This window comes from Canis lupus, chromosome 30, assembly GCF_048164855.1.
Source record: "Canis lupus baileyi chromosome 30, mCanLup2.hap1, whole genome shotgun sequence".
Lineage (NCBI taxonomy): Eukaryota > Metazoa > Chordata > Mammalia > Carnivora > Canidae > Canis > Canis lupus.
Window position 1 is genome coordinate 43,279,403 of NC_132867.1, and position 70,975 is coordinate 43,350,377.

The window sequence follows — 70,975 nt, forward strand, 5'->3', positions numbered from 1 at the left end:
AGTGTGGGCCTGTGGGTCTGCCTTTATTGGGGTCAAGGCTTGTGGCCTAGGGTTTCAAGGGTTCAATCTTTACTGGTGAATTTGAAGCATGAAAGTAGGAATTAATTGCAGGAAAGGAAACGAAGTGATCAAAAGTTCAGGTCAACTAGTGCTTTTTTAAAAAGAAATTCATGCGTGGGTGGCCTCATGGCTTCTCATCTGGTGTGTAGCTGGCAATGTGTTTCCTAGGGATGGATGTCTGTGAAGCGATGCCTTGGCAATCAAAAGCTTACATTATAAAAATTACATTATAAAAAGGTAATTACAACACTATACGTGGGTTTTAACTATATATATGTGTCTATATATTTTAAAGATTTTATTTTAGAGATAGGGAGAGCAAGCGGGAAGGGGGAGGCAGTGGGCAAGGGACAAGCAGACTCCACCTTGAGTGCAGAGCCTCATGTGGGGCTTGATCCTACAACCCTGACATCATGACCTGAGCCGAAAACACCCAGCTGACCAAGCCGACCAGTCACCCTACACGGGTTTTTTAACAAGTTCATTTCTAATGTTTTGCTCCTAGCCAAAAAACAATACACTACTTTTTCTTTATGATTTTATTTATTTGAGAGAGAGACAGTGAGGAGGGAGACAGAGAGAGAGAATCTGAAGCAGACTCCACACTGAGCACAGAGCCGGACACAGGGCTTGATCCCGTGACCCTGAGATCAGGACCTGAGCTGACACCGAGAGTCAGATGTTCAACAGGCTGAGCCACCAGGCGCCTCTAAAGAAATACACTTATTTTCCTATGTCGATCTTTATCCTACAATCTTGCTAAATGCACCTATGTATTCTAATCGTTCCGTGATTCCTTAGGCTGTTTTGTGCAAACAACCTGCTCAGCTGTGAAGGCACACAATTTTGTTCTGACAGTTATTCCTCTTAGTTACTGCTTCACTAGCCTACTACTGTGCTGGCCGGGATTCCCTAAAAAATGTTGAGTACAAGTAGTGAAAGTGGAAACATCTGCTTTTTTTTTTTTTTTTAATATTTTATTTATTTGAGACAGAGAGAGCGGAAGATGGGGCTAGGAGCCGACGTGGGGGGCTCATCCCAGGGCCCGAGGGTCACGACCTGGGCCCAAGGCAGAGGCTGAGCCACCCGAGCCCCCGGGTGCCCCCTTTGCAGCTTGACGGGATGAGCACTGGGTGTTATTCTGTATGTTGGCAAATTGAACACCAATAAAAAATAAATTGATTATTAAAAAAAAAAAAAAAAAGAAAGCCCGACCCTCACTGTCCCCTGGTGCCCTGCTGGTCTGCACGGTGACCCCGACCTGCTCTCCCGGGACCGCAGCGCCCCCACCTGCAGCCCCGGGCGGCCCGCGGGGGCGACGCTGACGTCACCCCATCTCAACCTCAGCCTCCTCTGGGCGAAATGACGTCACCGCGGCCTCCAGTTGTCACGGGAGCAGATGACCAAGTAGTTCTCACTGCACAGCAGAGACGGGAAGATTGAATTATTACCGAAAAGCAGAAGTAGGTCCTGCTCCAGAACCCTGGAGCCACCCACAATGTCACCCACGATCCTCACGCTAGGGTGGGCCGGCCCCGCGCCCCCACCCTGCGGGCCCCGCCCACCCCAGGCCCCGCCCACCTGCCCCTCAGGCCCCGCCCCTCTGCCCCGGCCCCGCTGCCTCCTCCACCCGGCCCCGCCCGAACCGCAGCGTCGGCGCGCACGAAGGCGGGCCCGTGGACTGCGCCTGCGCGGGGCGCTGGTCCCCAAGCCAGGGCCTTTGCCGAGACGGGCCTGAGTGACTGCGCCTGCGTGCGGCCGAAGGCGGTGGTTCCGTTCTCCCGACGAAGGAGCCAGTACGACTGCGCAGGCGCGGGGCGCGGGGCCCAGGGAGGGGCTGCGTCCGCGGCCGGCCGGCCCGTACTGCGCCTGCGCGGGCCGAGGGCGGCGGCTCGGGCTGCTGGTCGGCGCTGTCCGCCCGTGCGCCCCGGCGAGAAGGCGGCTGAGGTAGGTTTCCCGCGGGCCGCTCGGCGGCTGCACCGCGCTGGGGCGGGACGTGCCGAGCGAGCGCTTCCTGGGCGTGTGCGCTGCCGGCGCCCCAGGCCGCGGCCCCGGGAAGACCCCCAGCCTCCCGCCTGCGAGCCGGGCGCTGCGGCGGCTGACCGCGGGCTCCGGGACCGCCGGCCACGCCCCTCCCGGCCCCGCCCCGCCCTCCGGCCCCGCCCCCGCCCCGCCCTGCGGCGCCGCGCCTCTCCCCGGCCACGCCCTCCCCGAGCCGCGCCCCCGCCCGCCCGCCCGCCGCGCCCCTGCCCCCCAGGCTTCCCGCCCCGCCGCTAGTCCCCGGGTGTCCCGGTGATCCTCCCCCGCGGGCGGCTGACCTGGCTGGCCTGGCCCGCCCTGCCCGCGCCCCCAGCCCGGCCCGGCTCCGTCCCCCCTCGGCCGCCCCCCCCTCCCGGCCCGGCCTCCCTCCTCCCGTTGGCCCCCAGGCCTGGCCCGGGCTCCGTACCTACTACCTCCGCCACCCCCCACGGCCCCAGCCCGGCCCAGGCTCCCTCCTCCCCGCCCCGGGCCCCCCAACCCCCCTCGGCCCACGCACCCCCGGGCCCCCAGCCCGGCCCAGGCTCCCTCCTCCCATTGGCCCCCGAAGCCCGGCTCGGGCTCCGCCCACCCCCGTCCCCGCCCCCGCCCCCGCCCCCGTCCCCGCCCCCGTCCCCGCGCGCGCCTAGGAGGATGCTCTGTGCACGTGTAGCGTTTGCGGCTGACCTTGATAACCCCCGCTGGGTGTTTTGCCTGCAGAACCGGGTCTATTCAAGACTGGCAGGGGCCGCGCGTGGTGGCCGCCCATTGGCCGGGCTGTTGCCGGGCAGGAGGAAAACCTTCCTTCCCCCGCGGCTCGGCCTCCGCCCGCTGGGTGTGCGCGCAGCTCCCCAGCCCGACTCCCGCCTCCGTCCTAAACGACGCTCTTCTCTTGACTTTTATGTTGTAGTTACAGCTGTCCCAGAAGTGAGTATTAAGTCTCCATCAGTGAGGCATGCATTTCAAACAGAATCGTTTGTGTGATAAAAACACGTTCATCTTGGAGCACAGTATGGATTGCACTGTCCTTGGGGAAAAAATGAGAACTGAGAACGAGAGGCGAGAAGCCTCTGCAAGATGTGCACTTCGGTGCCCATTACTGGAAACACTCGGAAGCCCCAGATGGTCTTGACCTGGAGAATAAAGCAGCCAGTTATTTTACCAACAAAATGGGTTTTTCCAGAAATGACAGGAATTGCCGTGTCAGATACGCAAAATTGAAGGCAAGTCTGGCTAATGTAGGGAGAGGAAGGTTACTTTACAGAGAAAAAGGAGAAAGGTGGAAGGAGCCGCTTGGAAGGAAAATCCATTGGAGGAAAGTGAGTGTGGGGTGGTGACAGTCTCCCTGGCTGGACTGTGACACTGTGACAGTCTTCCTGGCTGGACTGTGACCTGTATGTAAAGACCACGGACATTGCAGAGAGCACGGCTCAACCACCAGCCCCGGGACGCTTAGATGGAGGAAATGCAGTGTTTGTAAGAGCTGCGTGACATTCCGCATTGGGCTGTAAATGCCTGCCATGACTCTCCAATGGACTGTAGCACCGTGACAGTCTCCCTGGCTGGACTGTGACACTGTGATGGTCTCCCTAGCTGGGCTGTGACAGTCTCCCTGGCTAGGCTGTGACACTGTGACCTTTGGCTGGACTGTTGCCTGGGTAGGAGATGGTCCTCCTGCCCTGTAGTAAAATGAGCTTTTCGCCTGTTGGATCTGGAAGGATTGGAGGGTGTCAGCGCGCCCCCTGCTGGCCTCCTGACTCCATTTCAAATGAGGTTTCCTTTTTTTTTTTTTTTTTTTTTTAAAGAGTTTATTTATTTGTTCATGAGAGACACAGAGAGAGAGAAGCAGAGACACAGGCAGAGGGAGAAGCAGGCTCCACGCAGGGAGCCCGACGTGGGACTCGATCCCAGGACTCCAGGATCCGGCCCTGGGCTGAAGGTGGCGCTCCACCGCCGAGCTACCAGGGCTGCCCCACAGTAGGGATTTTAATTGGAAGGAAAGATACCAGGGTTCCAAGAAGAGATGTGATATTGGTTTGTTGTTTTAAATCAATCCAGTAATCTAACAGAAACTCAGGGTGTTCATTCAGCAAATAAGACCAACACTTTTGTAGACTAATGAAGAAAACACACACTATCAGTTCATAAATTTTAAACACTTTCCATTGTTTCTGTAAAGAATTATATTTTTTAATTTTATTTCTATTTCATTCTTTAAACACTGGTTTTAGTTCCATTTGATGTAGGATCTTTATTATGGACTTTAGAAGTAAAGTGAATATAACAAAGTATTTTCTCATTCTCTCTCTCTTTAAAAGTAGAAATGGAGGGGAAAATGAAGTATTAAAAGTGGCAGCTATGCGGCAGATCCTAAGAGAACCATGGCAACACCAGGTGACTGCCCCCGAGATGAACCGCAGGTAATTTTAGTTCTAATGTGTAGGAACCTGAATGTAAAGACCACGGACGTTGCAGAGGGCACGGTTCAGCCACCAGCCCGGGGACGTTAGATGGAGGAAATGCAGTGTTTGTGAGAGCTCCGTGACTTTGCGCACCGGGCTGGGAACGCCTGCCACCAGTCTGCCTTTGGTACCTGTGCTGCTCAGGCAAGCACGCTGTTGAAGTTGCTTAATGAAGTCCCAGGCATAGTAGCTTAAAAGCAGCCTGGACACATTAGAAATGATTTATTTATTTGTACTTTTTTTTCTGCCTGAGACACATATCTAGTTTCCTTCAGGTTATCAGTAAAAAAAAAAAAAAAAAAAAAAATTATACTAAATTTCAAGGATTTTGGATTATATAAAATTAAAAACCAGATGCATAGTCTTAACAAATATTGTTTTTAAAAAAATCAAACATTTTCATATCTGTGATGTAAATTTTAACATTTTTTCCCTCTATCCTTCCAGTGTTTGTTTGATTTGGGTTTTTATTCATAGGAATTTGATACATAGTTGGGTCATTTCATTAATCTTTTTCTTAAAATTAATCATAAAACTTTTAAATTCCATGGTTGCCCTATTCTTCCCTTCAGAAATTTAAAAAATATTTCAACATTTACAAAATATATTGTAAACATCAAGTACATATCACAGAGAAGTGAAAATTTGTGACATTTTGTCGTATGCCTTAGGATGTATGTGTGTACGTATATGTACGTATTCTGGAGGAAACCATAGGTGATGTTTTTTTTGTTGTTGTTGTTGTTTTTTTTTTTCATAGGTGATGTTTTCCCTAACTTCAGCCCCATTCTTCTTCCTGTCCTCTTCTTCTTTCCTTGTCTAAGTGGCATCATATTCTGTGTTATCTGCAACCTGTCTTTTCTACTAATACTACTTCCAGGGGTTTGCCCTTGAGTGTGTGTTGAGGTAGTTCAGTCCTATAGGATGCTTCTGTAGCGTGCTCCTCAGACAAACGTCACATTTGTGTGGGGGTCTGTTGCAGTCTTGCGGTTGTGTAGTAGGTGTGTATGGCACGTTTTATTTATTTCTCTCGGACACGTAATGTCATTTCCAGTTTTTCTCTGTTTCAAACAGTGCTGGAGTCCGTACCCTTCTACACGTCTCCTTGAGCATGTGGGCTAGGGCACACACCTAGTAATGGCATCGCAGCGTGGAAGGGACTGTGTATTTAGATAACGATCAATTGTTCTCCAGTTTACGGGTCTGCCAGTAGCTTATATAGTACTTGTTAACACGTGAGAGCATCAGATTCCTTTTTTTCTTAATCTTTGTTTAAATTCAATTAATTACCATAGTGTATTATGAGTGTCAGAGGCAGAGGTCAGTGACTCATCAGTTGTTTGTAACACCCAGTGCTCGTGACATCCCGTGCCCTCCTCAGTGCCTGTCCCCAGTGACCCTGTCCCCCACCCCTTCTCCTCCAGCGACCCTCAGTTTGTCTCCTGTGATAAGAGTCTCTCAGGGTTCGTCTCCCTCTCAGATTTCGTCTTGTTTTGTTTCCCCTCCCTTCTCCGTGCCCCTCTGTGCTGTTTCCTCTATTCCACGTATGAGTGAGATTGTGTGATAACTGTCTCTCCCTGGCTGACTTATCTCACTCAGCATCACACCCTCCAGTTCCATCCACATTGTTGTAAATGGCCGAGTGACACCCGGGGTGCGCAGGGACCACGTCTCCTCCCTCCAGCATCTGTCCATGGACATCGAGGCTCTTCCCACAGCGCAGCCCCTGTGGACACGGCCGCTGGGAACGCGGGGGTGCAGGTGCCCCTGCAGCTCACCGCCTCTGACCTGTGGGGTAAATACCCAGTAGTGCAATTGCCGGGTCATAGGGCAGGAGAACATCAGACTCTTAAAGTTTGCTCAGCCTGATGAATTAGACGTGGTATCTTATTATTTTACTTTACTCGATTATTTGTGAGTCAGTCATGGTTGTATTTCAATAACCATACTTTAGGTTTAGGGTTTTATCAGTTTTATCTTTTCAAAGAACTGGTTTTGTCTTTGTTGACTTTATCTTTGTTCATCTGCTTTCTTTTTATTGATTTCTGCTTTTATCTTTATTTCTTTTATTCTCTGGGTTTAATTTTCTCTTTTTGTAGCATCTTGTGATGAAAGTTTGTATCACTGATTTAAACCTTTCTTCTCTAATATATATTTTTAAAGCTGTAACTCTTCCTCTGATCATCAGTTTGCTGTCTGTTATCCACTTAATACATTGTATTTTCATTGTTGATCAGTTAAAATACTTTATGTCACAATGGGAATTAGAAAATTTCTAGGCTCTTCAGAAGTGTGCTACCTATTTCCAGACATTTAGGAATTTTTATTTATCTTGTTATTTAATTTTGGTTTGATAATGTTTGGTCAGAAAATATACTCTGTAAAATTTCAGTTTTTGGAAATTTATTCAGTTTTGCTTTGTGGCCTAGTCAGATGGGCTGTTTTGGTGAATGTTCTACATGTACTTGCAAAGAATATGTTTTCTGTAGTTGGTGGTTTTCTGTAAATGGTTGTTAAGATCAAATAGGTTATTAATATTGTTCAAATCTTTGTGTCCTTTTTGACTTTTTGCCCATTTGTTGTGTCAATTACTGAGAGAGATGAGCTTCGAAAATTTCCACTGTGGGGGCGCCTATGTGGCTTAGTCAGTTAAGCAGCCAGACTCTTGTTTTTGGCTCAGGTCATGATCTCAGGGTCCTGGGATCAAGCCCCATGTTGTCCTCTGCACTTGGCAGGGAGTCTGCTTGGGATTCTCTCCCTCTGCTCCTCCCCACACTCGCCTAGGCACTTGCTCTCTGTCTCTAAAATAGGTAGATAAATATTTTTTAAAAATTTCCACTATGATTGTAGATTTGTCTATTTTTTTAATTTCCTTTTGACTGTTCACTTTTTGCTTCACATGTTTTACATCTGTTACTTAGCACATACATTTAGGATAGTTTTCATTTTCTCAACTAATTGACTTTTATTTTTATGAAGTCTTTCTTTTTACCTATATTTCCCGGCTTGCATCTATTTTGTCTCATATTAATATAGCTGTGCCAGCTTGGTGTACAGCATGGTATACAGACACCTCTATTTTGAATCTAAGTCCTTATATTAAAAACTTTTCTCTTTAAAAAAAAAAAAAAAGCTTTTCTCTTGTAAAGAGCCTGTAGGCAGGTCCTTTTTCCCTGTCAGGTAATTTCTGCTCTTTAGTTTGAGTATTTAATCCATTAACATTTAATGTAGTGATGGATACAATCAAGTTGAACATCTTGCTATTTGTTTTCTCTTTCATCTTTGCACCTTTCTTGCCTCCTTTTGGATTAATGTAATATTGTTTATAATTCCACATTCTCTCTTATGTTGGCTTCTCACCTGTATCTTTTACTAATACTTTGGTGGCTACCCAGCAAATTGTGATATTCATCTTTAATGTATCCCAGTTTTTGTTTTGACCACTTCACAATGTAAGAATCCTCCAAATTAGTTTCATTTACTAGGCACCATTTTTGTGCTATTTGTGCTATTGTTGTAACATATTTTACTTCTATATATGCCATGAACCCCACGGTCAATTATTAGTGTCTCCTTATATATACTACTAACAGTCTTTCATGAGAGTATAAAAAATAGTCTTGTTTCCCCACTTTTCCTGGTGTTTCTACACCTATCACTCTGGCAAAAATGAAAGACCATGTAATGCCTGTTGCTGGTGAATATTCAAGCAGAGGGTACTCTCTGCTTTGATGATGAAGCATAAGTGCAACACCCTTTATGGAAAGAATGGCAAATGCATGAGTGAAAACCATGCGTATTTCTCAGTCCTGATAATCTGTTCCATAGAAGTCAAATGTCATTACATAAGGATAAATGTGTGTAGGTGTTGTGGCTGCATGTGGTGGAAAATTGGACACCAAGAGCAAGTCCGCTAATCAAGGATGGTGGAAGACTCAGGAAGAATTCCTACCGTGGAATATTCTACAGTCATTGAAAATGATAAGTTACAGTTCTAAGATTTGGGGTGTTTTTCACAAGGTATTATGTGAGTAAAAAAACCAAAATAGGAAAAGGGTTTGTGACATCCTTCACAGAATAGTGTGTCAAAAGAAAAACTGCATGTGTATGAGTGTGTGTGAGTGTGCACGTGTGTGTGTGCAACCCGAGCTCCGAGAGGGCACGGCGGGGTGCATGCCAGTTGAGTATGACACCAGGTAAGGATTAGGGGTGGTGGTGAGAGGGTTATGGTGTGGGTGGAGCAGGGACAGGGCATGGAGGGTGAGCTAAAAAGAAATGATGCTGCATGGAACTAATCAGGTTACTGTAGTAGGAAAATAGGCAACTAACAAAAAAGATGACCAGTAAGTACTTGAAACACATGTGTGGTCTCACTAATAATTGAAGACAAATGGAACTGACCAAGACAGACAGGGTCTCCGCATCATATTGACAGAGATTTGAGTGACGTCGCATGCCCACGGTTGATCAGGGTGTGGGCAAATCATTCGGTTACTCACATGTAGGTCGGAGGGACCACCGTTCTGGAGGGTATTTGGTGATGATATCCAAAGTTATGAAAGTACATGGCATCTTAAACTGCCAGTTTCCCAGTCAGGAATTTATCCTAAGAAAATTGTCATGGGTAGACCAAATGATACGTGTTTAAAAAAGCTCGTCTTAACATAATTTGTAATAATATAAACTGTAAAGAGTTTAAGGGTACACGACTAGGAGACTGGATAAATGAGTTATGATAATTCATAGGACAGAATACTATCAGATATTAGAAATGTAGCATTAGGAGTAATTTAATGAGGAAAAATATTCAGAATTTAGTAAGTGGGAAACATTTCACAAGGCAGAATTATATGATCCCAGTAAACACCCTGTACACACAGGCTGTATGTACACCTAAAAAGGAGCCTGGGGGCATCTGGGTGGTGCAGTCAGTTGAGCATCTGACCCTTGATTTTAGCTCACATCATGATCTCAGGGTCGTGAGATTGAGCCCCATATTGGGCTCTGCACTCAGTGGGGAGTCTCCTTTTTTTTTTTTTTTTAAAGATTTTATTTATCTCTTCATGAGAGACACAGAGAGAGGCAGAGACACAGGCAGAGGGAGAAGCAGGCTCCCTGCAGGGAGCCAGATGTGGGACTTGATCCCAGGACCCTGGGGTCACAGCCTGGGCCGAAGGGAGACACCCAACTGCTGAGACCCCCGGGCACCCCTCAATGGGGAGTCTCTTTAAGATTCTCTCTCCCTCTCCCCCTCTACTCAAGGTCTCCCTCTCCCTCTCAGATAAAGAAATCTTTTTTTAAAAAACCTGGAAAAATATGAATGTTAATGTGTTAACCATTATTATTTCTAACCAGTGGGCGAGATTACAGATGGTTTTAACTTTCCTCTGTGTATGCTTGTGCCTTCACACATCTTCAAAGGAACACGAGTTACATGTATGTTTAGGGAATTTGTTTAAGGCGTATACACGGGGACAGGGATGCTTCGCTGAGCTGCAAGCTGTGGTTGGAGTCTCTACCACGTCCAGGGGACGTCTTCCAGAAAAGCCTGTTCTGATAGAAAGTGTGTGGTCCTGAGCAGCATGTGTCAGCAGCAGTGCAGTCCAAGTAAGGCCGGGAGGGTCATGCCAGCTCACTGTCACCTTCCTGAGACCTGCCCAGCTCTGTCCTCGGGTGTGATGAGGTCCTAAGAGCATGACGCCCAGAATTAGGTTCTTTCTCTTGGCGCTGGTCCCCACTTTCAGAATGAGTTGCTGGTGATCAGGGTCAGTCACCACGTAGACACTAAAAGTGCCTCTTTCTTATTTCTTTCTCTGATGTTTTTTGGATGCAAATAATTTTGTACTAGAGATAAAAATGCAAGGAGGGATCCAGATCCCTCGATCCTGCTAGTGAAGATGATCCAAACTATGGGATTAAAGGTGGTCATGTGAATCTTCATTCGAAATCATCCTAATAACCTGTAGCCTCTTGGTTATTAAGATGGAGAGAGAGAGAGAAGCCCATAGTCATCCCCTATTGTTTCCTTGGCTTTGAGCAGGAGGGAGAAGATCACGTGGAGTGCGGTGACCAGGAGCATCTCCAGGAGCTTGTGCACCCGGAAGAGTTTGTGGCCATCGCAGACTACTCTGCCACTGACCAGACGCAGGTAACCCTGTGCGCTTGCTCACATTTAGGGGCCGTGAGGCCTGGGTCCATGTTTTATGGGTTTAGTGTGCTAAATGATGAATTAGATGTAAATTTTGAAGAAGCCATACCAGAATTAAGAAATATTCAGATGTTTAGAGCCAAATGAGACCCGAGAGTAACCCTTTTCTTCCCAGCCTAACAAATTCTGATGCCAGGCTTTAGGCAAGAGATACTTGGGTAAGGAATGGGGAAAGGAGCACCTGTTCAGTTTCTGTTTGGAAACCTGGGTTTAGAACCTATTCTAGTTAATGAAAAAAAAAAAGGCTGTAAAATAAAAATACCGACTTGAGGGACGCCTGGGTGGCTCAGTTGGTTAAGCATCTGCTTCTTGATTTTGGCTCAGGTTGTGGTCTCAGGGTTGTGAGATCGAGTCCCACATTGGGCTCAGCGGGGAGTCTACTGGAGGTTCTCTCTCCTTCCCCTGCCCTTCCCCCTGCTTGCACTCTCTTCCTCAAGTAAATAAATAAATCTTTAAAAAAATATATTGACTTGAATGTTGCTTTTTCTACTCTAGTAAATGAATCAGCTACCACATAGCTCAGTTACAGTGAAGAGGCTATAGAGAAATTCTGTCTTAAGCCATTCAAAAATGTTTACCCTTTCTTTTAAAAAATATCTATTAAGCTGTGCTTTTCTTTCATGTAGATGTTCCACAAAAGTCTCTAAATCTTGATGTCATTTTCAGAAATTGTGAGTTTGTATAATTACCCATTGAGTCCTTTTTGAAATAGCTGTGATTTGGGCCCCAAGATGGGGGAATTTATCACTAAGCCACGATTGAAATACCAACTATGGGTTTCTCTAAATTTTGACTTGTATGTATGGTTTTTTTTTTCCAGCTCAGTTTTTTAAGGGGAGAAAAAATTCTCATCCTGAGACAGACAACTGCTGACTGGTGGTGGGGCGAGCGTGCCGGCTGCTGTGGGTACATACCTGCAAACCACCTTGGGAAGCACCTGGAGGAGTGTGACCCTGAAGACACGTGGCAGGATGAAGAGTACTTCGGCAGCTACGGGACCCTGGTACTGCTTCCCAGACTCCCTGTTCGATGGGCTGGGTGGTGGTTTCCTCTGTCTAGTGTAAAGGTAGCTTCACCTGGGCTGCTTCTCTTCATTGGTTTAGAGCAGGGTTTGCAGAGCTCTTGTTCGGCTTCACAGGCCATGTGGCTACTCAGCATTACCATTGTAGTGCAAAAGAGGCCATAAAGCCACAAGAAATGAGCGTGGCATGTTCTTCTGATTTTTAAAAACCATTAAAAAAATGTAAAGCCATTCTTAGCTTGCAGGCCCTACAAAAGCAGGTGGGCTGGATTGGCCCATGGTGGTTTAAGGATGTTTTTGGAGCAATGGGATTATGAACTTTTCTCAGCATTTACAAAATAGTAACAAATTTTATTTTAAAAATAAAATACAAAAACGTTATACAAGTCAACAATAATACCTCTAAATCACTAACTTACTAGTTTTATTTTTTTCCAGTTTGGATAAAGACTGATAACCTTATGATCCAGACAGCCCGTTTATATCTTAAAGCTAGGTAAAAACAGATGCCTGCGGAATAAACACTGCAGACGTAATGTTGAGTGAAAGAAACAAGACATCAAAGAATAACTTTTGATTCAGTTATATAAGGTTGAAAACAGTGTTAAAAGATGAATGTAAATGATCAGGGAGCTGGTTCCCTGAGAATCAGGATGGTGGTTACTGTTACCAGGGGGTCTGTGATGGTGTCCACCATTGTTTTATTAAATATTTTATTAAAATAAAATAATTGTTACACCAGCAAAATGGGTTTCTTCAGGAGCAGCAGAGGAACTGCAGTCTGGAACCCGCTCAGTGTGGGGAAGCATGGGCCAGTCTGGGGACCCAAGGCAGGGGACTCAGGTGGGGGGACTTTGTTACAGGGAAGGGGGTGGGCGGGCTGTGTGGCGGCTTCTCGTTGGCTGGGCTGTTGCTAGGCCAGCAGAAAATCTTCCTCCTGCTGGGTAAGGGAAAGTAGCCCTGTTCCTTTGGCGTTTGCTGTGGTGGAGTGGTAGTTGTTGAGTATGCACCCCTCAGGGTGTCCCCTTTGCACTTCAGGTGAGGTTTTCTTTCCCAGCTTTCCTGTCCGCAAGGCCGGGGTGGGAAGGCCTGGGGTGCTGGCCGTGTTCTGGTGTTGGTTGCATGCCTGTTTGCTACATTGACAAACTGTAAGGCACTTGCTAGGAGGTAGGTCCTGTTTCATAATTTAAACGTTATAATAAATGAAAGCGCCCTGATGTATGTACATGATTAGAGCTTTCAAACTATTAAGAAAGAGAATTTTGTTGGTTTCGAAAGCACCACGTTGGTGATTTACTTACCTAACAGCTTTGCACCGTGACAAGCGGTGATGTAATGGGCTTCCTCTTACAAGAGTCTTGCTAAACTGCTGCTAGAATTTCTATTGGGTAAATTTGTAAGATGTGCATATGCGTGTTTTTACTGTGGTGGGTCTTGTACGCTTACCAATCATGTGAACGCTCGTTCATAACCACATATCACCAAAGCAAAAAAGATTCCTGATCTTGAAGGTGGAATATGATATTTCCTGATCTTGATTTCCATTTTCTAAAGTCAGGTTGGTCATCTTCTATATTTTGTTGGCCTTTTCTGTTTCTTCTTTTGTTTGGGTAAGCTTTCACATACTTTGCATGTTTTTCTTTTTATTTCTGTCAATTTATATGTTTAATTAGCAAGTTAGCCTGTACCTATGGTATGTATTACACTTACCACTTGCCTCTCTTGTTTCCCAGGGAACTTTTTACCTTTCTGTGGTCTGATTTGTCCTTTTTTTTTTTCTTTGTGGCTTCTGGGTTTTCTGTCCTAATTTGAACGCTTTCTTTACTCCAAGATTATAAACATCCATGCTTTCTTTTTTGCACTTTTGTGACACCATTTTTTTTTTTTAAGAATTTTATTTATTTATTCATGAGAGACACACAGAGAGAGAGAGGCAGAGACACAGGCAGAGGGAGAAGCAGGCTCCATGCAGGGAGCCTGACGTGGGACTCTATCCCGGGTCTCCAGGATCACACCCTGGGCTTCAGGCGGTGCTAAACCGCTGCGCCACCAGGGCTGCCCTGTGGCACCATTTTTAACAATGAAATATTTAAATCAATCTGGAATTTGCTCGTTGTAAAGAATAAGGTAAAATTAGAACTTAATTTTCCCCAAATATCCAGCTGTTCCAGCATCAGTTATTGGATGATCCTCCTTTTCCTGATTACGGGAAATGCATGTTTATCATATATTTAATTTCTAGGATCTTTACAGAAGATTACAGAAGTAATCTCTGTTCTGTTTTGTTAGTCTGTTCATTTCTTCTGCAGTTCCAGATGTTCATTATTGAAGCTTTTGAACATCTGGGAGAACTGGGCCTCTAGAAGTCCTCCTATTTTTTAGTACTTTTATGGCTAGGCTTATCTATCATCTAATTTTTTGAAGCTAATTTTGTTACCATGTGTTATGCACCATTCCCCATGCCAAATTGGCTGGTGTTTTAATTGGTATTGCAGGGAAAGTCTCCATTAACTTAGGGAGAAGTGACATGTTTATAACATTGCACTAACTGTCCTCATTTCTTCCGCCTTACTCTACGTCTCTCAGTTTTAAGGTTTTGACATAGGGTGCTGTATATGTCTTGTTAAATCTATTCCTTGATGTTTTTTGTGTATTACTGGTTTATGTGGTTGGGTACAGTGTTCTATAAGCATTGGATTAAATTGGTTGATAGATTGTTCAAGTCTGTGTCCTTACTGATTTTCTTTCTACTTTTCTGTTGGTTACTGAGATAAGGGTGTTGGAGTCTCTGACTATAACTGTGAATTTGTCTATTTCTTGTTGCGTATCTATTGGTTTTTGCTTCGTGTGTTTTGAAGCTTTGTTATTAGGTACAAAAATGTTTAGAATCATTATGCGCTTTTGCTGAAGTGATTCCTCTGTTACTATGACCTGACCCTGTTCTTCGCAGGGACTATTCTTTGATCTGAAGCATATTTTACGTGGTGATAATGCCACCACTGGGCTTTCTTCCCCTGGTGGCAGCACGGTGCACCTCAGTACCCCAGTTCTGACCTTCTGTTAAGGTGGACTAGTCTAGGCGAGGTGGCCAAGTCTCGATTGTGTCCACTCTGATCCTCAGTCTCTTTGTTTCTCAGTCCTCAGTGGTTTGTGAGGAGCCCGGATGGGCTTGTGAGGGTGCCACGCTGACTTCCTGTCTGTGCTGACGTGTCTGGGTAGCTTCAGTGTCTGCCTCACAGCCCTGCGTGTGTAGGCTGGGTTTTCTGCAGCGTGAGACCTGAGGAGTGACGTGCGGGGGACGGTGCTGTGCGTGCGGCCTTTCCAGGCTCTGACTGCCACCTGTGGCTTCATGAACCATTTGGAGGAGCCTTTCTCTGTTTCCTGGAGGTTGGTGTGATTACCATGGGTGCTATGTTATTTCAGGTTTCATGTTTTTCTCCCTCTGGACGTGGCTGGGGCCCTCGAGCTCCCCCTGAGGGACAGTGGGGTTGTCACCTACCCTCCAGAGCTAGTTTCCTGTGGGGCTTGTGCGCCTCCTCTGGCATCTCTCCTGGTGGCTTGTCCACATTCTCTCTTGGTGGATACTTGGCCAAGTATCCTGATGGATACTGATGGGGAACTGGATGGGAACAGTGGTCAGGAGGGCGGTGTCTGCACCACCTCCTGAGTGGTCCCCTCCTCTCTGTTCACCTGGCTCTCGGGGAGCTGCAGGGAGAAGCTGCAGACAGCATCACGCTGCCTGGAAGGATTCCAAAAACTTCCATTCCATTCCTTCACTGTTGTATTTTTACCTACTGGCATATTTAGGCCTTTCAATTTTTTTGCTTTTTTTTTCCCCTCTTTATTGCTCATATTTTTAGGTGTGGGATGGTGGGGTCAAGGGGTTATAGCTTAGTCTCTGATCTTCCTTCTTAAACCAGGGATCAGCATAGCTCAGATTACAAGCAATGATTCCTAATGTGTATTTCCTCTAGAAACTTCACTTGGAGATGTTGGCAGACCAGCCGCGAACTACTAAATACCACCATGTTATCCTGCAGAATAAAGAGTCCCTGAAAGATAAAGTGATCCTGGACGTCGGCTGTGGGACTGGGATCATCAGCCTGTTTTGCGCACATTATGCGCAGCCCAAAGCAGTGAGTGAGAAATGGCTCTCCCTTCAGCGGCTCCCGGGCTGGGTCCCGGTGAAGCGTCCTTCACGTGCAGAGGCTCCACGTCAGGGGGACGGGCGCTGTGTTCTTGCAGCCTGAGCCTGTCGGGGGTTGTGACATCGGTGGGATAAGTCACAGACCGCACAGAGTAGAGTAGGACACAATAGAGAACGGAGTGGGTTGCGTGTGGCGGGATATGTTTTGTAAAATGTTTATTTCAGTTAAATAGAGAAACACGTGTCCATGTGTCGTGTAGATCCCTTTAAAGCAAGTGTGGGGCTCCCAGAGTTGAAGCCCCACGATGGCCCCCGACGCAGGTGGTTGAAATTCCTAGTTTGCAAGTGAAGCTGCAGGACAGTGACCACTGGAATTCAGCGGCTGTCAGAACCACGATGTAGTGCGCAGGACCTTCCTCTGGCCACCTGGGCTTGAAATCGTCTCAGCCACTGGTACCCTTAAGGTCCGATTGCTCTTAGGCATCGGGGTTACGGGGTATGTTGCTGTGCGAAGGGGACCCCTGCCGCTGGGTCTGACCCAGGAGGGCCCCTGCAGTGGGCGCCCGGCGCAGGTGCAGAGCTTTCTCTCCACCTGCAGCCCCCTGTTGATTTTAGGCAGAAGGTGGAGTTAGGATTAGAGGTAGCTCCCTGGTCAGGGCTCCACTGTTGGAAGTAGCACAGCGAGGCCCGGCTGCCCCGCTGCGCACCCCCAGTCCCTTCTGTCGCTGTTTTCCCTGAGGCTGGTTCTGACTTGGCTGGAGTGATGGGCCCAGGGCAGGTGACAGGCTGCTCTGTGGGTGGGCCGCACACTGATGATCCTTCTGTGACGTGCAGGTGTATGCGGTGGAGGCCAGTGAGATGGCCCAGCACACAGGGCAGCTGGTCATGCAGAATGGCTTTGCCGACATCATCACTGTGTTCCAGCAGAAGGTGGAGGATGTGGTGCTGCCGGAGAAGGTGGACGTGCTGGTGTCCGAGTGGATGGGGACCTGTCTGCTGGTAACGGACGCCGGGACACTTGGAATGGCTGTGGATTGTGCCAAGGAAGGGGGTGTGGATGGGGCCCAGAGGGGCTGTTGTGAGCAGAGGGTCTGGGGAGAGCTATGGCTGTCACGGTGAGGTGAAACCACCTGGTTCTGACATGTTTGGGGTAGGACAGCTGTAAGGCTGGCAGTTCCTACCATTTGTGACAGCACGGATGGACCTTGAAGACATTATGCCAAGTAGAATAAGTCAGACATGGTGTGTGATCTCACTTATATGTGGTACCTAAAATACCAGCGTGAACTAGGAAAAGAGATGAAATTTGCGGTTGGCAGGGGAAGGGAGGCTGAGGGGAGAAAGGACTGGAAGGCCGTTTGTCATAGGTACAGACTGCCGGGTACAAGAGAGGCGGGCCCCGGGCCGTCAGGTGCAGCCTGGTGACTGCAGCAACACTGCTGTGTAACGTCCGGGCCAGTCATCTCGAGAGTCCAGTCGACCCTTGAACAGCGCGGGTTTGAACCATGTGGGTCCACTTAGATGTGGGATTTTCTTGATAAATATGGGGCAGTATAGTAAGTGGATTTTCTTTATGATTTCCTTAACATTTTTTTTTCTCTAGCTTGCTTTATTGTGAGAGCACAGTATACAATACAAATAACATAAAATACATGTTGATTGACTATTTGTGTTACCAGTAAGGCTACAGGACGCCAGCAGCCTATTAGTAATCAAGTTTTGGGGGAGTCAAAAGTTATGGGTGGATTTTTGACTGCATGGAGTGTCAGTGCCCTAGTCCCTGCTTGTTCAAAGGTCAGCCCGTAGATCTGAGAGTTTCTACCACAAGGCTTAGTTGTTGTTTTTTTTTTTCTTTTTCTTTCATTTTCTTCTATTTTTTAAAAAAGATTTTATTTATTCATGAAGAGACACAGATAGAGGCAGAGACACAGACAGAGGGAGAAGCAGGCTCCCTGCAGGGAGCCCGATGTGGGATTCGATCCCGGGACCCTGGGGTCACACCCTGAGCTGAAGGCAGATGCTCAACCTCTGAGCCACCTAGGCATCCCCTTTCTTCTTCTTCTTCTTCTTCTTCTTCTTCTTCTTCTTCTTCTTCTCCTTCTCCTTCTCCTTCTCCTTCTTCCTTCTTCCTTCTTCCTTCTTCCTTCTTCCTTCTTCCTTCTTCCTTCTTCCTTCTTCCTTCTTCCTCCTTCCTCCTTCCTCCTTCCTCCTCCTCCTTCCTCCTCCTCCTTCCTCCTCCTCCTTCCTCCTCCTCCTTCCTCCTCCTCCTTCCTCCTCCTTCCTCCTCCTCCTTCCTCCTCCTCCTTCCTCCTCCCCCCCCCTCCCCCCTCCTCCTCCCCCCTCCTCCTCCCCCCTCCTCCTTCTTTTCTTCTCCCCCTCCTCCCCCTCCTCCCCCTCCTCCCCCTCCTCCCCCTCCTCCCTCCTCCCTTCTTCCTTCTTTTTTATCTATTTATTCATGAGCGACACAGAGAGAGAGGCAGAGACCCAGGCAGGGAGAAACAGGCTCCATGCAGGAACCCTGACGTGGGACTCGATCCCGGGTCTCCAGGATCACGCCCTGGGCTGAAGGCAGGAGCTAAACCGCTGAGCCACCCAGGCGTCCCCTTTTTTTCTTTTTAATGTGTCAATATGAGGTGATAGATGTGAACTAAACCTATTGTGGTCATTTCACAGTACATACAAACCAAATCCCCAGGCTGTACACCTTAAACTTGTAATAATCTTAGAGGAAAACCATAGGTTGGATTTTTTAGAAAAAGCACAAAAAATCATGTACGATATGATTCCAGTTTTGTTTTAAAAAATCATACATAGCGAGATGTGTGGGTGGCATAGTCAGATAGTGTCCGACTCTTGGTTTTGGCTCAGGTCATGATTTCAGAGTCATGAGATCGAGCCCCACATTGGGGTCTGTACTGAGCACCGAGTCTGCCTTAGCTCTCTCCCCCTCTGCCCCTCCCCACTGTCCATTCACGCTCTCTCTCAAACATGTAAATCTTCAAAATAAAAATCATACATAGAAATGATCTCTCTTCAGTTCCAGGTAAGGCAGAGTAAACACACTCCACTGTGTCTCCCCCAGGTAATGCAGCAATAGGTCCAGGACAGGGTGCGGGAGACACTCCTTGAGGACTTTGAGAAGCATACAGTAGCAGGAAGCTCGGGAAAGAAGACTGGAGTTTGAGGTATACTGACCTCATCTCTTTTTTTTTTTTTTTAAGATTTTATTTATCTATTCATGAGAGACACAGAGACAGGCAGAGACACAGGCAGAGGGAGAAGTGGGCACAGGGAGCCCGATGCAGGACCTGATCCCAGGACCCCAGATCATGACCTGAGCCAAAGGCAGATGCTCAGCCACTGAGCCCCCAGGGGCCCCTACTGACCTGGTCTTGAGTGCGTTGTTACTCCTCCTCTGGTTCCCTCCATACATAGCTTCAGTAATTTAGATGAAAAAGATCCATTCTTTTGAAAACAGCAGACTTTCACACAACTAACCCACAGTGAAGTAGATAACCTGAATAATCAAATAACTAATAAAGATACTGAATTTATAGTTGAAAACTTTCTGAAGAGAAATCTGTAGGCCCAAATTATTTCACTGGTAAAATGTACGAACACATTTAAGGAAGAAACAACACCAGATCGGAACAATGGCTTTCAGAAAACCGAAGAGGATAGACTTCTCAGCTCTTTGGGGTTACCAAATCCAAACCAAAAACTACAGCCCGATAACTCATGTTCATAAATGCAGAACTCCTCAGACATACTAGCAGATGTAGTCCTGCAGGGCATATAGGGAATAACGTCACAACAAAGAAGAGATTATTTTTGGAATTCAAGGATGGTTCAGTATTCAGAAATAAGTCTATGTAACCTATGTTTGTAGTCTACATGACTGTCAATTAATGCACAAGAAGTTTGGCAACATTGAAAATATTTTTTTTAAAGATTTTATTTATTCATGATAATCACACAGAGAGAGGCAGAGACACGGGCAGAGGGAGAAGCAGGCTCCATGCAGGGAGCCCGACGTGACATCCGATCCCGGGTCTCCAGGATCACTCCCCGGGCCAAAGGCAGGCACTAAACCGCTGCGCCACCCAGGGATCCCATTCAAAATATTTTTAAGAGGGATCCCTGGGTGGCGCAGCGGTTTGGCGCCTGCCTTTGGCCCAGGGCGCGATCCTGGAGACCCGGGATCGAATCCCACGTCGGGCTCCCGATGCATGGAGCCTGCTTCTTCTCCCTCTGCCTGTGTCTCTGCCTCTCTCTCTCTCTGTATGACTATCATAAAAAAAAAAAAAAAAAAATTTTTAAGAGATTTCTTCTTTGATCCGTGTGTTTTTACCCCCCCCCCCGAAATGTTGTTTAATCTCTCAAGGTTTTTTTTTTTTTATTTTCCAGCTAACTTTCTGTTACTGATTTCTAGTTTAATTCTTTTGTGGTCTGAGAGGAGACATTGTATAGTTTCTATTTTTCAAATTGGTTAAGATGTGTCTTATGGCCCAGAATGTGTCTCTCCTGGTGTGGGCTTGGGAAGGAGGCATGTGGTGTTGGATGAAGACATCTGTAGATGTGCTTTAGGTCCAGTGGATAGAGGGTGGTGTTGAGTCAGCTGTGTCCTTGCAGACTTTCTCTCCGCTGGATCCTGCCCTTTCCTGAGTCATCTGTTTCTCCTTACAGCTCTGTTTGTTTTGCCTTTCACAGTGATCCTCGGTTGTTACGGGCCTAATGTCTTCTATAGAATTGACCCCTTTATCACTATGTTTGCCCCCTTTATCTCTGATAACTTCCTTCCTCTGATGTCTGCTCTGTCTGAAATTAACTGCTGCTTTCTTTTGATTAGTGTTAGCAGCGGAGATCTTTCCCCATCCATTTACTTTTATATGTGTCAGTATATTTATTTATTTGTTTTACCTTTTTAAGTTTTCTTTTTTTAAAAAATTTCTTCAAGTCATCTCTGCACCTCATGTGGGGCTCAACCTTATGACCCTGAGATCAGGACTTGCACGCTCCTCTGACTGAGCCAGCCGTGCGCCCCTCGTCTGTACATTTATAGTGGATTTCCTGTAGGCAGCACCTCATTGCATCTTAGTTTTTGATCCACTCTGATAATCTCTGTCTTGTAATTGGTATATTTAGACAATCGACATTCAGAGTGATTATTAACGTAGTTGGATTAATGTATCTACCACATTTGTTGCCGTGTTCCGTTTGTTCTTTGTTCCTGGTTTTTCCTCCACTTTTTAAAAAATATATATTTTTTAAGCAAATAAAATTAGGGAATTTAGTGAGCATAAATTAAGGGTAAATTAATTTAATGCTCAAAGGCATGTTGGTTTAGAACCTCACATGAACACGCTTTGATGATTTGAACTTAAGATTCATATTTTCATAATTGATGTTATATTCACTTTGTAGATCATTTCCAACTTTTTCCAAATTGAGAACTAAAAATAGTCCTCAATTGTAATCTTTCTTGAAGCTCACTTCTTCATCTATAATCTATTTATCCATCCATCTGTCATCTACCTTCATTTGCATTGAGGTGTAATTATAAAATTGTCAGATACTTAAAGTATGCAGTATGATGATTTGATATCTGTATACATTATTGACAGCTTCCCCCCGTTGAGTTAACACATCTGTCACCTCACAATGACAGTGTTGTCAACTGTAGTCACCACAGTTAAGATTTTATTCATTTTATAATTGACAGTTTGTACCCTTTTACCAGTGTCTTCTATTTTCCTCACCCCTGAGCTCCTGGTAACCACTTTTCTACTCTGTTTCTATGAGTTCAACTTAAAACTTTTTTTTTTTTTTTTAAGATTTCACATATAAGCAATATGATGCAGTTTTTATGCATCTCTCTGTGGCTTATTTCATGTTGTTGCAGATGGCAGGATTTCCTTCTTTCTCATGGCTGAGTAATCCATTGTGTGTATCTATAGTTATATATCTTATGGTATTGTACATGTATATATCTCTCACATTTTCTTTTTTTTTCACATTTTCTTTATTCATCTGTTAGTGGACACTTAGGTTGTTTCCATATCTTGGTAATAGTGAATAATGCTTCAGTGAACATGGGAGTACAGATCTCTTTGAGATAATGATTGTGTTTTCTATGGATGTAAACCCAGAAGTAGGATTGCTGGATCACATGGTATTTTCTTTTTTTTTTTTTTTTTAATAAAATTCAGTGGTTTTTTTTAAAAAAATATTTTATTTATTTATTCATGAGAAGCACAGAGAGAGAGAAGCAGAGACACAGGCAGAGAGAGAAGGAGGCTCCATGCAGGGAGCCTGACGTGGGACTCGATCCCGGGACCCCAGGATCACGCCCTGGGCTGAAGGCGGAGCTAAACCACTGAGCCACCCAGGCTGCCCATCACATGGTATTTTCTAGTTTTAATTTCCTGAGGAACCTCTTTACTATTTTTCATAGTGGCTGTGCTAGTTTACATTCCCACTAACAATGTTGAGGGGTTCTCTTTTCTCCATATTCTTGCCAGCATTTATTACCTTTTGTCTTTTTTTTTAAGATTTGTTTTTTATTTTAGAGAAAGCATGTGGGAGAGGCGGAGGGGGGAGAGGGGGAGAGAGAGAGAGAGAGAGAGAAAAACAGACTCCCTGCTGCACACAGATCCTGACATGGGGCTCAGTCCCACCACCCTGAGATCGCGACCTGAGCTGAAACCAAGAGTGGGGTGCCCAACCGACTCCATCACCCAGGCATCCCACTTTTTGTCTTTTTGATAATAGAGATAACAGGTATGATGTGATACCTCATTGTGGTTTTGATTTGCATTCCCCGATAGTGATATTGAGCACCTTTTCATGTACCTACTGCCCATTGTATATCTCCTTTGGAAAAAAAAATGTACCTTTGCCCAATTAGAACAATATTTTTTCTATTGAGTTGTAGGAGTTCCTTGTATATTTTGGGTTTTTGCCCCTTATTGGTTATATAGTTTGCAAATACTTTCTCCCATTCCATAGTTTATCTTTTTGTTGATGGTTTCCTTTGCTGTGCAGAGCCTTTTTAGTTTGATGTAGTCCCACATGTTCATTTTTGCTTTTGTTGCCCTTGCTTTTGGTGTCTAATCCAAAAAATTATTGGCAAGATCGGTGTTTTCTTCTAGGAATTTTATGGTTTTAAGTTCAAGTCTTTAATCTATTTTGACTTGATTTTTGTGTGTGTTGTCAGATAGGGGTCCAGTTTCACTCTTGTGTATGCAGTAATCCAGTTTTCCCAATACCATTTTAAAAAAGATTTTATTTATTTATTCATGAAAAAAAAAAAAAAGGAGAGAGGCACAGACACAGGCAGAGGGAGAAGCAGGCTCCCCAAAGGGAGCCCAATGCAGGACTTGATCCCGGGACTCCTGGATCACGCCCTGAGCCGAAGGCAGACTCCCAGCTGCTGAGCCACCCAGGCGTCCCTCCCAACACCACTTTGAAAGTGTTCTCCTCCCCCCATTATATATTTTTGGCTTCTTTGTTGAAAATTAATTGATTATGTATGCATGGGCTGATTTCTGGACTCTGTCGTGTTCCATTGATCTAGGTGTCTGTTTTTATGGCAGTACCATATTGTTTTAAATACGATAGCTTTGTAATATAGTTTGAAATCAGGAAGCGTGATGTCAGGAAGCTTTGTTCTTTCTGAAGAGGCTATGTTTATTTGGAGCCTTTGGATTGCTTTTCTTATTTATGTGAAAAATGCCCTTGAAATTTTGATGGGAATTGAATTGAACCTGTAGATTGCTTTGAGTAGTATGGACATGTAAACAATTTTAATTCTTCCTATCTATGAACAGGGGGTGTCTTTCTATTTATTAGTGTCTTCTTTAATTTCTTTCTTCATTGTCTTTTACCTCCTTGGTTAAATTTATTTTGAGGTATTTTATTATTTTTGATGCAACTGTAAATGGGATTATTTTCTTAATTCTTGATAGTTCATTGTTAGTGTATAGAAACGCAACTGATTTTTGTATATTGATGTCATATTCTGCACGTTTATTGAATTTGTTCTAACAATTTTTTTGGTGGAGTCTTTAGGATTTTCTATATATAATGTCATGTCATCTGCAAATACAGTTTTACTTCTTTCCTTCTGATTTGAATGCTTTTTAAATTTCTGTTTCTTGCCTGATTGCTGTGGCTAGGACTTTAGTACTATGTTGAATAAAAGTGGTGAGAGTGGGCATCCTTGTCTTTCACCTGATCTTACAGGAAAGCTTTCTGCCTTTTATTTATTTATTTATTTATTTATTTATTTATTTTTTTGCTTTCTGCTTTTTGAGTATGGTGTTAGTTCTAGGCATGACATATATGGCTTTTATTATGTTATGTGGTATTATTGTGGTATGTTTTCCTAATACTCAGTTTTTTAAATTTTTTTATCACAGAATGTAGTTGAATTTTATCAGATATTTTTTCTGCATATATTGAGGTAATTATATGATTTTTATTCTTCATTTTGTTAATGTGGTATATCACATTTATGGATTTACTATGTTGAAGTGTGTTTGCATCCCAGGAATAAATCCCACTTGATCAAGGCATATGGTCCTTTCAATGTACTGTTGAATTCAGTTTGCTAATTTTTATTTAAGGATTTTTCCATCTATATTCATCAGGGATATTGGTCTATAATTTCCTTGTAAAGTGTCCTCATCTGGCTTTGGTATCAGGGTAATGCTGGTCTTGTAAAATGAGTTTGCAAGTGTTCCATCCTCTTTGGTGTTTTAGAAGAGCTTGAGAAGATTTGGTATTGATCTTCAAATATTTGGTGGAATTCTCCTGTGAAGCTCTCTGATTGTGGACTTTTGTTGGTCGAGAATTTTTTGATTACTAATTCAATCTCCTTACTAGTAATTGGTCTGTTCAGGTTTTCTGTTTTTTCATGATTCTGTTGTGGTAGTTTGTATGTTTTTTTAGGAATTTATCTACTGGATTATCCAGTTTATTGGCATATAATTGTTCATAGTAGTCTATTGCAATCCTTTGTATTTGTGTGATATCAGTTGCAATGTCTCTTCGTTTATAATTTTATATATTTCAGTCTGTATCATGTCCTTCCCTCTAAAGAACTTCTTTTTAACGTTTCTTGGAAGGCAGGTCTCCTGACAACAAATTCCCTCAGTTTCTCTTTATCTAAGAAAATCTATTTTCCTTCATTTTTTATTTATTTTATTTTTTATTTTTTTAAAGATTTTATTTATTTATTCATGAGAGACGGGGCGGGGGGGCGGGCAGAGACACAGGCAGAGGGAGAAGCAGGCTCCATGCAGGGAGCCCAACGCGGGACTCAATCCAGGGTCTCCAGGATCACACCCTGGGCTGCAGGCGGCGCTAAACCACTGCGCCACCAGGGCTGCCCAAGGAACTGCTTTAAACAGGCTTTTAGTAATGTGGTGGTGAAGTATGGAGCATGTGGAAACATCCTCTGGTCCTATGATTAGGTCTCAGTCCTTCAGTGAACTTATGGCTCTAAACCGTGAGCTTCAAAAATGTTTCTTAGTTTCTTTTCACCCTTTTAGGTGGGACAGGATGGCTACAGGGGTCTGGAGTTGAGTATTTCCCTTTTCCCAGCTCAGTTAGGTTAGGCTCTGATTACCTAGTTTCCCCGAAGGACAGAGCCTATTAGGAAGAACAGAATACTCTAGCATATTTCACAATGGTTTCTTTCCCAATGTCCTGTCAGAAGTGTCAGGGGATTTTTCTCTGATATTTACTGTGGGAACCTGGTAGAGGTCCAGGAGGGAAAACTCACAAACATGTGGGGGTGCCCTTATGACTGAGCCTGCCTGGAGTGTGTAACACTTAGAGTTGTCCGCACCAAACCTCCAGCAATTCATCAATTACAGTTGGTGTGGTTCCAGGGGAGGTTTCTGCTCTAGTAATTTGTGATTCTCTATATAAGCCTGTTTAATTCTCTCATTTTGGAGGGAGCAGATTGTACTGTGACCTAATACCTCTTACATGTCTAAGAAGAGTTCTTGATTTTTCATTTGCTTTTTACTTGTTAGGACAGAATGACAACCTCTAAGCTTCTTGTATGTTGGGCTGGAAAATTCAGCTTCACTTCATAATTCTCAACAAACTTGAAAGAGGAAAGGAATTTACTCAATCTGGTAAAGGGCATCTACAAAAAACATATGGCCACTTAATGGTGAAAGTATCAGGGCCAGGCAGCCCAGGTGGCTAAGCTGTTTCGCGCTGCCATCGGCCCAGGGCGTGGTCCTGGAGACCCGGGATTGAGTCCCAGGTCAGGCTCCCTGCAGGGATCCTGCTTCTTCCTCTGCCTGTGTTTCTGCCTCTCTCTCTGTGTCTCTCTCATAAATAAATAAAATTAAAAAAAAAAAAAAAGATCAGTGCTTTCCCCATAAGAGCAGGAAAAGGTGGGATGACTACAATTCCTGTTCAACATTGTACTGGAAATCCTAACCAGTGCAAAAATGAAAGAAATAAAAGGCACACAGATTGAAAACAAAGAAATAAACCATCCCTATCCTCAGACCACATGATTGTCTTTGTAGAAAGTTCCAAGGAATCTCCAAAATATTTCCTTGAGCTGAAAGGCAAATTAAGAAGATCACAGAGTGTACGGTTAACATTCAAAAGGCATCATATTTTTAATTAATTTTTTTTATTTTTTAAGGCAGTCATATTTTCATATGCTACAATGTACAGAGAAGCATTTGGAGTAGGCCCCCAAACATGAAACAGTTAGGTAGCAAGACACATACAGTTTTTGTATGCCAAAAACCATAAGATGCTGATGAAAGAAGTCACAGAAAACCCATATAAATGGAGAAACATGGTGTTCATGGACTGGAAGACAACCTAGTAAAGAGTCTCTTCTCCAACTGATCTGTAGCTGTAATACAGTTCTAATCCAAGTCTAAGCAGGATTGTTTTTGTCAGTATAGACAAGCTCATTGTAAAAATCTGTGTAGAAGGAAACTAGAATAGCTGATAGGATTTTTAAAAGATTTCATTTATTTATTTATTTGAGAGAGGGGGAGGAGCAGAGGGAGAGGGAGAAGCAGACTCTCCGCTGAGCAGAGAGCCCGACTTGGTGCTCCATCGCAGGACCCTGGGATCGTGACCTGAGCCAAAGGCAGACACTTAACCAACTCAGTCACCTCAGTGCCCCAACGGATACAGTTTTTAAAAGAATAAAATTGGAAGAATTACATGCTTCACTGTAAAACTTATCATAAAGCTATAGTAGTCAAGACAGTGTGATATTCGTGAAAGGATGGACACATTTAGTGGAACAAAATAGAGAAATAGATTTCTAAAAATAGAGTCAGTTGATTTTTAACAGGGAAACAAAAGCAATTTAATGGAGGAAAGATTTTTTTTTTCATTAGAAGATATTGGTATATTTGGCCATCCATATACAAAAGAAAAAAGGAAAGAAAGAAAAAAGAAATGAATGAACTTCATTTTTAAGCCTCATACCTTCTACCAAAAAATTAATTCAAAATTGATTCTAGATCTAATTGCATAGACTATAAAACTTTCAGAAGGAATATTGGGAGAAAATCTTCATGGGTTAGGCAAGGAGTTTTTAGTTGATTCCTTTTTTTTTTTTTTTTTTAAGATTTCATCTATTTATTCATGAGAGACACAGAGAGAGAGAGAAAGAGAGAATCAGAGACACAGGCAGAGGGAGAAGCAGGCTCCACGCAGGGAGCCCGACATGGGACTCAGTCCCAGCTCTCCAGGATCACGCCCTGGGCCGAAGGCAGGTGCCTAACCGCTGAGCCACCTAGGCTGCCCTTTTTAGTTGATTTTTGAAGCATGATCCATTAAAGAAAAAGTTGATATGCCAGACTTAATCAATATTAAAAGTGTCGCTCTGTAAAATAAAATGAAAAGGCATGATAAGATTAGAAGAAAATACTTGCAAATTGCATATCTAATGTGTATACTGAATATACAAAGAACTCTCAAAATTCAACAAGAAAGTAAACAAGCCTGAGTGAAAAATGGGCAAAAGACTTGAACAGATACTTTACCAGAGTGTATATATGGATGAGAAATAAGCATGTGAAAAGACATTAAACATTATTAGCCATAAGGGAAATACAAATTAAAATGAAATGGCTAAACTTTTAAACAATAACACCAGGTGCTATGGAGCAATTAAAACCCATAGTAATCACACAGCCACTCTGGAAGAGAGTTTGGCAGTTTCTTATAAATTTATGGGTACATTTACTATATGACCCAGTTATTACACTTCTGAGTATTTACACTGGAGAAACACAAGCTGTGCTCACACAAAAACCTGTATGTGAATATTTATACTAGCTCTAATTATGATTGCCAAAAACTGGAAACAACCCAAGTGTCCTTCAACAGGTGATTGGATAAACAACTGTGGTCCACACACAAGTGGAATACTACCGGGCAATAAGGAATGAACTATTGATATACAGATATCATGGACAAACCCCAGAGACATTAGACTGGCATAATTAAAGTTACATAGAGAGTTAAAACACTGTGATACTGTAACAAGGAAAGACAGGTAAACTGAACAGGATAGAAAGCACAGGACAGAACCTTTTAGCCTATGAAAAAGTTGATATTATGAGTGAAAGAAGCCAGTCTCAAAAGATTACATATTATATGATTCTATTTATGCCGCATTCTCAAGACAAAACCACAGGGAGGCCTGTTAGTGGTTTCCAGAGGTTGGAGGTGGTGGGAAGAGGCGACCACAGAAGCAATCACGAGGAGTGTTTTGGGGTTCCTGTTCTGTATCCTGATTTTGCTTCTGGTTACTCAGAGCCATACAAGCATTAAAATTTATTTTTTTAATTTTTTAAAAAAGATTTTATTTATGTATTCATTAGAGAGAGACACAGAGAGAGAGAGAGAGAGAGGCAGAGACACAGGCAGAGGGAGAAGCAGGCTCCATGCAAGAGCCCAATGCGGGACTTGATCCTGGGACTCCAGGACCACGCCCTGGGCCAAAGGCAGGCGCCAAACTGCTGAGCCACCCAGGGATCCCCAAGCATTAAAATTTATAAAATTTATAGACTAACTGATTTATTAGTGATAATTAAAAAAAATAAAAATTATATGTATGTAATTTTCCCATGAGTGCATGTATGTGTAGGTGAAGAAGAGTCCTTGAGGATAAACTGCCAAACAGTGGTTCCATTTGGGTGCTGAGTTTATGCATGACTTTTATTTTTGTGCTTTTCTGAGTTTTCTAAATCTTTTCATACTGAATTACTTCTAAATTAAAGAAAAAACCCCTCTTGGGGCTTCCCATCAGCTGCAGGATGAAGTGCCTCTGGCCTGAGCCGTACTCCCCGGCACACTGGTTCAGACACGAAGGCTGGCTCCTCGGGGCTGTGAACGGCCCCGATCCCCGTCTGTCCGGTGCATTCCAAGGGGTGTGAGGCGGTGTTGGGCTGCTCTTCTGACTTAGGTACCAGGTGAACCTCCGTGGCACTCCTGCTTTAATGTTTCATGTTTTTAAGAAGTGATGTCAGTCAACTTACCGACTCATGAAAATTCTGAGAGTACCCCAGGCCAAACTTGCATGGTTTGACAGTTAAAACCCTGCAGCACTTCGGGGCGAGGGAGGGGGCGAGGGTGCGGGCTCTCCTGGCTGCTGCCGGGTCCAGGGGGGAGCTCGCGTGACTGCACCCTGGGCCGTGGAGGGGACTGGCGCCCCCGCTGGCGTGCGGGTCCGAGATCTGCCCTCCCAGGTTGCCTGTCAGACGCGGGCCTCGGTCACCTTGTCCCCCTGTGTCTCCTCCTGTGCAGTTTGAGTTCATGATTGAGTCGATCCTGTACGCCCGGGACGTGTGGCTGAAGGAGGACGGCATCATCTGGCCAACCACGGCCGCCCTGCACCTGGTGCCCTGCAGCGCCGACCGGGACTACCGCAGCAAGGTCCTGTTCTGGGACAACGCCTACGAGTTCAACCTCAGCGCCCTCAAGTGAGTGTGGCCGCGGGCTCCCTGTGACCCGGTCACCACCCTCCCACCCTCCCTCCCTCCTGGGCCTGGGAACCTCGCGTGGTGGCCTTCGTGCTTCGCACCGGTGACGGTGACGCATGGGACGGGCACTGACGCGCCTTTTGCAGTCTGAGTTCTCAAGTCTGGAGGGAAAGTGTGGCCGTGGTTAAACACGGGGCCCTTGCCAGCCCGCAAATGTCTGTTCCTACTAAGAGCTGTACGTTTTTAAAGGATCAGAAGATGTATCTGTGAAGCCACTGATGGCAGTTTGCGAAGGAGGCAGTGCTCCAGAGTGGCTGCTCTCCTCATTCCCGTGTCGCCCCTTCTAGGGCATGGGGACAGGCCGGTGTGCCGTGGTGCTGTCAGCCCCGGCAGCGAGGGGAGGGCCCCGCTGTCAGGAACTTGGGGAGGCCTGTCCCACACCGCGAGGGCAGGGGGCCGCGGCACCTGCTGGATGCCCACGTGGGGAGTTGGCAGCAAGGCGGGCGCCTCTGGGCCTTTTTGATTTTTGTTGATTCAAAACAAGACCTAGTAACACAAAGGTAAGGGCTGCACTCTGAACCCCGAGGGAGGAGGAGAGGCCCCGGCAGAGCCGCTGGTCCGGGGAGAGCGGGCAGGAAGGGCCGGGAAGGGCTACCATCGAGCAGTCAGGAGGCTGCCACGGGCCAGGTATCGGGCAGAGCCGCGGAGATGGGGTCACGGTGGCCCCGAGGCAGGAAAGCAGCAGTGGCATAGGGGTCGTGGCCCTTGGTGAGCCCTCGAAATGTCTCCTCTCACGCTGTGCATTGAAGTGTAACCCTATGTGGATTGAGGAGTTGTGTGTGAGAACATCCGCATCAGCGACAGGATCTGTGGGGCCCGTGTGTCGGGGTCAGACGGGAAGTTCACAGAGAGAAGGCGGCCCTGGCCTGAGTCTGGGAGTTGTCAGCATCCGCGTGGCGGCAGCACACGTGACTGAAAAGGGCAGCGAGTGCTTGGAGCAAGGCGCCAGGTGACAGGTGACAGACCCTAGAGTCAGGAGACGAGGACTATCCGGTGAAATTAGAGGCAAGTCACAGGAAAAGGCAAGTCACAGAACTAAATAAAATCACCAATAAATATTTGAAAAAATTGCAACATTAGTGATTGAAATACAAATTAGGGTAAATGCCGTTTTTGCCAAGTGAACAAGATGAAATTAAAACAGCGGTTCGTGGTGTCTGGCTGAGGTGTGACGGAGGAGCCGAGCGCAGTGGGCGGCCCGCACTGTCCAGGCCACCCCCGTCCAGCCCCTGTACCGCACGTGGGAAGCCGCGTCCATGGCCGTGTGTCCTCCCGGGCAGGAGATGCCCAAACCATGTGTACACAATGGCCTCGACTTTGCCTAAAGCTACGTATGAATATATGACCACAGATGGGTGCCGACGCAGGGCAGGGGGTTCGAGGTTTTTCTTTGTACTTTTCTGTATTTTCCCAATTCCTTATACATGCGCAATTATTTTTATCAGAAAAATATTAAAAATTTGTACCTACTGTGGAATCTTTATTAAGTTGTTGACATTTAATTGCCATTTCGTAAGTCACTGCTGTGCTTAGTTTTGGAAGCATTTCCGTGGGAGCCACTAGGTGGCTGTGGCAGGCACAGCGCTCGGCAGCGCAGGTGACGGCGGGAGGACGCCCGGCGCAGGGGGGGGCTGCCCTGATCGGCCCATGGCCCGCAGTCCTGCCGCTTCAGAGCATTTCCTACGGAGCCTCCTAGACAGGGCCGTGTGTGCACATCTCACCGTCCTCACCCTGCTTGTGCCGTGAGACGACCAAGTGTCTGCGCGGTGACCCGGCGCTCAGCTCCCACAGACCTCCTGTCCGCGTGTCGGGAGGGGGCCGCGGTGACCGGAGCCACGGCGGTGGGGTGGGCCGGGCAGCCTGCGTGGGAAGGGTGTTGGTGTGTTCAGGCCCCACCAGGAGGGCGTAGGTGTGCTCGTACACAGCGCACGCTCAGCGGGCCGCCCCAGGGACCCCCGGCCCTGCCTTGGGGCCCTCGTGCCGCACACGGTGGCGTGGAATTCCTGCTCACGCTGGAGACAAAGCGGGTGCGTGTGTCAGAACCTGAGCTGTTGGTTCACGCCTCTGAGCAACTCCTTTGACTTTTTCCCTAGATCTTTAGCGATTAAGGAGTTTTTTTCGAAGCCCAAGTACAACCACATTTTGAAGCCAGAAGACTGTCTGTCTGAACCGTGCACCATCCTGCAGCTGGACATGAGAACCGTGCAGATCGCTGACCTGGAGGTGAGAGCCCCGGAGGCTAAGTGGGCGGCGCACGTACCAGACTCTGTGCGAATACACAGATTGAGGAACCTTGCCTTTGATTTTCCCTGAGTCTTGTCTTTTTTATGCTCTGATTTTGTATTTTTACACTATTTTTTCATGGACCTCTTTAACATCATCAGTCATTTTTATATTTATGTTTAATATTTTCAGCATCTTGAGATTCTAATAAATTATATCTAGTTTCTTCAAGGATTTCAAGTTAAAATTTTTTTTCTAAGTTGTGCTGCCCTGGATGACAAAATTTTTAATTCTTACTCTTACATTCCCCCTGTTGCCACGAGGTGGTGCGTGTGCATTCAGGAGGGTCTCATTTTAAGGGTGTGCTCGGAGGTGCAGAGCTTGGGAGCAGGTCCCTGGAACCCCCTGGAGCTCAGCCGGGAGCTGAGCTGTTGGCTCTGCACTTAGTTTCACAGTATAGAGAGGCCCGGTTCTTTATGCCAAGAGTTGAGAAGAAATAGGATTCCACTCAAATATGGGGCCAGAAAATGAGGCAAATGAGGCCCACGTTACTTGAAACCTTTTCTGATTATCTGCCGCATGTGAATTTGTGCTGCCAGCTTTAGCAGTTCTTTCCCTAGGAGCAGGTTTGCTGTGTTTGGCGACACTAGCAAGTTGCATCCACAGTTACTGGACTAGACATGGGGCCGGGCAGTGCAGCGGCATCTGAGCAGGGCTGGCGGGGACAGCTGCTAGTTCCTGCCCCGGAGCCCTCGCCGCCTGCTGTCACGTGCTCACGGGAGCTGCGTCCCTTCCTTATCGTTGCCTGAACAGACCATGAAAGGTGAGCTGCACTTTGAGATCAGGAAGGCCGGCACGCTGCATGGATTCACGGCCTGGTTCAGTGTCCGGTTCCAGAGCCTGGAGGAGGACGAGCCGCAGCTGGTGCTGAGCACAGGCCCGTTTCACCCGTGAGTGTGCAGCACCCGCAGGGGCTCCGCTGCCCCGGGAGGAGCGGGTGCAGGTCCCCTGCCGCATTGCCGTCGGGGAGGCAGCAGCGTGTGCGGGCGGTGGGCGGGGGACCGGGACTGTGCCCCACCCGCCCCTGCCCTGGGCTGCCCTGCTTGCCCTCTGACCCCTGCATGAACGGGCGGAGCGCACTTTGCCTGCCTCAGTTGCCCTGGACGCTGCTTCAGCTTCTCATGGTCTAATACAAGCACAACCCGTGGAATTGTAGGGGCTTTTAACTCCCCAAGACTTTCTTGAGGAAGGTCAGTGTTTCTTGAGACAAATTTTTTTAAAAGATTTTATTTGAGGGAGAGAGTGGGTGAGAGAGCACATGAGCAGAGGGCAGGGGTAGGGGAGGGAGAGGCAGACGCCCCGCTGAGCAGGGAGCCCGATGCGGGACTCGATCCCAGGCCCCGGGGTCATCCGTGAGCCGAAGGCAGACGCTCCCCCGACTGAGCCCCCAGCCGCCCCTGGGACACTTCTGTGCAGTAGCATCTTGGCGCTGCTCGCTGCTCGGGCGTGCCGGGCGCTGCGGTCGGCCTCGGAGCTGGACCCAGCAGCCCGGAGCAGCGCTGCCTTCATGGGGCCTCCGTGGGCCTGTGCGGTAGGTGCCCGCTGCTCGGGTCAACACTGGCTGCAGCGGGGGTCCTCGGGGCCTCACGTCCGTCCGCACCACAGGAGCCAGGCTGTTGGCCAGAGCGTCCGTGGAGGTGGCGGGGCCAGGCCTCTGGCTGCCCTTCCCGGTCCTGGCGCACAGATGTGAGCTGTCGCCAGTCGAGGGCGGGAACTCAGGCCCCGGGGTCGTGCGCCCGCACACGGTGGGGTGGGGCAGGCAGATGCCGAGCCCCGGCAGCGCTCTGGGACGTGGGGACAGGGGCCCTCATGGTGCCTGGGGCCGGAGGGACGTGAGGGCTGAGCGTGACCACGAGGCTGTGGAGCTGTGTCCTCAGGGCCTGCAGAACCCGGAGAGCACGGAGCATGACCGTTTGTCCCAGATGTCGCGCTTGCCACACCCCCTCCAGCCCGACTCCCAGGGGCAGCGGCCTTCCTGCACTGCGGAAACTAGAACTCGGCGTTGGCAGCCTAGGGACCGGGCAGGGACGTGGTAGACGCCCCGTGCCAGGGTGCGGGGGCCTGGGAGCACCTAGAGCTGCGTGCTCGCTGGGCTGCGGCCCAGTCCCTGGCGCCCACAGAGGCCTCGCTGTGGGCCTGGTGCGTCTGCCCCGCGGGGGAGCCTGGGGGTCCGCCCCACAGAGGTGACACGTGCCCCGTTTCTTGCAGAACCACCCACTGGAAGCAGGTGCTGTTTATGATGGACGAGCCCGTGTCCGTGCTCTCGGGAGATGTGGTCACAGGCTCGGTTGTGTTGCAGAGAAACCCTGTGTGGAGGAGGCACATGTCCGTGGCGCTCAGCTGGTCCGTCACTTCCACACAAGACCCCACATCGCAGAAAGTAAGGCTCGTGCCGCAGGGTGGGTGCTGGGCGCTGGTGCTGGGAGACGGGCCTGGCGGTCGCGGTGCCACAGCCTCGGCCTCGCGCGCCTGCGCTGCTTTCTCACCCTCCTCACGGGAAGTGGGTGCTGTTATTGGTAGAACAGGAAACGGGGGCAGGAAGGTGAGTCTGAGGGCAGGGGCCCAGCCCAGGGGCACCCTTCCCGTGTGCAGGAGGCCCCGGTGGAGAGCGGGCCGGGCCGCCGTTCCCACACCTGGTGCAGGACGGCAGAGGGGACACGACGGTTCTCCTCTGGTCTCCTACCTGTTTTGTGCCAATTTTATGTCAAAGTCTTAATGTTGGTCATTAAGAAAACTTCTCCACCTGAAGCTCTTTGGTGCGATCCTGAGTCGTCATCAGGAGGTGCTGCGTGTGAGTCACACTCAAGCGGTTTATTAGGACTGATTTGCTTTGTCTGTTTTCAGGTTGGAGAGAAGGTCTTTCCCATCTGGAGATGATGGTCGAAGTTGTGGGAAGCAGGTGCTGCAGGAACGAGCCGGGCGGAGACGCGCTTGGATGTGAGCCCGTGTTCCTGTGGCCCGCGAGCTCCCCCGCCCGGCGGCGGGACACCCGTGTGCGTGTGCGCTCCCTTCCTCGGGGCCTCCACAGGCGCCGCGTGGGGCTCGGCGGGGACCCGTCACCCCTGTCACTGCCCGTGTCTGTGCTCTAGAAGTAGGCTATGTCCCCAGGTGTCCACAGTCTGGCTCGTGGCCGAGTCGGTGGCACCGTGTCCCTAAGCTAGGTCTAGATCTCAACTCGTAGGGCACACGCGCATCAACCTTGTACTCCTGTGAAAGTGGCTGTTCACGCATCATGTGTCATGGTGTCCTTGCTGCCTGGGTCCCTCCCTGTCGTGCGAAGGTGGGCGCCCCAAAGCCGTGCAGGGCCTGGAGGCGGCGATGCATGTGACGGGACTCTGCATGGATAGTACAGTCGTAGAGATGTCTTCCACGTAAATTATGTGTTGGCGCATAGCACATACTCAATAAATATTTTTAAAGAAATGAGTGTTGGCGTGTATCCCGTTTCCGTGCGCATGTGCTGTGTTGGCAAGCGGGTCCTACCGTGTGTGCTGCTTTGTAGCCTTTCTCACCTGGTGTGAAGGAACGTCCCTGCCTATAGGTCCAGGTCTACGTCTTTTGGTGAGTATTGTTTTGATTTTTAGTTGACTTTACATTGCAATATGAACGGTATATCCCAACCGCGTGACAGGTGTGCAGGTGTGCATCTCCTGTAACAAGCACTCGAGCGAGACCGTCAGCCGCGAGCGGCCGCCCCAAGTGCCCGGCACGCAGTGCCTCCAAGGGTGGTGCCCCCGGTGACGCAGCTTCCTGGGGCCGGTGGGGCACACAGGCCGCTTCTGGAGCCCAAAGCTTGTGCCGCCCACACTCCTAGGCTGAGGCTCCCGGCGGGGGGCCGTTAGGAGCAGGTGTTTGGGAGGTGCTTAGGCCTCGAGGGGGGCCCCAGGACGGACTCGCACCCTTCCGGGGAAGAGCCCCGCAGAAGGCGGCTGCCCGGGGACTGGGCCGGGTCTCCAGGTCCCAGGGGGGAGGCCACTGGGCTGGGGGACATCCAGCCCTGGGGCCGTTGAAGCCGCCGGGCCGGTGCCATCTGGGCCCTGTCCCTCACTGTGGGCGTCGCTCAGCTCACGGGCACCTGTGAGCCCCGACCCCGTGTTGCCGCGGGTTCCCGCCACGTCCTGCCCCACCGGTGGTCAGCGGGTGGCCAGCGGGTGGCCTCCCGGGCCAGCCCCAGCAGGTGCGCCAGGTGGTGCATGTGGGCCCACACGTTCCCCTTGGGTGCACAGCCGCCGTGGGGCTCCCGGAGCCAGGGTCCTCAGCTCGACGTCCTTGGCGGGCCCGGCTCGAAGCCCTTCATAGGCTTGTTCTGCGAACACCTGCTCCGTGGCTTAGTCTTCTCTCTATTTTGATAAACGGAAGTTCTTAAGTTTTATTTTGTCCGATTCGACATTATTTTCCTTAAGGTTACACTTGCTGCGTCAGGTGGAAGGAACCTGCTCTCCGTTTACGGCTCCGTCGGTCGCCCTGGCGCACAGCTCAGTGCCCCCGGCCTCGGTTTCTCTCGGGCCGTCTGGGCGGGCTCGGGATTCGCGTCCCCGGGGGTGGCTGCTCCGGCAGTGGAGTTGCAGCTTCTTTCCTCTCCTGCTGCGCGCACCCTTGCTTTCTCCTCTAGAGCTGCTGCGGCGGCAACAGCATGTTTTGATTTATTTTCAGTACCTCCCGGTTCCTAGTATTTTCTAATTCCCATTATGAGTTCTTCTGCTGTCCCAGGGCTATTTAGAAATTGTGGCTTAATTTCCAAAGGTGGAATTTTCTAGGTATTTTTTCTTATTAATCTCTGACTGAATGTCACTGTGCTCAGAGGTCGACCTGAGTGATCTCACTCCCCTGAGGTCACAAGGACTTGAATGTGCGTCATGCTGTCGGATGATGCAGAGGCCACCACGTCGAGGGGTCGGCTCGGCCAGCCGTATAGCGTGTTGCTCACTCGGCCCCGATGCTTCGGCCACTTGCGCCTTCTCGTCCCCTCAGGCAGCCACCACGGGAGGGAGTGGGCCTCCGAGGACACAGCTGCACCTCAGCGGCCTCATTTGACCCACATCCTTCAGGCCCAGACCTGCAATGCAGTCACGCTGCGGGGCCCTGCTGTGACCCCTGACATCTCCATGCTGGGATGGAACCCCCACTGCGGAGTGGGCCTCTGGGGATGTCAGGGGCTCCTGAATGATGGGGGCGGTGAGGCAGCAGGGGATGTCGGGGACCCCTGAATGATGGGGGGGGCCACAGGGGATGTCAGGGGCACCTGTGGGGGAGCCTGGCACTCCTGTGGCACAGCCCCACCCCGCGCTGCTCACAGGGCCACGAGCTTGCCAGCCCCCATCCCGGCGCCCCTTGGAGGCCTGGCAGCTGGCCTGTGCTCGGGGTGGGGTGGCTTTAGGGGTGTCTGCTCAGCGGGGCTGCCCCCGCTGTGGGGGGGGGTGGGGGGAGCAGCCCCCTGAGCAGCCCCAGGCCGACCCCCTGGCCCGACCCGCGCCCTCTGCACCCCGGAGCTGACCCCATGGTGGACCTGGAGGCTCAGGCAAGGTCATCGTTGCAACAGGAAGACCTCGACTGACCTGCATCTGTCTGCTTTTTTACAAAACGTGTTGTGCCCATGTGCGGCGGCGCCCAGGGCCGACTGGGTGGGGGCGACTCGTGGGCATGCAGCGCGGCCTGCTGCCCCTGCTGCGGCTTCGGGGCCCTCAAGGGTAGGCTCCGGCCTCCAGCTTCCAGCCTCCGGCCTCTGGCCTCCGACCTCCAGCCTCCGGCCACCGCAGCCCGGCCAGCCTGGGTTCTGAGCAGTTCCCAGCCTTCCCCCCTGAGGCCAACACGGGGTCCGGCACGTGGCAGGCGCTGCGGGAGCGGGAGACCAAGGGGGAATGAGGCCAGTGCGTCCCAGGGAGCCTGAGGGGGGCCGGGGGGTGGGGGTGGCGCCTGGGCCAGGCCTGCTGCCCCGCAGCCTCCCGGCCCTGTCCCTGCTGCTGCACCCCAAGAGGCCTGCAGGCGCCCCTGCCCTGGGCACACACCGGGCCACCCTCCCAGCAGCAGGGAGGGCGGCGAGCAGACGGCGGGAGGGAGCCAAGGCTCGGCCCGGATGCGCCGGGCGCCTGGGTGCTGGGCTGCCCCGGTCCGTCTGCTCACTGCCCCTGGGGAGCCGAAGCTCAGCACCTCGGCCTTGCGATGGCCCCGCGTGGAGAGAAGCCCCCTGGGATGGCTGCTGCGTCCCGGCCCCAGCTGGTCTCCCTGGCCGCTCTGCTTCCACAGGAAATACGGAAAGTAGCAAGTGGAGCCTGGGGCCTGGCCTGGACTGAGCAAGGGGTGGGGGGCCGCGGCGGGGCGAGTCCCCCCTGGAGCCCTGCCCTGGGCGCTGGTGGCAGCCGGAGACACCGGCATAGGGCTCTATTGATAGTCAGTTTATGCATTTGCTTGGAGTTTACACTAACCTATATTTAAGGTGTATGATAATTTAGGTTGACATAGTGGGATAGAAATTTTTTCTTTAGAAATTGTCCATACAGTATTAGTGCAGGAAATAGTGACCTGACACAAGACACCTGTCCTCAACCTCGCACTGTGGTGAGAGGTAACCAGGATAAACTGCATTTTACTGTGAAAACTGACACCCACTTCCATCCTGCCAGGGTCTTGCGTCGTTTGCCTCATTTGCAAGGGGACTTTACTTTCCCTGCTCACATCACAAGGATGTGGCGAGGATCAGGTATATGGAACTGTGTTGGGATCTGCAAGAGACACACTCCAGCCAGCCAGCCATCTGTCCATCCATCCGTCTGTTTGTCTATTTATTGCCTTTATTGAGCTTTCATTCACGCTCACGCATGCAGATGCTCACAGAGCCCCGAAATCACAGTGTCCTTCTTTTACAGACTAATAAATGGAACTTGAAGAGATTAAGAGGTTTCCCCAAGGCCATGCAGCTGCCAGGCAGGTGCTGGCGTGACCATGTGTTGTGACCATGTGGCGTGACCATGTGTTGTGACTTCGGGTGTGTTAAAAGAAGGCCCCTTGTAGGTTGGGAAGGGGCAGGGATGGGCAGGCTTCTTCACTGCCCTGCAGCTTTCTCGCTAATGCACGAACCTCATTTGAGCTGTTCTGCTCCACTGCACACAGCCCAGAGGGCCGTGAATAATGCGGGAGGAGCTGGGACCTCTGGGGGAAGCAAAGGGTCGGCTTTTGGGGGAGACGGGCCATATCAGCTGGGAGTACTGTTAAGTGAGGCCTGGGAAATGAGTCCCATTTTTAAAATATCATTTCATAAACTCACCCTGGAAGCAAATGCATTCTCTGCCATGCAAGGAGCTCCACGTGGACTCAGAGCAAAGCAAATGGTGGTGATGCTGGTGATAATGACCATTGACATTTATTGCTATTTTGGGCCAGGCTTTATGCAGCATCCCAAAATAGGTATTAGTGCCAATTTTACAAAAAAGAAATGGGCTACATATTAAAAAATACATAAAAGTGGAGGTTGAGTGGGTGCCCTATCAGGAATAAATGTGTTTGTTTTTAATGTGCCAGAACATAATTAATATTAAATGATGTGTAAACTAACTAGGAAAATGTGACTGTAGCCGGCCACAATCTACTCTTTTCCATCCAAGAGCAACAGCTCACCTCTGAAATTCATCAAAGTTCAGTTTGAACACAGAAGAGAGAAACGGGAGGCAAGCATAACTTCAATATTTTCAGCATTACTTTTTGTTAATTTGACATTTCATGTTACCCTTTTTATATTTTGGGGAGCTGTATTTCCTAAAATATTCTCCCTTAAGAAGTACTGTCTTGTCAGGGTTCTCCTAAGAAGCAGAACCAATAGGATTTACGTGCGCTACCCATGTCATCTCTCTCGATCTACAGCGTCTCTATCTTTATCCTTCATCACTATCTGTATATGTGGATCGTGCCTCTCTCCCGCAGGCTGGAGACCCAGGAGACGTCATGCTGCAGCTTGAGTCCGAAGGTCGTCTGCCATCAGAATCCCCTTTCTCAGGGAGGTCAGTCTCATCTCTACTAAGACCTTCAACTGACTGCATGAGGCTCATCACACTGGAGAGCCTCGTCTGCTTTACTCAAAGTCTAATGATCTAAATGTTAATCACACCTAGAACATACCTTCACAGAGAAATCTAGAACAATGTTTGACTAAATAGGCCTAGCCAAGTTGGCACAAAATTAACCATCACAAGTGTCATTCATTTAAAAAAATATATATTTGGTTTTTAAAATATTCTTGAACAAAAAAGATCCTGCATCTAGTCAAACATTTAGAGCTAACTTCTACTCTGCAGGTAGAAGGTCTAGTGAAACAACAGTCCACAGACGCCAGGTCCCAACTGGGGAATTCTGGGGGATGGATACACCGCTCAGTCACTTGTGGCAGTGACAGCACAGATCCTGTCTCCAGTCAGAGAGGGTGGGCTGAGAGAGAGGTCTAGGAGGCACAGAAACAAAATACAGCGTGTGCACCACATTTGAGTCCTGATGGGAATAAAACCAACCGTCAGGGGACCCCTGGGTGGCTTAGTAGTTGAGCATCTGCCTTTGGCTCAGCACATGATCCTGGGGTCCTGGGATCGAGTCCCGTATCAGGTTCCCCGCAGGAAGCCTGCCTCTCCCTCTGCCTATGTCTCTGCTTCTCTCTCAGTATCTCTCATGAATAAATAAACTAAAAAAAAAAAAAACAACAACACCCCAACTGTGGAAGAACATTTTCTTTTTCAGAAATGGCAAGTTTAAATTTAAAATAGGCACAAACTGATGTTAAGAAATCATGGTGAGGGGATCCCTGGGTGGCTCAGCGGTTTAGTGCCTGCCTTTGGCCCAGGGCGCGATCCTGGACTCCTGGGATCAAGTCACGCGTCGGGCTCCCTGCATGGAGCCTGCTTCTCCCTCTCTGCCTGTGTCTCTGCCTCTTTCTCTAGGTCTATCATAAATAAATAAACAAATAAATAAATAAATATTTAAGAAAAAAAAGAAATCATGGTGAATTTTCATAGGTGTGAAAATGCCACAAGTAAGAAAATGTCTTTTCTTTTAAAATATTTTATTTATTTGAGACAGCCAGAGCGAGCAAGCGAGCAAGAGAGAGCATGGGGAAGGGCATGGAGAAGGACAAGCAGACTCCCTGCTGAGGGCAGAGTCTGACCTCAATCCCAAGACCCTGAGACCATGACTTGAGCTGAAACCAAGAGTCAGACAATCACCCAGGAGCCCCGGAAAATGCCTTTTTTATTTGAGATGCGATTGATGGTTTTCCAGGTGAAATGACATGTTTGGGGTTTTCTTTGAAATTACTCCAGCAAAAAGAAAACTGAAGATCAGTGAAACAAGTATGGCAAAATGCTAATGATTGCCAAAGCTGGGTGACATGTATGAAGTCCACTGCTCTATTCTGTGTATGTGTAGATGTTTTCATCAATAAAAGTATACAATAAATAAACCTATTAAATAATAAGAATTTGCATGTTTACATATATAAATATAAATAAGCCTATTAAAACATTATGCTGATTTTCCATATAAAAAATCTTACATAACAATTTGAATTTGTGTTGGTAAAATTGTTTTTTTTTTTTTTTTAATTTTTATTTATTTATGATAGTCACAGAGACAGAGAGAGAGAGGCAGAGACACAGGCAGAGGGAGAAGCAGGCTCCATGCACTGGGAGCCCGACGTGGGATTCGATCCCGAGTCTCCAGGATCGCGCCCTGGGCCAAAGGCAGGCGCCAAACCGCTGCGCCACCCAGGGAACCCTGTGTTGGTAAAATTGTATTGTTGAAATTCTTTTCAGCATCTTCCAAGTGCACCTTATACTTTCTCTGTATCCAAGATAAAACTTGTCTGTTTCCTCAGTTGTTACATTAATAAGCCAGCTGTTCCTTCTGCATTCCCATCTCTGCTCTAGGACAGAAGTCTCTACAGGGCAAAATTTCAGTGATGCACCCTAACACCTCTAACACTAATATTTGTTGAATGAATAATTGTTTTTCTTGCCAGAAAATACTCGAGTCTTGAATAGTCATTTCATAAATTTGAACGATGCTTCCATTCAACAATGGAATGATGAGCCAGTGCAACTTTTCAGTAATTAATGCATGAATATAGCATTAGTTTTGCATCTTTTCAGAATTTCTTTTTTATAGTCCATACATTTTACAAACCTGATAATATAGTATGATCGCACATTAAGATTACTGGCAGATTACAAAAGATTCACATTAAGTCGTCGCAAAAGCATATTCATTAAACTCCGCAGAAAATATTAAAAAATATCTTGCACTTTTCTCAAGTACAACCTGACACGCGGCACAGTTCGATAGAGCGAGGCCGCCTGGGTGTCCGGCCGGGGGCGGGTCCACTCCTTGGGACTCGTGTCCTCTAGAACATGGTGTTTTGTCAGGAAACCCAGGGCGTGGGTTACAGTCTGCAAAGCCCAAATCAACATCTGATGAAAACTGGCTTCTGAGCAAACAAGAAATGGTTTTTGAAGAACAGAATTCCTTACTGGTTGCTTCCGGGGCCCCGTAGCCCACGAAAATGGCTTTTAGTGACTTACGGCGGGTCACAGGGTTAACGGCCTCCTCGGGCGAGGGCGCCACATAGATCCGTGAGAGGAAAGATAAAGTCTTCCAGCTGGGTTCTCCGCTTCCCAGGCAGGGCTGGAGGATTCGCAGGCCGGAAAGTGTTGACCTTGCAAGATAAAACGGTTATTTTACCAGCAAAAAGCGTTTCTCCAGGAGCAGCAGAGGAGCTGCAGCCTGTAAGCAGCGGGCGGGAAACTCTTTTATATGGAGGGGGGTGGGCGGGGCTGTATGGAAGGAAAGCCCATTGGAGGGCGGTGGCGGCTTCTCACTGGCTGAGTGTGGCGGTGGCTTCTCATTGGCTGCAGGTGATGGTGGTGGCTTCTCATTGGCTGAGCGTGGCGGCGGCTTCTCATTGGCTGAGCGTGGCGGCGGCTTCTCATTAGCTGCAGGTGATGGTGGTGGCTTCTCATTGGCTGAGCGTGGCGGCGGCTTCTCATTGGCTGAGCGTGGCGGCGGCTTCTCATTAGCTGCAGGTGATGGTGGTGGCTTCTCATTGGCTGCAGGTGATGGTGGTGGCTTCTCATTGGCTGAGCGTGGCGGCGGCTTCTCATTGGCTGAGCGTGGCGGCGGCTTCTCATTGGCTGAGCGTGGCGGCGGCTTCTCATTAGCTGCAGGTGATGGCGGCGGCTTCTCATTAGCTGCAGGTGATGGTGGTGGCTTCTCATTGGCTGAGCGTGGCGGCGGCTTCTCATTGGCTGAGCGTGGCGGCGGCTTCTCATTGGCTGCAGGTGATGGTGGTGGCTTCTCATTGGCTGAGCGTGGCGGTGGCTTCTCACTGGCTGAGCGTGGCGGCGGCTTCTCTTTGGCCACCGGTGGCGGCGGCCCGCCCGGAAGTCTTGGCGCTTCCTGCTGCCCTGGGCCGGGTGAGGCCGGTTTCCCCTTGAGGCTGTCCCGACGGCAGCAACCGCGAGGTCTCCTCGGCTCGGTTCCGGCTCCGGCTCCGGGGCAGCAGCAGGGGAGGCGCGGAGGCCCCGTGGAGCCCTGGCTTCCGGCCGGGCGGCGGAGCAGCTCGGGGGCCTCGCCGCGGGGCGGGCAGGGGGAGCACGCGGCCTCCGCCTCGAGCTGTGCGGGTGGAGGCACCTGGGCGCCGAGCCCAAGGCGCGCCCATCCCGCGGCCCCGTCTGCCTCCGGCCGGCCTCCCGGACGCCCCCTGTGCCCGCCCGTGGCCTCCGCGGGAGCCCTCCCCGGCGCAGCGGCCCTCGGGGCCCCACGAGGACGAGGACGAGGACGGCGGCGCGGCTCCGGCACGTCCTGCCCCCCGCGTGGCCCCGCGTGCCCGGCTGTGGCGGTGTCGGCCGCCGCCGCCTGCAGGTGGGACGAAGCCGCCCGTACCTCGACGCTCCTCGGCGGCCGCGGCTCTCCGTGGGTCGGGCCGTGGCTGCTGCGTCGTGTTCCGCGTCCCTGTCGGGCGGCTCGTGTCCTCGCCGCGAAACACGGGCCTGGGCCGAGGCCGAGGGTGAGGGCGGGCGCGTCGCCGGGATCAGCGCCCTCAGGACCCCGAGCGCCCTGCGAGGCCCGCGCTTGAAGCCCCGGGAGTGGGGCCGGAGCCGGGCCGGTCGGGGGAAGCCCTGGCCTCGGCCTCGGGGACGCAGGGGTGAGGCCCCGCCGTGCAGGCCGCCCCGCCCCGCGGCTCCCTGCGCCCCACCCGGCCGAGGGCGGCGCTTGTCCCCTTGGCTGCGCCGCCGCCGCCGCCGCCGCCGCCGAAGCCTCCCCCGGGGCTGGAGGCCGCGTGCCCAGCGCCGACCACGCCGGGCCGCCTGCGGGGGGCCAGGGCCAGCCTGAGCCGCCGGAAGGGCCCCGCCCCCGCGTGCGCCTGCCCAGGGCCTGACCGGTCACCGCAGACCTGGGGCCGAGGCCGGACACGGATCCCTGAGGAGCCCCGTCGGCCGCCCCGGGCCCCCCGCGGTGTGGCGGTGCCACAGCGGCGCCCTCGGTGTCCCCGAGCTGTCCCGCCCTCTCCCAGCGCCCGGGGCGTGCCCGGCCCGTCCTCCCGCCCCGTCCTCGGGAACCTCCCGGGAGCCCGGAGTTCTCCGGAGGACACGCGGCCGCTCGCCCAGACCCGGTGCGCGCGCGTGTCTGTCCCGGTCCGCGCTGGTCGCCGCAGGTGCCCCCTCCGCCCCGCCCGGTGCCCGGCAGCCCGACCCCACGCGGGCCCCTCGACGTTCCCTCCGCTCCTCGTCCTGTGGGCCGCGGTTTCCCTCCCTCGGTGCAGGTTCCACTCACTGCGGGTGCTTGGGGGCCCGTGTGCCGGCGTCGCGGACCCCCTGTTTGCTGAAAGCGCGTCTCTGGTGCCCGGCAGGGGTTCGAGTGCGAGGGCAGCCGCGTGGGGCTCGGGCGGCTTATGCGGCGGCTTCGTTCCAGTTACGAGGACGCAGCACGCAGCGGAGACGCCGCCTTTCGGTAGCGAGCGAGTCGGGGTCCCCCTTGGGGTGCAGTTGAGGGCGCGGGAGCGGCAGCGTCTGGGTCCCGCTGGCTTGCTGCAGAGGCGCCTCCACCCCAGGGCGCCGTGCTCTGGGGCCCACGCGCGTGTGAGGCCCCAAACACCCTGGGGAACCTGGACCCGAGGCGGCCTTGGTGGATGAGGCCTCTTTTAGGATATGAACAAGATTTAGCCTATGCAGAGAGGGCGTAAGTGATTTTTCTGTTGAAACACGGCACCACTGAGGTTAGCGTGTTCTCTGAGATTCTCCACCCTTTGTTCCGCGTGTGCGGTGGGAACTGGTGGGGCCTGCGGTCGGCGCCCGCCGCTTTGTGCTGGCTGCCGTGTTTCCAGAAGGGTGAACCTCCGTTCACATTTTATTGCTTTTTCTTGGTCCCACACGGTTCTCCTTGTCCTTACTCCCACCCCAGGATTGTGTTTATTTCCTAGACAAAGTCACTTGTATCTTTGTTTCTCTGGTTCCTGCCAAGCGTTAGGAGCCATGCTTTCCCTGCCCAGAGCACATGATCAAGATTTTTTGCCCCTGGCGAAACTCCTTTTGGAGTTTTTCCCTCCCCCTCCCCTCCTCCTCTCCTCTTTTTCTTTTCCTTCCTTCCTTTCTTTCTTTCTTTCTTTCTTTCTTTCTTTCTTTCTTTCTTTCTTTTTTTTAAAGATCTGAAGCATTAAAAATGCAGTTATTTCAGCTTGAGAGTGGGGAGAGATCACAGATTGACTTTTAAGTTACTCTGAGAAAAGTGATTTGTCTCAATAGATAAATAAGCCCTTACCATACAAATAAAGATGCAGTGATCTTTCATGCCACCCCTTCTTTCCTAAAGAAGAGACCCAGCCTCTTCTGTGGCCACTCACCCAGTGGTGATGCATGCTCCTCCTGAACTGTCTGTTGTACTTCTGGTTTGGGAGGTGAAGATCTGTTACATGTGAGCCACCCAGAACCTGGATTCCTTGCTAAGGTACCAGCAATATATCTTACTTACTGCCTTTGGCCCAGGGCGCGATCCTGGAGACCCGGGATCGAATCCCACATCGGGCTCCCGGTGCATGGAGCCTGCTTCTCCCTCTGCCTATGTCTCTGCCTCTCTCTATTTCTCTCTCTGTGACTATCATAAAAAAAAAAAATTAAAAGAAATTAAAAAACTAATTAAAAATATTTAATTTATTTATTCATGAGAAAGAGAGAGAGAGGCAGAGACACAGGCAGAGGGAGAAGCAGGCTCCATGCAGGGAGCCCGACGGGGGACTCGATCCCGGGTCTCCAGGATCAGGCCCTGGGCTGAAGGCGGCGCTTAACCGCTGAGCCACTCAGGCTGCCCAATATATCATGTTTAGATAGAAAATTTCAGAGAAAGAAAATGTTCAAGTGCCCAAAGGTAGTTAAAATTAAATATGGTATGCTAATATTGCTAATATTTCCATATACACAAAAGATATTTTTCCTTTGTACGTTTGTTTCCTTTCTTGTGTTTGATGGCTTATGGTATGATTTACACATACATCCCTCCCCCTGAGTCTCACACCTCCTGAAACAGATAGGACACATGCAGCATCACCCTTGTGGGGAGAGGTGGCTGCTCTTTGACTAGCAGGTGGCTGTCAGGGATGGACATCAAGGGTTTCTGACTCTGCCCTGTGTGACTCTCACCCACATGGCACTTTGGTTATAGAATTGTCTGAAAAATGGAAGGAATAGGTATAGAATACTTTATCCAACCAGAAAATTGACTTGATAATTAAAGATAAATTCAACAAGATTTGAAATGAAATGTTTTTTGAAAACCTCTGATGCCCCGATTCTGCTATTATCATAACCACTGACAGGAGATACATTTGGAAAATGTCATACAGTACCTGAAGAAGCAAGTCTCCTTCAGAAAACAGTTCTAGATTGACCTGTGGAGAGGCATGCTCACTTCCTCCTGGATTCATGGGTCGGTCAGCTGGGCAGTCTGCAATGCTGTCCTTTAGGTTGGCTGAGGAAGAGAAAATGTCATTGAAAGCAAATGTTTAATGTTCCTCTTTGGCTTAGCTTTTTTTTTGGTATATTTTTTTATTGGAGTTTGATTTGCCAATATATAGCATAACATCCAGTGCTCATCCCATCAAGTGCCCCCCCATCAGTGCCCATCACTCAGTCACCCCATCCCCCCACCCACCTCCCCTTCCACTACCCCTGTTCGCTTCCCAGAGTTAGGAGTCTCTCATGTTCCATCACCCTATCTGATATTTCCCACTCATTTTCTCCCCTTTCCCCTATAATCCCGTTCACTATTTTTTATATTCCCCGTATGAGTGGAACCATATGATGATTGTCCTCCGATTGACTTACTTCACTCAGCGTAATACCCTCCAGTTCCATCCACATTGAAGCAGATGGTGGGTATTCATCCTTCTAATGGCTGAGGAATATCCCATTGTATACATAGTCCACATATCCTTTATCCATTCATCTGTTGATGGACACCGAGGCTCCTTCCACAGTTTGGCTATTGTGGACATTGCTGCTATAAACATTGGGATGCAGGTGTCCCGGCGTTTCACTGCATCTGTATCTTTGGGGTAAACACCCAGCAGTGCAGTTGCTGGGTCGTAGGGCAGGTCTATTTTTAACTCTTTGAGGAACCTCCACACAGTTTTCCAGAGAGGCTGTACCAGTTCACATTCCCACCAACAGTACAAGAGGGTTCCCCTTTCTCTACATCCTCTCCAATATTTGTTGTTTCCTGTCTTGTTAATTTTCCCCATTCTCATGGGTGTGAGGTGGGATCTCATTGTGGTTTTGATTTGTATTTCCCTGATGGCAAGTGATGTGGAGCATTTTCTCATGTGCTTGTTGGCCATGTGTGTGTCTTTGGTGAAATTTCTGTTCATGTCTCCTGCCCATTTCATGATTGGATTGTTTGTTTCTTGGGTGTTGAGTTTAATAAGTTCTTTATAGATCTTGGATATGAGCCTTTTGTCTGATTATGTCATTTGTAAATATCTTCTCCCGTTCTGTAGATTGTCTTTTGGCTTTGTTGACTGTTTCTTTTGCTGTGCAGAAGCTTTTTACATTGATTAAGTTCCAATAATTCATTTGCTTTTGTTTCCTTTGCCTTCATAGATGTATCTTGCAAGAAGTTGCTGTGGCCAAGTTCAAAAAGGGTGTTGCCTGTGTTCTCTTCTAGGATTTTGATGGAATCGTGTCTCACATTTAGATCTTTCATCCATTTTGAGTTTATCTTTGTGTCTGGCATAAGAGAATGGTCTAGTTTCATTATGCTGCGTGTGGATGTCCAATTTTCCCAGCACCATTTATTGAAGAGACTGTCCTTCTTCCAGTGGATGGTCTTTCCTGTTTTGTTGAATATTGGTTGACCATAGAGTTGAGGGCCCATTTCTGAGTTCTCTATTCTGTTCCATTGATCTGTGTGTCTGTTTTTGTGCCAGTACCACACTGTCTTGATGACCACAGCTTTGTAGTACAACTTGAAATATGGCATTGTGATGCCCCCAACTCTGGTTTTCTTTTCCAATATTCCCCTGGCTATTCAGGGTCTTTTCTGATTCCACACAAATCTTAAGATTACTTGTTCTAATTCCCTGAAGAAAGTCCATGGCATTTTGATAGGGATTGCATTGAACGTGAAAATTGCCCTGGATAGCATAGACATTTTCACCATATTAATTTTTCCAATCCACGAACATGGAATATTTATCCATCTCTTTGTGTCTTACTCAATTTCTTTTAAGTGTTCTTTAGTTTTTAGGGTATAGATCCTTTACCTCCTTGGTTAGGTTTATTTCTAGGTATCCTACGCTTTTGGGTGCAATTGTAAATGGGGTTGACTCCTTAATTTCTGTTTCCTCAGTCTCATTGTTAGTGTATAGAAATGCCACTGATTTCCGGGCATTGATTTTGTATCCTGCCACACTGCCAAATTGCTGTATGAGTTCTGACAATCTTGGGGTGGAGTCTTTTGGGTTTTCTATGTACAGTATCATGTCATCTGCAAAGAGGGAGAGTTTGACGACTTCTTTGCCAATTCGAATGCCTTTTTTTTTTTTTTTTTTTTTTTGTTGCCTGATTGCTGAGGCTAGGACTTCTAGTACTATGTCGAATAGCAGTGGTGAGAGTGGACATCCCTGTCGTGTTCCTGATCTTAGGGGAAAGGCTCCCAGTGTTTCCCCATTGAGAATGATATTTGCTGTGGGCTTTTCGTAGATGGCTTTTAAGATGCTTAGGAATGTTCCCTCTATCCCTACACTCTGAAGAGTTTCGATCAGGAATAGATGTTGTATTTTGTCAAATGCTTTCTCTGCATCTATTGAGAGGATCATATGGCTCTTGTCTTTTCTCTTGTTGATATGATCTATCACATTGATTGTTTTACGAGTGTTAAGCCAACCTTGCATCCTGGGGATAAATCCCACTTGGTCATGGTGAATTATCTTCTTAATGTACTGTCAGAGGACTCAGGCCCCCAGCTCTGCCCAGACCCGGGCCGGGACCAGCTGAGGATCAAGGTGTTCTCCACGAAAGCAGTTCACAGCACACGACTGGTAGACAGCTGCTCTCCAGGGCAGCCCAGGGCCCATGTGTGCCCCTTCCCTTGGGCCATCCTGGGCAGGGGGTCAGAGCGAGGGCAAGGGTCTGAGGTCTCTACCACTGTCAGTGGACTGCAGCACAGCCCAGTGGGTGGGGACAGGCCCGAACTAGCGACACGTGGGCAGGCTGCCTGGAGACAATGGCAGAGGCAAGCAGAGGACCCACTCAGGGTCTTCGAGGGCTGACAGGCCTGCAAAGGACCCCTGCCTCCCTCCCCGCAAAGGATCCCAGCCCCTGTGGGATTCATGTAGCCTAAAATTAACCATTTTAAACTGAGAGACCACCACCTCTCTCTCCATCCAAGATACTGTCCACACCCCCAAAAGGAAAGCCGGTGTCCATTTAGTGGCCCTCCCCGATGCACTGACCCCAGCCCCTGGGGTCACAGTGGACCGCTGCATGGACAGTCCACAGCACTGCTGTATGAGACTCCACAGCTGCTGCTGCTTTGCGGTTACCCCTGCAGCTGGGTAATTTCATAGTTCTCAGTGTATTTTCAAGGTTGACTAGACCCATTTCATCTTTGAGTTTCTTTTCGAGCAGCTGTAACTGTCTGTCCTGTGTTGTTCAGGCCCAGAGTCTTCCTTGGGCCATCTTCCTGTGTGGCTGCTTACTAGCTATGGAGGGGATGTGCTCAGCTGCATCACCCAGTTTACTGCGTACAAGTCCCAAGCACAGGAATGAGTTAGGACTAGCTCTCAGCAATGACACAGTGGATTAGCAGGTAGGACACGGAAGAGTAGACTGTGCCCGTTACATGGTAAGGAAGTTTAGGAGAACAAGTGCTCCGGGAGATGATAAGAAATAGCCCAGTTCATAGCTTCAGAAAAATGAGCCCTTTGTTCTGAGCCAAAGCTCTGGAAGGTGGAGGAACATTTAATTTATCACAAGAAATGATAAAGCAAAGGAAGGAAAGAAGTTAGACCATCCGCTAGGACCTCTCCTCTGCACCTGCCATTCTGTGAGCCTGGTGGGAAGCCCGTGCCCGTCTCCTTCCACAGAGAGCAGAGCCCAGGGTCCATATGACAGGCTGGGCAGAGAGACACACCTGCAATCTGGGTCACCTATTGTACCTGAGCTGAATGTGGGGCCTTCTTCCTGTATCCGGGACCCAAACACTGTGGTGCCGCTTCTGCCTCACAGAAGGTCAGCGCTTAGAGCTTGTGGGCAAGCTCCTCTCGTAGCTTGATCTGGAGCCACGCGGCCGCTTACCTGCAAAGCAGCTCTTCACCTTCAGGTAGCCCACGACCAGCCTGAGGATGCAGAGCTTGTCAAGCCGGGCTGCACATCCTCGGGGAAGGGCAGCAAGGTGGTCAGTTTGCTCAGCTCTGGATTCCGACAGTCCCGGTGCTGTTTCTAAGGGTTGCATTTGGCTCCCTCTGGAGGCTGTGGCTCAGGACTTGGGGAGAGAGCAGCAATCATTCTCTACCTCCCTCTATACCTTCACCCGAGATACCCGCAGGGCCCCCAGGCCATGCCGGACGCCATCTGGCCCCAGGTCCTGGTGCTTGGAGGCAGGGACCCTTGTCCTTCGGGTTCGGGTTCTGTCTTCACTGCCCTCCTGGCCGGCGGGCCCTACTCATACTGTGCACATGCGAGACCTGGTGGCCCTCAAGGCACTAGGGGCCCGGGACTGGCCATCCCCTCCCAACTTTCTGGTAGCCTGACATGTTTGCAACCATTTTTTAAAAACATTTTATTTACTTATTCATGAGAGACACAGAGGCAGAGACACAGGGAGAGGGGAAGCAGGCTCCCTGCGGGGACCCCGATGGGGGACTCGATCCCGGGACCCCGGGGTCACGCCCTGGGCTGAAGGCAAGTGGCCAACTCCTGAGCCACCCAGGGGCCCCAACATCCCTACATAAATTTTATTTTATTTTATTTATTTTTTTTTTTTGTAATTTTTTTTTAATTTTTATTTATTTATGATAGTCACAGAGAGAGAGGCGCAGAGACACAGGCAGAGGGAGAAGCAGGCTCCATGCACCGGGAGCCCCATGTGGGATTCGATCCCGGGTCTCCAGGATCGCGCCCTGGGCCAAAGGCAGGTGCCAAACCGCTGCGCCACCCAGGGATCCCCCTACATAAATTTTAAATGAGTAAATCTGCATACCACAATTAACACCGAAAAGGCTGAAGCTCCATTTAAGAAATTATAGTTTAAGAATTGAGCCTACATACACACACACAAACACACACATTAACATACATCTACATGTACACTCTATTTCTTTCTCTGCATGCGCATACCCATGTCCAATGTACATCATAATTACATTGTTAAAAACCAGGGATGGGGAGAGCCGAAGGAAAAAAGACCCATTTCATACAGACGAATAAAGACAGAATAAATGACTTCTTGTCAGAAAAATGCAAACCAAAACACAACAGGGTGATATCTTTAATGTTCCAAAAGAAGGAAGCTGTTAACCCAGAATCTCGTATCTGGAGAAATGATCCTTCAAATGAGGGCAAATTAAAGAAATTTTCAGACAAAAATTCAAAGATTGTAACTCCAGAAGATTTGAGCTACAAAAATATTAAAGAAATTTCTTCAAGCTGAAGAAAAATGGCACTAGGTAGAAATGTGGATCTCCACGAATGAATGAACAATGTTGTAGACAATAAAAAATTTAATGATTTTATTTAAATGGTAATTGTGTAAATAAAAACAGTATTGCATCATGGGGTTTGCAACATATGTAGAAGTAGAATTTGTGAAAACAATAGCACAAAGGATGGGAAGTGGAATTATATTGTTGTGAGGTGCTTATGTCGTCCATGAAGTAGTACAATATTATTTGAAAGTAGACAGTAATAAGTTAAGATGTGCATTTTATGCCTTATGGCAACCACTGAAAAAATAAAACAGAAGTACAGCTAATCTGTACTTATTAGAGGAGAAACATGAGATACTAAAGAAGAATGAAATCCAAAGGAAGTAAGGAAAAGAGGAAAAATAACAAAGAACAGATGGAACAAAGAGAAAACAGCAAGATGGCAGACTTAACCCTATTGATAGTGACAAAAATGTAAACAGAGGCTATCAGACTGACCTGATATATGGTGTTTGGAAGAAACCCAGTTAAAAGGTAAAGACACAGATTAAAGTGAAAAGATTGAAAAAAGACATACTATGTACACATTAGACATAGGAAATCTGGAGGTGCTGACAAAGAAGACTCACCAAAGAGAAAGATATTTTCATAATATTAAAAAGGTCATACCGGGATCCCTGGGTGGCGCAGCGGTTTAGCGCCTGCCTTTGGCCCAGGGCGCGATCCTGGAGACCCGGAACCGAATCCCACGTCAGGCTCCCGGTGTATGGAGCCTGCTTCTCCCTCTGCCTATGTCTCTGCCTCTCTCTCTCTCTCTGTGTGACTATCATAAATACATAAAAAAAAAATTAAAAAAAATAAAAAATAAAAAGGTCATACCAATCATATATGCATTTAATAACAGAGTTTCAAATATGTGAAGCAAGAACTGCCATAACTGCCAGGAGAGACAGGCGAATCCATTAACTAGAGTTGGGGACTTCTGCGCTATTCTCTCAGTAACTAATAGGACAGATTGCTAGAAAATCAAGGACATACAAGACATGAACGCTATCCTCTAACTTGGTATGATTGACATTTATAAAACAGTGTACCCAACGACTGCAGAATATAGATTCTTTTCATACACATGCAAAAATTCACCACGGGAGACCATAAAACAAGTCTTAGTACATTTAAATAGATTCAAATTATTTAATCATTTATCATAGAGTGTGTTCTCAGACCACAATGATATTTATGAATCAATAATTAAAACATATCTGAAAAATCCTCAAATATATGAAAATCAATACATTATAAAATAACTCATGGGCCAAAGAAGAAATCACAGGGAAAATAAAAACATTTCTAAGTGGTAATGAAAGACAACATGCCAAAATTTGTGGGGTACAGTTAAAGGATTGTGTAGAAGGAAGATTATAATCTTATATAAGTAAAGGAGGAAGTTTTACAGTCAATGATTTGAGTTGCCTCCTTAAGAAGCTAGAAACACAAGAGTAAACTAAGCCCAAAGCATGTAGAAGGAAAGGAAATAATCAAGTTAAGGCAGAACAATAAAACAGAAAATGGAGGAGCTAAATGAACCAAAAACTGAAAATATCAACGAAATTGTTAATCATCCAGCTACAGTAATCCGTTCCCACCAAAAAGAAAATGCACATTACCAACAGCAAGGACAAAAGGGAGATAGTTCTAGATCCTACAGACATTGAGAGGAGAAAATCTTTGTGACCCTGCAATATGCAAAGATGCCTTAGATGGGACACCAAAATCACTAACCATAGCAGAAAAAGATTGATAAACTGGACTTCACCAAAATTAAAAAACTGAAAAGGCAAGCCACAGAATGGGAAACAATACCTGCAGTACATGTAGCTGAGAAAGGAATTGTATCCAGAATACATGAAGGACTTTCACTAACCAATTAGAAATGGGCAAATAATTTGAATAGATACCTCATTAAAGAAAATATGCGGGGATCCCTGGGTGGCTCAGCGGTTTAGCACCTGCCTTTGGCCCAGATCGCAATCCTGGAGTCCCGGGAATGAGTCCCGCGTCGGGCTCTCGGCATGGAGCCTGCTTCTCCCTCCTCCTGTGTCTCTGCCTCTCTCTCTCTCTCTCTCTCCTCTCTATCATAAATAAATAAATAAATAAATCTTTAGAAAAAGAAAATCTGCTAATGACCAAAAAGCATGTAAGATCATAGGCACCATCATAATTCATCAGAAAAATGCAAATTAAAGTAAATTACTTGTACACATATATTAAAATGGCCAAAATTCAGAAGATTGACACCCAAGTGTTGGAAGGGATTTAGAGTAACTGGAATCACCATTAGCCCATTAGCGGAAAACTTTGTTTCTTTTTTTTTTTTTTTTTTAACTTTCAGTTTCTTAAAATGTTAAACATGACCTAGTAATTCCATTCCTGTCTACCCACTGGAGTGAAATGAAAACATGTGTCTGCAGGGGACTGTTTATAGCACTTTATTCATAATGGCCCCAAATGGGACAAGCCAGCCAAGCGGGTGAGGAGGGGCTCAATAGCTTAGCCCTCACCCCCACCCTGTAAGGCTCCTTGGAGCCTGCTAACCGGGGGACCCTGTCCCACGAGGTCTGCCCTGGTCTTCTCCAGCCGGATCCCAGCCCCTTTGGACAAGCCACAGACAGGGGCTGGGTCTCTGTTGGGCATCCCCCTCACCACCCAGCTTTGGTGACTCGGCCCTAACCCAGAGGATAACAGAAGTCTCCACCTCTTAGGTTGCCTGGGGATCAATGACAACACAGATGCCATGGTGCAGAACCTGTGCCATCCTCGTGTGGTTTGCTGACAGTGTTAGTTTGTGTCCCATCACTGTATTATGTGGAAATGTGGACGATTTCATTTTACATTTAAAAAAATTAGGGCACTGGAGGATGTAACTAAGTTCAAAGGACTTTGGGTAGATTCGTTTGTTAAATCTTCACAAACTGCTTTGAAACAGAGCGCTGAGGAGGTTTGTAGGGCAGGATGATGCCACCAACACCTGGATTTGAATCAGCAGAACAAAATGGGCAAATTGGTATATGCTGATGTTTTTTACTCTTGAAAAAAAAATACAATTTTCAGTATATGTAACACTCTTAGGGACCCCTCGCCCCATTTTAAACATCTTTTTCAATTAACCAGTGATGACTGGTTTCCATGCCCTGGAAAAATAACTTCTGATGAGCTGGTTCTGGGATACCTATGCCCCTACCAGGAAGTTTTATGATATATATATTTGTGGTAAAATACACACACCATAAATGTTACCATTTTAACCATTCAGTGGCATTAAGTACACTCTGGATGCTGTATAACCATATCCACTATCCGGTTCCAGAACTTTTCCATCAGGCCAGGGAAACCCTTCACCCGGTAGGAGTCGCCTCCCCTCTCCCACTCCCTTGCAACTACTCATCTACTTTCTGGATTAGCTATTCTGGACATTTCACACATGGTGTCATGGGCCATTTGCTGTTTTGTACATGGCCTTGATCGCGGCACTTTACGCAGAATTAGGATCGGTACTTCTAGAGGCTTTGGAAATTTCTCACAAACCTGCCTCCAGGTGCTGGGAAGGAACCCTGTGCCCCTGGAGGCTGCTCCGGGTCTCCCTGCTCCGGGTCTCCGCATCCCTGGGGAAGCGCTCTGAAGCCTGTGGACGCCGGCCGGGCTCTGCGGGTCTCCCAAGCTCTGCGGGTTAGGGACACCTCCCGGCAGGGTGTACCCCGCTCCTCGGTGGTTAGGGACACTCCCGGCAGGGTGTACCCCGCTCCTCGGTGGTTAGGGACACTCCCGGCAGGGTGTACCCCAGCATCTCGGTGGTTAGGGACACCTCCCGGTAGGGTGTACTCTGCTCCTCTGTGGCTAGGGACACCTCCCGGCAGGGTGTACCCCGCTCCTCGGTGGTTAGGGACACCTCCCGGCAGGGTGTACCCCGCTCCTCGGTGGTTAGGGACACCTCCCGGCAGGGTGTACCCCGCTCCTCGGTGGTTAGGGACACCGCCCGGTAGGGTGTACCCTGCTCCTCGGTGGTTAGGGACACCTCCCGGCAGGGTGTACCCCAGCATCTCGGTGGTTAGGGACACCTCCCGGTAGGGTGTACCCTGCTCCTCCGTGGCTAGGGACACCTCCCGGCAGGGTGTACCCCGCTCCTCGCTCCTCGGTGGTTAGGGACACCTCCCGGCAGGGTGTATCCTGCTCCTCGGTGGTTAGGGACACCTCCCGGCAGGGTGTACCCCAGCTCCTCGGTGGTTAGGGACACCGCCCGGTAGGGTGTACCCCACTCCTCGGTGGTTAGGGACACCGCCTGGCAGGGTGTACCCCGCTCCTCGGTGGCTATAGGACACCTCCCGGCAGGGTGTACCCCAGTTCCTCGGTGGTTAGGGACACCTCCCGGCAGGGTGTACCCCAGCTCTTTGATGGTTAGGCACACCGCCCGGCAGGGTGTACCCCGCTCTTCGGTGGCTGCAGGTGGAGCCGGGAGTGCCCAAGCGGGGGCCTGTGTGAGTGCGTGTTTGTGTGCGTGTGCCCAGGAAACGTTCCCCCATTGTGCCCGCTGCGTGTGTGATGCTCCAGGTGCTTCAGGCTCCTGAAGAGTAGGCTTCGCACCCCTCAGGTATGGGGATGATGTAGGAGTGCTTTTATTTTAACTGATCATAGAATGAAAATAATCAAGGGTATTTAAAAAACACCAGTAATACGATACATTAGTGACCGACTGTACATGCTCCAGGAGGCGTGATAGGCATCTCGGTGTTTTCCTTTGCACATCAGACCCCTTCCTTGAGTTTAAGGAAGTTGATTCCAGGAGTGGAGGCAGAAACACGGGGCCCAGTCCTGAGAGCAGCTTACCCCCAAGTGTTTGCAGACGTCAGAAGAGCACCCGGCCAACTGTGAACTGCAGTCGGAGGGGTCTAGGGCCCGGGCTGAAGGTGGAGGAAGGGAAGCGTTTCCTGCCCATCCCCCCAGCAGCGCCTTTGCAGTCCCTCCACAGCCATAGCTGGAGACCCCCCCCGACAAGTAAGAGAGTCATGGTGGTGCCACAGAGACGGCGCTCCTTCCTGGGTTCCTCTCCCTCTTCCTTCTCTTCCCGGGTGATGCAGAGGCCATTTCCAACAAAATCTGGGAATACATTTCACAGCCTGGGACTTAAGGGCCAGTGCTGCAGGTTCAGGGATCCATGCGCCACAGCCTCTTTATCTCTAATGTAATGGGGGCTGAAAAAGTGGTCTCTAAGTCTTTTTACAATCTTTTCTCAAAAAAAGACTTTTAAGACTTCTGCTAATTCAGTGGCATCTTTATTCCTAGAATCACTTGAGTTTCAATGGTATTGCCTAATTTCCCTGTCCATGGTGTCCTCTAGTGTTTTTTCCCTGCATATTTTTAAAAAACAGATGATGTGGATAATGTGAGTATTAAACTGGACCCTTTGGACTTTACAACAAGGAAAACTTGGTAATAATTAATTGGATAAAGGGTATAGGCTTATACCGTATAGGCTTCCTAAAAGAACCAGGGTGTGTGTTTCATTGTATGATTGGACATGCTCTGCTCACTATTAGCAAGGGCACTGGGTCTTGGTGCCTAGCACCTGTGGGGAGGAGCCAACACTGTTAGCGTGCTGGCTCTTTACTGCGGCCATCAGTGAGGCAGTACACAACTGACGCATTTCGTTTCAGTCCTGCAGATTGGACAGCAGGAAGTTGCCAGCTGGAAAGTCTCCCGAGATTTAAGAGTGCAGAGGACCAGGGCCACTTACAATTCAGCAATTGTCTACCTTCTTGAATTGCAAAAGCTGAATTATTTGGCCCATGGCAGCGTTAGGGATGGGATCATCAAACTGTGGTATTCTGGAAGCTGGGATGTGATAGCCTGGAGGATCGGGGGATCCTGCCCCCCAAACCACTCTTGATACGCCTGCTGCTGCTGAAGGCCTCTGTGCCTCTGGCTCTACCATAAATCTGGGTGGGATGGTGGCCTGGGGACTGAGAAGTGTTCTTGAACTGGTTGGGGCCGCCTGGCCATCCTAGTTCTTTGTTCCCACTGCTTTGGAGGCAGAGAGAAGGCTGGGCCAGAAGCCACTGACTAAAGAGATAGGACCAATAGTCATGGCAGGACTCAGGAAATCAATCAATTGGCATCAAAATAGTGTTTGGGACAGTGTCAGCGAAGGGTGCCCTGGCGCAGGAGCCTCTTACTGTTCAGTCCCCAAGGCCACCTCCAGGATAGTTACCTCCACCCTCAGAATGCTGTCCCCAGGCAATAACCCTTTTAGTAGGGCCACAGAGAACAGAAGGGAGCAGAAACCAAGTCTTCGTGCAGGGGGAACCCAGCCAGCCAAGCTGTCCATTGAGCAGGACGTCACTTTCTCCCTATCCAGAGGGGCGTGATGTGTTATTCAGACTACTGATGACTGGATTTACATTTCCTTTTCTGAAAGAGAGTTTTTATTCTGATTGCTCTATTTTCCCTCCTTGATTAGGTTAGATATCTGGGTAACTGTTAAATCCATGGTTCCAAGATCATGAAACTGAACATTTTCACCTTCCATGATACATGTACAGCACCTCCAGGTTTTTAGCTTGTTGCAGTATGATCTACTTGGATCCAGGCCTGAGCCATCTTCCAAAGGAAGAGGAGTTTTTTGTGATTGAAAGAAGGATTGTTGCATTATGAGAAGTGCAGTCTTTGGAATAATTAGTTAGGGAAAGGGTGTGTGTACATGTGTATGCAAATTTGCATGCATACTCAGGAACTGAGGGGGTGGACTGTGGTTGAATATGTAATGTTTTTTGCTTGCTCTGTTGTATTAATTGTCAGTGGCTGTTGTAACAAATTTCTTGGTGGCTTAAAACAACACAAATGTGTTCTCTTAGAGTTCTGTAAGGAGTCAGAGGTTTAATACAGGTTTCACCAGGCTAGACTTAAGGTGGTTAGCAGGGCTGTATTTCTTTCTAGAGGCTCCAGGGGAGAAGCTGTTTCCTGTTCATTCAGCTTGTTGGCAGGATTCAACAAGTTGTCGGACTGAGGTCCCATTTCCTTGCTGGTTATGAGCTGAGGGCCATTCCCTTCTTCTTTTCTTCTTCTTCTTTCTTCTTCTTCTTCTTCTTCTTCTTCTTCTTCTTCTTCTTCTTCTTCTTCTTCTTCTTCTTCCTTCTTCCTTCTTCTTCTTTCTTCTTTCTTCTTCTTTCTTCTTCTTTCTTCTTCCTTCCTCCTCCTCCTCCTTCTTCCTTCTTTCTTCCTCCCCCTTCTTTCTTCCTCCTCCTCCTTCCTTCCTCCTCCTTCTTCCTTCCTCTTCCTCCTTCTTCCTTCTTTCTTCCTCCCCTTCTTTCTTCCTCCTCCTCCTTCCTTCTTTCTTCTTCTTCTTCTTCTTCTTCTTCCTTTCTTTCTTCTTCCTTCTTCTTTCTTCTTCTCTTTTCTTCTCTTCTCTCTTCTTCTTCTTCTTCTTCTTCTTCTTCTTCTTCTTCTTCTTCTTCTCTTCTCCTTCCTCCTTCCTTCCTTCTCCTTCCTTCTTCATCTATTTATTTGTTAGAGAGAATAAGTAGGAGGGGCACATGGAGAGGAAGAGAGAATCCAAAGCAGACTCTGTGCTGAGTGTGGAGCCTAATGCGGAGTTTGACCTCATGACCCTGAGATCATGACCTGAGCCAAAGCCAAGAGTCAGATGCTCAACTGACTGTGCCACCCAGGTGCCCCCATTCCCAGCTCCAGAGGCCACTCACATGTCTTGATTTGTGACACCTTCCTCTATCTTCAGTGCCAGCAATGGTGAGTCCAGTGCTTCTCACAGACTCTTCTGCTTTCCTTCTCTATGGACTCATCTCATTAGATTGGAGCCACTTGAGTAATTCCAGATAATTTCCCTATTTCAAGGTCAACTGATAAGGTAACCTTAATTCTATCTGTAACCTTAATTATTTTTTGTATGTAGCAGAATATATATACAGATGCTGGGGATTAGGTGGCCATCTTTGAGGTGCCATCATTCCACCTGCCACAGTTACATGCTCAGGAGAGGGGGGACTTGTGGAGCGTAGAATCTGCATATGATCAGTTTTACCTGATTCTGCTAAATAATTTTCCAAAGTGGTTGTACCCACCAAACACTATTCTGTTTTGTTGATCTATTTGTTTAATCATATGCTCATATCATACTGTCTGAGTTTCTGTAGCTTTTAATTAGTAAGTCTTAATATCTGGTAATGTAAATCTTCTTTCTTATTCTTCTTTGATATTGTATTTGCTATTTTAGTCTTGCATTTCCATATAAATTTTTGAATTAACTTGACTTCCACAATACCTGCTGGAATTTTGAATGGGATTGTTAGATTCTATAGATAATTTGGGGGAAGAATTCACATTTTATAATAGAGTCTTTTGTTTTTAAAAGATTCTATTTATTTGTTCATGAGAGACACAGAGAGAGGAAGAGGCATAGACACAGGCAGAGGGAGAAGCAGACTCCATGCAGGGAGCCTGATGTGGGACTCGATCCCGGGTCTCCAGGATCACACCCTGGGCTGAAGGTGGCATTAAACCACTGAGCCACCCGGGCTTCCCCTATAATAGAGTCTTCTAATCCATGGATAAGGCATATCTGTCTTTATTTTGGTCTTCTTTATGTCTCTCAATAATGTTTTACAATCATCTATCCATTTATTTATTTGTTTTAGAGAGAGGTGCAGATGGAGGGAGGGGCAGAGGGAGAGTGAGAGTGAGAATCTTAAGCAGACTCTGTGCTGAGCAGGGAACCTGACATAGGGCTTCATCTCACAACCCTGAGATCAATGACCGAGTCAAAATCAAGAGTTGGACACTTATTTTTTAAATTTTTTTTTATTTATTTATGATAGTCACACAGAGAGAGAGAGAGAGAGAGAAGCAGAGACATAGGCAGAGGGAGAAGCAGGCTCCATGCACTGGGAGCCCGATGTGGGACTCGAACCCGGGTCTCCAGGATCTCGCCCTGGCCAAAGGCAGGCGCTAAACCGCTGTGCCACCCAGGGATCCCCAAGAGTTGGACACTTAACTGACTGAGCCACCTAGGCACTCCAAACACTCAGGGTTTTATTTTTGCATATACTTTATTAGATCTTTTCCTAAGTGTTTGGTATTTTTGAAGCAATTATAAATGGTGTCATTTAATAATTAATTTTTCAATTGTTGCTGTTGTTTAGAAATATAAAATTGTGTCCAGTAACTCTGATTATTAATCATAGTCATTTCTCATAGACTTCTTTGGATTTTTTTAGTGTTCATATGATGTAATCAATAACTAATGACATCTTTATCTACTCCTTTCCAGTCTCATTACTTTTCTCTTTCTTGTCTTATTGAGTCTGGGTGGCATCTCCAGCCCATCATTGAATGGGGATGGTGTGAGCAGCCATTTGTATTTTGCTCCAAACCTCAAGGAGAAGGATTTTTTAGACTTCACCATCAAGCATGATGTTTGGTTTGAGTGTTTTGAAGACACATCAACAGGTTAAGTAAATTTACTTCTATTCATAGTTTTTTCTTTTTATCATGAATGGATTTTTAATTTTACACAATAATGTTTCTCCCTCCACTGACATGATCATATGTTCTATAGATATGGTTAATTACTTAAGTATATTTTTGAATGTTAAATCAATCTTGCTTTTCTAGAATAAGTCTGTTTGATCACACTGTACTACCCTTTAATACTGTTTGGTACTTTGATAGCATTTTATATCATATAGTTTTGTAATGTTTTCTTTAGTGATTATAGATTTGACTTTCATTACCCTTTTATTTAATGCCTCTGTGAAGCTTCTGTATCAAGGTTTGCTAGCCTCAGATATTGAATTGGAAATGTTCTCTCCTTCCCTTTCTCTGGATAAATGGATATAAGTTTGTGTTATTTTGACATGAAACACATGGCAAAGTTACCCAGCCTGGAGTTTTTGGTTAGAAAGTGACCCAGGAGGGGTGCTTTCAGCCTGGTTCAATGACCAACAGTCGATTCAGTGTCCAACTAGCGATTTTGGCTCAGGTCATGATCTTGGGGTCCTGAGATCGAGTCTTGAGTCTAGCCCCACACTCAGTAGGGAGTCTGCTTGAAAATTCTCTCCCTCTGCCTCTGCCTACCCCCTATTTGTGGATACAATCTCTATCTGTTTCTCAAATAAATAAATAAATAAATCTTAAAAAAAAAGAAAGAAAGAATAACCCAGGCAGGAGGGATGCAGGACCTGCTTGTCATGGAGCCAAGGAATATGATAGGAAGAGGCATTTGAAGGAAACAAAGACGGAACATACAGCACTTTAGCTATGTGGCTCCAGTGGACATGAAAAGGGCATAGTGTCTGAGTCTCAAGGTCTGAAGAATTTTCAAAACCTGTGCCCACAGTTGGCTGACTTTCCTCTGATATGAACCAGCATCAACTCCCAAACTATAAACTCCGTCATTTGCTCTTTTGTTGTCCTTGTTATATTAAGAGTTTAAATAAAAATGCTTTACACACAAAAACAAATAAACGAGGGGCCTGAATCCCAAGACTTCAGTGAGTCTGACTTCCTGCTGCTTCCCCTCAAAGTGCCTGCTGTTTCAGGGCTGAGAAATTGGGCAGAATGGGGCTGATCAGAAGCAAATGATAAGCAGTGAGTTCCAGCACCTGGGGAGACAGAAACTGGAGTTCTGCAGAGAAGTGAGCCTCATACTCTCTGTTTTCTGCCTACAACAACAACAACATTAATCTAGAAATTGGTACTGAGGTATAAAATAAGGTATAATAAGGTATATAATAAATAATACATGATGATGAAGATAGATGATAGATAGATAGATAGATAGATAGATAGATAGATAGATAGATAGATAGTAGATAGATAATAGATAGATAGTCTCTTTCTATAACATCCAATAACAATGATCCCAGGTCTTGGCTTCTACAAACGAACCAGAGCTCCATGATTCCAGGGCCATGTTAGGAAAATTACAAGGTGAAGCCTGGAGCATCTTGTGCCAAAAAAGCAAGGAGGGGCTCACAGACTGGAGGCATGTTACAGGGATACAGGAGCCATCCTGGAGGGCCTCCTGTTGGTCAAGTCTGAGATGGTTTGAATGTCAAGAGAAACAGTGAAGAGAACGGACTAACTCAGTAAAATAGGAAATCATATTACAGATATAAATACATAAGTGATTACATCGAAAATTCTATGATGAAGGGGGTACTTATATAGTTGGAAAGTATTTCCCTACAAAATGCTTAGTAATTTCAAAGGAGAAAGAGTATCACCATGGTGGAGACTGTGGGAGATCCCAGCTTCAGTGCGTGATTGTCAGTAGTACAAGGAGAACTTGTGGGCCTCCTACAAGGACATAGGCACAGCATTACCTCAAGATGTTTTGCCAAAGACACACGACGTTAATCTACGCATGAGGACATGTCAGATGATCCAGATGAGGGGCCTTCCATGTTCTACAAACAGCTGGCTGTGGTGTTGGAAAGTACCCAGAGACTGGGGAGGAGACATGGAGTACCTTTTACTCTGCAGGGTGTTATTATAGATGAGACTTGAGTACAAGCCAGAGGACCAGATGTCAGCTCTACATCCATGACAGCTCCCTCATTTTCAAGGATGCACTGCAGTTGTGTGTGGGGAAAAGTCCTTGTTTGTAGGAAATACATGCCAAAATCTTCAGGGGTGATGTGGTGTCAGTTTTGCAACTTTCTCACAAATGTATGTCTAGATTTTCTCTAAGTTTGTGATTATTTCAAAATTATAAGAAACAAATTGAATTTATAACTTTCCCACTAAGAAAACTCCAGGCCTGGCTGGCTTCATTTGGTAAATTCTATCAAAAACCTAAGGAATAATTAAAGTCAATATTATAGAAAATCTTTTAGAAAATAGAGGCAGGAATACTTCTGATATCATCTCATAGACCCAGGATACCAGTGATGCCAAACCAGACAAGGATATTATAAGAAAAGAAAATTGCAAACCAGTATCCCCCCATGAACAGAAAAGTCCTCAACAAAATATTGGAAAATTGATGGAGCAATCCATAGAAAGAATAATACATCACCATTTCCTTGTTGTGTGACCTTGGGCATTTTACTTGGCTGCTCTGAACCTCATGGCCCTCACACACCCTTCCTAAGGATAGTGCCTCGAACATTCATTCTAATGATTTCCCCATCTTTTTCACCGCAGTAGGCCAGGGCCAGTATGAGGACCCCAGCCCCGGGGCACAGTCACTGGGTCGAGGAGCAGACCTGCTGCCTCTGCAGGGCCCATCAGTTTCTCTCTTCCTGGAACTCAGGTCTTGAGCGGTGACCAAAGGCAGCCACAAGAGGACATGGAGGTGGCACCCACCGTTCCCACAGCAGCCGGGACTCCGTCTTCCCAGGTGTCTGTCTCTCCCTTTGGTACAATGAGGAATGACCCTCACCTCTCAGTATATCCCCATTGCTTTGGTGGTTAGAGTGAATTTCTCTTGCTTGTAAGCAGCACTTCTCACTGTGGGAGAGGAGAGGATGTGCCTGCACATGGGTGAGGGGATGGAATTTGAGGGAAGGGCAAGGAGGGCTGAGTCCCCGACAGCAGGTCAGACAGTCAGCCCTGAGGGGAGTGACCTCAGGGTGGGTAGTGAAGAGAACAATATTTACATGAACATAGCTGAAACTTGCCTGCTTGATGAAAGATTAAGAGTTGGACTCATTTTTAAAAAAGATTTTATTTATGCATGAGAGACACAGAGAGTGGCAGAAACACAGGCAGAGAGAGAAGCAGGCTCCCTATGGGGAGCCCAATGTGGGACTCGATCCCAGGATCCCAGGATCACACCATCAGCCAAAGGCAGACGCTCAACCACTGAGCCACCCAGGTGCCCCCAAGTCAGTTTTTGACTTTGGAGTGCTGGCAGCCTCCTAGCCTCACCTTCCTCTTTCCTTTTGTCCCATGTCTGGGTGAGTTGGTGAGAAAGCTAAGTGCTCCCTCCTTTGGCAGGTGGCAGATTCAAACAGAGAGCCCCTGAGCCAGTGTTGCACTGGGGATTTGTGGTGATTTCCTAAATTCAATAATATATGTAATTCATTCTGGATGTCCTAGTCCTCAAATGTCCAGTTCCCAGAGGGAGAAGAGGGAAAAATAAAGGGGGCTGGAATAAAACCCTGTCTCTTAATTTCCCCGGCGGCTTCTTTAGCCAGTAGGTTTGCAACAATGGCAGTATACCTCCCTGCCTGTACCTCCAAGATCAGAAACAGCAATCACAATATAAATCCCTGATACTTGTAGGGAAAGATCCATATTGTCTACATTAGCCCCCCAAAATCACATTCATGACATGTCAGGGATGCAGACATGGATGTCTGCCATGTGGCCGAAGATGAGGATTGAGTGGCCTCCACATGCTGAGAGTGGAGAGAAACCACAGTGTGCTGTCCAGTCTTTCCCCTGAAGGCTGCAAGCCTTTGAAAAGACCCCAGAATTTCAAAATAGTTACATCAGACGTATTCTTCAAGTACAATTTTTGTCTAGAATGGGAGATGTTTTCCTGGAGCTTCCTGCTTTGCCACCTTCTCTAACATCATTCTAAGACCATTCACAGTTATTGTAATCCTTGCCTTTCTGAAAATTTGTTCCAGAGGTGCCTGGGTAGGCTCCATCAGCTAAGCGTCTGACTCTTGATTTCAGCTCAGGTCATGGCCTCGGGGTCGTGAGAGTGAGCCCCGCATGGAGTTTGCTTGGGATTCTCTCTCTCTCTCTCTTTTAAAATTCATTTATTTTTTATTTTTATTTTTTATAATAAATTTATTTTTATTGGTGTTCAATTTGCCAACGTACAGAATAACACCCAGTGCTCATCCCATCAAGTGCCCCCCTCAGTGCCCGTCACCCAGTCACCTCCACCCCCCACCCTCCTCCCCTACCACCACCCCTACCTAGTTCATTTCCCAGAGTTAGGAGTCTTTATGTTCTGTCTACCTTTCTGACATTTCCCACATATTTCCTCTCCCTCCCCTTATATTCCCTTTCACTATTATTTATATTCCCCAAATGAATGAGAACATATAATGTTTGTCCTTCTCTGATTGACTTATTTCACTCAGCATAATACTCTCCAGTTCCATCCACGTTGAAGCAAATGGTGGGTATTTGTCATTTCTAATGGCTGAGTAATATTCCATTGTATACATAAACCACATCTTCTTTATCCATTCATCTTTCTTTTTTTTAATACTTTATTTTTTATATAATTTTTTTTAATTTTTATTTATTCATGATAGGCACACAGTGAGAGAGAGAGAGGCAGAGACACAGGCAGCGGGAGAAGCAGGCTCCATGCACCGGGAGCCTGACGTGGGACTCGATCCCGGATCTCCAGGACCGCGCCCTGGGCCAAAGGCAGGCGCCAAACCACTGCGCCACCCAGGGATCCCTCCATTCATCTTTCGATGGACACCGAGGCTCCTTCCAGTTTGGCTATTGTGGACATTGCTGCTAGAAACATCGGGGTGCAGGTGTCCCGGCGTTTCATTGCATCTGTATCTTTGGGGTAAATCCCCAGCAGTGCAATTGCTGGGTCGTAGGGCAGATCTAATTTTAACCCTTTGAGGAACCTACACACAGTTTTCCAGAGTGGCTGCACCAGTTCACATTCCCACCAACAGTGTAAGAGGGTTCCCTTTTCTCCGCATCCTCTCCAACATTTGTGGTTTCCTGCCTTGTTAATTTTCCCCATTCTCACTTGTGTGAGGTGATACAGTCAACAAAACTAAAAGACAACCTACAGAATGGAGAAGATATTTGCAAATGACGTATCAGATAAAGGGCTAGTTTCCAAGATCTATAAAGAACTTATTAAACTCAACACCAAAGAAACAAACAATCCAATCATGAAATGGGCAAAAGACATGAACAGAAATCTCACAGAGGAAGACATAGACATGGCCAACATGCACATGAGAAAATGCTCTGCATCACTTGCCATCAGGGAAATGCAAATTAAGATTAATTAATTAATTTATTTGTGATAGACACGGAGAGAGAGAGAGAGAGAGGCAGAGACACAGGAGGAGGGAGAAGCAGGTTCCACACCGGGAGCCCGACGTGGGACTTGATCCCGGGACTCCAGGATTGTGCCCTGGGCCAAAGGCAGGCGCCAAACCACTGAGCCACCCAGGGATCCCCAGGATTCTCTCTCTTGATCTCCTTCTGCCCCTCCCACCCTGCTTGTACTCTCTTTCAAAAAAAAAAATGTGTCCCATCTGTTCTTTGTTTTCCAACATTTCCAATTTAGAGATTACTGGACACTGGTTCTAAACTGACACTAATTTCAGGAGACCTAAAATGTCACTGTGGTCCACTAGTCAGCACAAGGGCTTAGGGAGACCAGGTGAGCAAGGCAGTTTGGTGCCAGGGCATCTCCGAGCATATCTGGTATGTTTCCGGAGCGATCTTGTGTAACAGAATTACATTTATTGAATTCACATACTCAGTAACTGGCCGAACTGCGTTGCTTCCCTGGCTGCTGGAATAGCGCTATACCAGTAGGAAGGAAGAGGGGTAGAATTCACTAGAACTCTTAGGAAAATAGTAAACCAACAGAAATTCCACATTCTGGAAGAGATTAGTGCCACCATGAAGGACTTGAAAGGACTTGGAAAATTGGGGGGTGAGTGGTGAATCTCTCATAGGTTATTCAATTCACATATCTGGCCTGTGCAGAAAACAGAAGGATCTTGTAAAATGATGGTAAATTCTAGTAAGCTTAAGTAGATGGTATCTCCAATTGTAAGTGTTGTTCCAGATGTGGTTTTATTGCTGAGTAAATTAACACTTCCCTCATACCTGGGTATGCAGCTTTTGATCTGGAAAATGCCTTTACCACACCTTGACATCTATTAGTAAAGACCAACAGAATATTTTTCTTTTAGCTGGTGAGACCAGAAGTACACGTTCCCTGTCCTACCTCAGAGGTATATCTACTCTCTAACTATATATCATAATTTGGTCCACAGGGATCTTTTTTTTTTTTTTTTTAATTTTTATTTATTTATGATAGTTACAGAGAGAGAGAGAGGCAGAGACACAGGCAGAGGGAGAAGCAGGCTCCATGCACCGGGAGCCCGATGTGGGATTCGATCCTGGGTCTCCAGGATCGCGCCCTGGGCCAAAGGCAGGCGCCAAACCGCTGCGCCACCCAGGGATCCCCTGGTCCACAGGGATCTTAATTGCCTTTACCTTCCACAGGACACCACATGGGTCCTGATGGCATTATATTGATTGACCTAGTGAGTAAGAAGTAGCAAATACTCCAGAGTTATTGGCAACACATTGGCATGTCAGAGGGTGAGAACTAAATATGATAAATTCAAAGGCCTTTCTCCTCAGTGAAATTTCTAGAGGTCCCTTGGCACCAGCATGTCAAGATATTCCTCCTAAAGGGCAAAAAAGAGGCAGAATGTCTAGTGGACCTCCTTGGATTTTGGAGACAACATATTCCTCATTTGGGTCCATTTACTGAGTGACCTTGAAAAGCTGCTAGTTTTGGGTGGGACTCAAAATGAGAGAATGCTCTGCAATAGGTCCAGGCTGTCATGCAAGCTGCTCTGCTACTTGGGCTGTATGATGCAGCAGATCCAATAGTTCTCAAAGCAGCAGTGGTAGGTAGAGGCCTTCAGGATGTGAGTCACAATGTGGAAAGTCCTATTATCCTCCAAAAACCCTATCATCTCTCTTTGGGGAATAGCTTTTGGCTTGCTACTGGGCCTTGGTAGAGACTGAATGCTACCATGAGCCACCAAGTTACTATGCAGCCTGAGCTTCCAGTATTAAGCTAGACATCGTCTGACCAATAAAGCCATAGGGTCGGGCATGCACAGCAGTATTCCATTGTTGAATGGAAGCGGTCCATACAAGATCAGGTTTGTACATGCCCTGAAGGCACAAGGAAATTACATGAAGACATAACCCAAAAGCCCACGTACCTCACTCCTGCTACATTACCTTCTCTCTCCTAGCCTGCATCTATGGCCTCCTAGGGATGTCTGCACTGTTAGTTGACTAGGAAAGTGAAAGCTCAAGCCTGGTTTACAGATAATATGCACGCACCATTCAAAAGTGGACAAATGTGGCACCACAGTCCCTTTCTGGGACATCCATGAAGGACAGTGGTGAAAGGAAATCTTCTGAGTGGGAACAATCAGGTGCAGCTAATTGTTCATTTTGCTTTGGAAGTAGTCAGGAGTATGGGTATATACAAGGTTTTGGGCTGTGGCCAACGGTTTAGCTGGATGGTTAGCAATTTGGAAGGGATATGATTAGAAAATTGGTGACAAAGAGGTGTGGGGAGGAGAAATGTGGATAGACCTTTGAGTGTTCAATAAACATGAAGATATTTTTGGGAGCTACTGTACTGGGTAGGATCATTGATCTCAATTAGCAAGGGGAAATTGGGCTGCTACTACACAGTGGAAATAAGGCCAAGGGTGTCTGAAATACAAGCAAGCCTTTAGGATGACTCTTACTACTACCAGTTTCTGTGATTAAAGCTGATGGAAAACTACAATGATCCAATTCAGGCAGGAGTATTAATGATCCCCACACTTCAGAAATGAAGATTTGTGTAATCCATCTGTCTAAGAACTCCACCTAAGCCCCACACATTATTAAAAAGCTCAAAATGGATATCAAGCATATGTATACTGTAAAACTATAAAACTCTTAGAAGATAAAATAGGAGGAATTCCTTGTGCCCTGGGTCTTGGTAAAGAGTTCTTAAACATGACAAAAAATGGGGCAGCTGGGCGGCTCAGTTAGCGAAGCCTTGGACTTTGGTCCAGGTCATGATCTCAGGGTCCTGGGACTGAGCCCTGTTTGAGGCTCTGTGCTGAGCTGGGAGTCTGCTTGAGGATTCTCTCTCTCCCTTTGCAAACCCCCCCATCTCTCTCAAATAAATAAATCTTTAAAAACAAACGAAAAATCCCAGGGCACCAAAAGCATGATCTGTAATAGGAAAAATTGGGCTTCATAAAAATTAAAATCATTTGTTCTCTGAAAGATTCTGTTAAAAAGATAAAAAGACAAGCTACATCCTGAGAGAGAATATTTACATGCTATATTATTTGACAAAGGAGTCCTATCTAGATTATGTGAAGAAGCCTGAGAACTCAATGTTTAAAAACCAATCTAATTATAAAATGGACACCCAAAAAGAAAGACACAAAGATAAATTTCACTGAATAAGATATACAAATGGCAGATAAGCACATGAAAAGATGTTCAACGTCACTACCCTTTAGTAAAGTATTGAGACCATGATAAGGTATCACTACACAGCTATCAAAATAGCTAAAATATAAGATAATGGCATATGCAAGTTACCTCAAACTGGATTAAAGACCTAAATATAAGATCCCAAACTCCAAAACTCCTAGCAGAAAACACAGGGAAAAGCTTCATAACATTGGATTTGGCAGTGATTTCTGGGACGTGACACCAAAAGCATAGGCAATAATAGCAAAGACAAATGGGACTACATCAAACTTTAAAACACTCAT

The 70,975-nt window shown here is 47.7% G+C and overlaps 1 protein-coding gene and 1 long non-coding RNA gene across 3 annotated transcripts; one reads left to right on the plus strand and one right to left on the minus strand.

The window, feature by feature from the left end:
- Positions 1-664: 664 nt before the first annotated feature.
- On the minus strand, positions 665-2,110 carry LOC140621818 (uncharacterized). Its single transcript, XR_012021549.1, has 3 exons — positions 1,707-2,110; positions 1,322-1,477; positions 665-1,201 (listed from the first exon to the last, which is right to left on the minus strand). It is a non-coding gene; the product is annotated as an uncharacterized lncRNA (long non-coding RNA).
- Positions 1,850-35,668, plus strand: PRMT2 (protein arginine methyltransferase 2). 2 transcript variants are annotated; one of them, XM_072807288.1, is made up of 11 exons: positions 1,850-2,007; positions 4,398-4,496; positions 10,579-10,686; positions 11,567-11,749; positions 15,742-15,903; positions 16,749-16,913; positions 29,727-29,902; positions 32,056-32,185; positions 32,999-33,135; positions 34,454-34,625; positions 35,090-35,668. In XM_072807288.1, exons 2-11 carry the CDS (start codon positions 4,458-4,460, stop codon positions 35,120-35,122), a joined length of 1,305 nt encoding a protein of 434 aa, XP_072663389.1. In that variant the 5' UTR covers positions 1,850-2,007; positions 4,398-4,457; the 3' UTR covers positions 35,123-35,668. The 2 variants fall into 2 exon arrangements, with proteins under 2 accessions (XP_072663389.1, XP_072663390.1); XM_072807289.1 differs by lacking the exon at positions 1,850-2,007 and adding an exon at positions 2,800-3,003.
- Positions 35,669-70,975: the final 35,307 nt, after the last annotated feature.

What these genes read in the sequence shown, in the direction of transcription:
- PRMT2 (XM_072807288.1), top strand. Translation starts at nt 4,458, where the DNA reads ATGGCAACACCAGGTGACTGCCCCCGAGATGAACCGCAG. An exon ending in TCGGCAGCTACGGGACCCTG is followed by an intron (nt 11,750 to 15,741) that starts GTACTGCTTCCC and finishes TATTTCCTCTAG; the next exon opens with AAACTTCACTTGGAGATGTT. An exon ending in TGCAGATCGCTGACCTGGAG is followed by an intron (nt 32,186 to 32,998) that starts GTGAGAGCCCCG and finishes TTGCCTGAACAG; the next exon opens with ACCATGAAAGGTGAGCTGCA.